Genomic DNA, 72,089 nt, shown 5'->3' on the forward strand with positions numbered 1-72,089 from the left:
CTGTAGACGAAGACTGGGAGGCAGCCCTCATCCAGGACTTTCAAGAAGTCTTCACTGAGCAATTAGGCAAGTACAAGGGGTCCCCCATCTCGTTTAATCTCTGCCCTGATATCGCACCCATTCGCCTAAAGCCACGCCGAGTTCCCTTTGCTCTCAAACCAAAAATTGACGAGCAATTGGACAAATTAATAGCACAAGGCATGTTAGAACCCATCAACCACGCCCGATGGGAGACCCCAATTGTAACCCCCATAAAACCTGACGGATCCTTGAGAATCTGTGGGGATTACAAGGCCACCCTAAACCACGCATTACAGCAGAGCGCCTATCCAGTGCCCGTGGTCCAACACCTTCTTCACTCGCTTGGGGGCGGAAAGGTATTCGCGAAGCTTGACCTGGCCCAAGCGTATCAACAGCTGCCAGTAGACGCAGAAACCGCAGAAGCCCAAACTATAGTCACGCACAGGGGTGCGTTCAAATGTAATAGACTCCAGTTCGGAGTAAGCGTAGCACCTGGCATTTTTCAAAGCTTGATGGAAAGGTTGCTGCAGGGCATAAAAGGGGTTGTGCCCTATTTCGATGATGTATTGATAGCCACCCCTACAAGAAGTCCGTTAGAAAAATGCCTGAGAACTGTCCTACAAAGGTTCAAAGACACAGGCCTCAAGGTTAAGAAGGAAAAGTGCCAGTTATGCACTGAGAGGGTTGAATTCCTTGGTTACCTTCTTGCCAAACAGGGAATTCACCCTACAGAAAAGAAATTGGCTGCCTTTAAAAATGCCCCAAGACCAAAGAACAAGCCTTCCTGGGACTCATTAACTTTTATAACATCTTCCTGCCCCAGAAGACGACTGTTGCTGAGCCCCTGCATAGGCTCCTCGACAAGAAGGCTTTGGGGACGTCGAGAGGAGCAGGCTTTCCAACAAGTAAAAGACCTTTTAACGTCAGATGCAGTGTTAATCCAATATAACGAGACACTACCATTGACTGTGACTTGTGACGCCTCACCTTTTGGGGTAGGAGCCATCCTGAGCCACGTCCTACCAAACGGTACAGAGGCGCCTATTGCATTCTTTTCAAGAACTTTGTCTAAAACTGAGAGAAACTATAGTCATTTAGATAAAGAAGCCCTCGCTATTGTATCTGCGATTAAAAGGTTCCACGAATACATGTATGGAAGATCCTTTTCCATAATCACAGATCACAAGCCATTGCTTGGCATTTTGGCAGGGGACAAACCAACTCCCCACATTCTATCGCCAATGATGACACGATGGTCGGAGTTCTTAGCCGCCTACGACTACCAGTTGAGACATCGACCAGGGAAAACCATTCCCCATGCTGACGCTTTAAGCCGTTCTCCATTACCTGAGTTCCTAGACGATCCAGCTCCTACACTATCCACGCTACAAATCGAGATGCTTCCCTCACCTCCACTAACTGCACAAGATATCGCCTTGGAAACAAAAAAGGACTCTTGTTTGGCACGGGTCCTCAGCTGGGTGGAGAGGGGATGGCCAGAAATCGAACCCAACAACACTTTTAAACCCTTCAAGAACAGACAAACAGAACTTTTCTCCCAAAAAGGGTGTGTATTGTGGGGAGACCGAGTAGTCATTCCAGAAAAACTACAAAAGAAAGTCCTAAAATTGCTACATGATGGACATCCGGGCATCGTACGAATGAAAGCACTGGCAAGGAGCTATGCCTGGTGGCCAGGTATGGACAGACAAATTGAAGCCTGGGTTGCCACCTGTAGCAAATGCCAAGAAACACGTTCGGCCCCACCAAAAGCACCACCAACGGAATGGGAAACGCCCAGGGGTCCATGGTCCCGCATCCACATCGATTTTGCGGGACCTACAAAAGGACATACTTTCCAGATAACAGTAGACGCCTACTCGAACTGGCTCGAGGTTAACAAGATGAAGACCACCACCACAGAAGCGGTCATCAAAAAATTGAACAGACTGTTTGCAACGCATGGGTTACCAGATGTCTTGGTTTCCGACAATGGCCCGCAATTTACCGCCTTGGCGTTTGAACAATACCTAGCAGACCGGGGAATACGCCACGCCTTGACATCACCTGCTCACCCAGCGGCCAATGGCAGGGCTGAACGAATGGTTCAGTTCACCAAAAAAACTTTACACAAAATGGAACAAGGAAACATCCACGACAAAGTCACCAGGATGCTCCTCCTCCAGCATATTACACCAAACAGCACCACAAACAAAAGCCCAGCTGAACTCCTGATGGGCAGAAAACTCAGATCGCATCTAGACTGCCTACACCTTGCCTACACTCCGGAAAAGCCCCTGGGTTCCAGCAGCAAACAACGCACATTTAAGGTAGGAGACCCCGTATTTGCAAAGAACTTTACAGGTGACCCACTGTGGATCCCTGCCAAAATAACACAAATTACGGGGCCCCGCTCCTACCGGTTAAAAACCACAGATGGGAGACTGTGGAAACGCCACATCGACCAGCTGCGCTCAAGGTTGACAACAACCCCCTACACAAACCCTGAACTCGAAACCAGAGGGGGAAGGGAAACCGAGGGTTTTGAAAATGAACTAACACCTGGTTCAGTAAACACAACCCCACAACCAGTACAGAAAAGCCCAGCATATTCACCAGCTGAAGAGGAACCTTGGCAGATGGTCACCTCTCCAGGTAACAGCAGCCGAACAGGGTCAGCGAGTCCAGAGAACCCAGACAACAGGAATGAAGGAAGCGTTGAAGGTATCCCCGAATCACCTCCAAGGATACCCAGCGTAGAAGCCAGGTCACCTCTACAGCCAAACCCAGCAAGCAGTCCATCAGAACCAGAATCCGAGCAAAGACATTTTGAACAACGCAAATCAGGTAGACAGGTGCGAAGACCTGCCTACCTGCGCGAATACATCACCCCACTCCTGAGACGGAACCTAGAGGGGAGGGGTGTTCCGAACTAGCAGGCTCATAAGCCTGCAAACCTGACTGGCCCATCCACGGCAGGCTCGTAATCCTGCATACTTGATTGGTCCGTAAACAGCGGGTCGTGATTGGTCGTTCCGGGCTGATCCAATTGGCTAGCTAATGGGCTGCCGCGATTGGACGCTCCAAGCGCGGCAAGCTTAAACCATTGTCATTGGACGCTTTGACAGCAGCCAGCTCTATAAAAGGAGCTGCTGCTGCCAGGCTTATTTCGCTCTGTTCTGAAGTCACTAATAAAGAGTTGGAGTCACTATTCGATGCCTCGTCTCCGTTATTACGCCCATCCTCCAGAATACAACAGTTAGCTCTTAATTTCATTAGTCTATCTTCTGTAAAACAGGACGTTTCAGATAGTTCCACAAACTGGATTTGTGTTTTGAAATCATTCTGGATCTTTGAACTATTGGCCAACGTTTTTTTCCATTTTAACCATACCAGTTTGCCTTCAGGAAAATGAAACCAGGAGGGGTCAATCATGGACAGAACAGATATGGTATTCAGCAGGTTGTGACCAGTTTTGGAGAACTGGTAGAGGAAATTTTTAGTAGTTCAGAGAACGGCAAATACCACCTCTGATTGGAGATTTTACAGTATCCTTCCCCTGCCACACCAACCAAGCCACGCCCACAGAACCGGTAGTAAAAAAATTTGAATCCCACCACTGAAACAGAGGTGGTATTCAGCAGGTTCTGACCAGTTCTGGAGAACTGGTAGTGGAAATTTTGAGTAGTTCAGAGAACCAGCAAAAAACACCTCTGACTGGTCCTGTTCCCATCTATTTAGATAACTTAGCATACAGTTCAGCTGCCTGGAGCTTTTTTAAGACTGACTGCACCAAATTCACATGCTCATCCATGGTTTCCGTATAGATAAGAATATTGTCGAGATAAACCAACACCCCTTTGTATTTTTTTATTTTGTCAAAAGCTTACAATACAATATAAATAAGTATAAACATAAGTTTAAATATAAGAAATAGGAACTAATAATTGGGTATAATTAGTTATAAATAAAAAATAATAAACTAATAATAAACTAATAATTTGTATAGGTGTTCATGCAGTGCCTCATTTATCAGTTGTATGAATACAGCAGGGGCTCCTTTCAGGCCACACAGGAGAACGTTAAATTGAAAACAATCCAAAGGGCAATTAAATGCAGTCTTCCATTCATCCCTTTCTTTAATTCAGACTTGATAGTAAACTTCTCTCAAATCAAGCTTAGTAAAAATCTTTCCCTTGGGAAGGTGAGCTAACATGTCCTTCATTAAGGGGAGTGGGTAAATGTTTTCCATGCAAATGGAGTTCAGCTTTTTATAGTCTACGCATAAGTGAAAGGAGCCATCTTTTTTTTCTTGGAACAACACTGGGGCGCCACTCAGGTCCTAGCAGGTTGGATGAAACCCCGTTTTAGGTTTTTATCAATAAAAGCCTGCAATTCCTCCAACTCTCACAGTGTCATTGAATACAGTTTTGGCTTAGGGAACTTCACTCCAAGGAGGATCTCTATGCTGCAATCTGTGAGGTGATGAGGGGGGAGCGCATCTGATGCCTTCTCATTAAAAATCTCCCTGAGGTTCGAATATTCTCCTGGAATTTTCTCCTCTCCCATAATGCATTCACAAGCCACCTATGCCCACCCCTTGGGATCCTGGAACCTTACTAGGAATGGCTTCTCCCCTTCTTGAGGTTGGTTGGTGTGTATGTGCAGCAGCCCCTTCCTCCAGTCCACTGTAGGGATTCCATTTTCTAAGCCAGGGTAGTCCAAGTAATAAGGGGAGCTCTATCCCAGGGGCTACAATAAAACACAAAATCTCAGGGGTGGGATTCAGTTTTTTTAACAACCGGTTCTGTGGGCATGGCTTAGTTGGTGGGTGTGGCTTGGTGGTCATGTGACTGGGTGGGTGTGGCCAACTCGACATCACTCATATCAAGGGGCGCTTCTCCTTGCCTGGCCTCTCATGACAGTGGGGATGCTGCAACAGTCATAAGTGTGAAAAATAGTCATAAGTCACTTTTTTCAGTGCCATTGTAAGTTTGAATGGTCACTAAATGAACTGGTCACTAAATGAACTGAAGGATTACCCGTACAAAAATACAGAAAGCTTCTTTGCTTGCAAAAATCTGCTCTAAATACCAATCATTAGATTAAAAATACCTGCAAATCAGGCAAGATGCCAGAGCACCTTGAGGAATGAAAATAGTTAAAATGCAGTGATATCTATCAAGCAGCCAACTCTGGCTCATAAAGTGAAACCCTTTAGCAGAGAGGTTATTTAAGCTCTTCAGAAAAAGCACACCCAGAAAAGCAATCCTTAGATCCATTTGCACCACTTAAAGCTGGTCTCACTCACCTCACAAGATATCCTAAGGAAATCATCCAGATTTAAGGAAAAGTCACATGCCCCCAGAAAGACAATAAAAAAATCAGTGCCAAGCTTGCATCCTGCCTCTTGGAAGTATATCCTAAAAGGACAGTGCCAGATAGTACTAAAGCAGTGAGGAAGATCCCCTCCCCAGATAGAAAAAGAAACCATGAAAAAGGAAAAAATTCAAACACAATACAAATAATTAAATCACAAAAGTAGCTGTTGCTTGTTGAAGCTGAATAGGGAAAATTATCCCATCAATAAACACAGAATTAAACTTCACCAAGCACAGAATTAATCTTCACCAAAAACTAGCTTTAGAGCAAAACTCAGAAAGATAATGTAAACTCATGTTTGAATGTCAATTTTTCTAGCTAGCCAAGAAGCCTTGCTGAATGTCACTCATCTTGGTTCCCTGTCACTAAAAGCTCTGCTTCATTATTCAATTATTTCTTCAAAGTGCTGATTGTCCAGGGAAGTATTTCCTCCCAACAGCAGTGTAAAAATCTTAAAACAACCATTCCCCTTTAAGAAAGCCAAGCCCCAAAGCTCTGGAGACAATAAGTCTAGGCTGTCTGTCAAGAATGTAATAAGGGTAGAAAAAATCAAAAGGAGATTGCTTCTAACTACCGGTTCTCCGATCTGCTTAGAAAGTTAACAAGGGGTTCTATAGCAGTGATCCCCAACCTTTTTACGCCGCGCCCGGTATCCCCAACCTTTTTTATGGCACGGCTCGGTACCGACATCGGCTGGGCGCCCGCCATCTTTTGATGAAAAAGTGCTTCCGGTGAGCTTTCTACCCGAAAAGCTCACCGGAAGCACTTTTTCATCAAAACAAGATGGCGGCGCCCAGCAAGCCAGCGGCCCGGTAGGACTTGTTCCACGACCGGTACCGGTCCGCGGACCGGTGGTTGGGGACCCCTGTTCTATAGAACCGGATAGAACCGGTAGAATCCCACCCCTGCAAAGTCTCTAGATGACTCCCCATCGACATTTCCATTGGCTCCATTACAAAATGAGCAGGACCACCCCCAACCACTGATCCATCTAGTTGGCAAAATGCTATGGGAATTTTCAAAGTTCTTAGCCTCAACCCCAGTTTATCCATGACTTCTGGGCTGATTACACATCTAGTACACCCAGAGTCCAGCAGAGACAACATTCTCCCCTGGGAGCCGGATGTAGGCACCCTTAGTTCCACTGGGATGGTCATGGGGAGTTACCAGAGGATTGTTGTTGAGGTATTCCCCGTTAGGAGAATGAATGCACTCAGGGAAACATAGTGAGAGTGATGTTGAATAACACACGACCAGCACACACGTACACTGAATAGTAAAATGTAGGTTTTACTTCCAGTAAACGGGTAAACAAAGTCCAACAAACAGTCCAAATCATACATGGTTAAAGAAGTTAGTGTCAGTCCAAGGATAATCCAAAAACGAAGTCAAGTATCATAAACAAAGTTCAGTAAATGGAGTTTGCTAACAGTTGCAAGACTCACAGCAATCCAAGTAGAACGACAATCAGGCAATACGGCAAAACAGGAAATGCAAGAAGAAAGAAACCAGGTTTCTGGCTCCATCTTATGGCCATTGGAGGAACCTCAGCCAATCACACAGCATTCTCTTAAAGATACAGTATTAAATTACTATCCTGGTTTATATATTTCCAACCCAACTGTGAGGTGACTATCATTTCTAACAATCGTCATCGGAATCGGACTCACTGTTGCCTGAAGAGGTTGGAGTTCCCAACTCCTTTTTTCCTGGAGGAGCGAACTCAACAACTTCCACAGTCTTTAGGGCCGTTTCACGCAGCTTGGCATAAAATAACAACTTTCTTCCCTCCAGCTGGCATTCCCTTTGCCTCCAGTGTAGCGCAGCAATCTGCAGCCCGGTGACCCACCTTCTCACATCGGAAGCATGTGTGATTTTGGGTTGGGTTTCACAGCCGATCCACCTTTTTGAACTTTGGGTGCCTCTCGGGGGTTGGTAGGTGAGGGCTTGCTCTAGCCAGGGCCACCCCTGCATCTGTTTCTGGTCAGATCAATTTCCACATCAGCAACCAATATGTACTAGAGTTGAAGATCTTTAGGATGTCTTCTGGAGATACAGCTTTGGTAAACATCTTTATTTAGCCCATCTTTGAAAGCCTCCATCAGGGCCTCTTGGGACCAACCTTGCATGTGGCATGCCAACTCTCTAAACTCTTGGGTGTATTCAGCTATGGACCTTTGCCCAATTTATCGTTTTCATCCTGATCCTTGCCTTACGTTCAGCAAGAGGATCCTCAAAATATCTGTGTAATGCTGCTATAAACAAGTCATAATTCCTTAATTGAGGAGGATCATCATTGTGAAGAGTGACCATCCATTGGACTGCAGTCCCTTCTAAGGCTTTGGTGACATCTCACTTTGGCTGCTTCTGAGGTGAAATCATCCCCATATTCCTCCATATGGTTCCAGACTTGGGCTAGGAAGAATCCCAATTCCTTGGGATCCCCTCCATATTTTACTTCCAGTGGAGGAACTTTTGGAATTCGGTACCTCCATGGTGCTATGCCCCCCTGGGGGAGGGCTTGGGCTACTGCAGCCATTGGCATTCCCGCCACTTGAGCTGGCTCTGGCTAAGCTATGGGAAGCACTGATGGAGCTTCAAAGGCTTCTGCCCCCCCCCTCTCTTCCCCAGCTCTTCACACACAGGCAATGCATACCTTTCTTTAGCTTTTCAACCCTCCAAGGCTTCATTCAACAGATGCAAAGCTTGGGTCAGCAGGAGATCTTCCCTGTTTTCCTCCTGCTGGGCAGCTTCTCCACGCTGGCATCTGGCAGTCATCACCCCGGAGGAGATCTCCTCTGGCATTTTTCGTCCTACTCCCAAAGACCATTTGGATCAGACCACCTCTTTTTCTTCAATCTGCAACCCTGCCAGCAACTCGGCCTCCTCTTGAGTGTCGAGAAGCAGTGAGGCGGTAGGTCCACGCAGCACCCAGATCTTCTTGATCGCTGGCTGAGTTAGACATTGTTTTTCAAACCCTCTTGGAAGATATAGAGCTTAATCTCTGGGTGGGCTGGTAAAAATATATCTTGTATATTGTTAGATGTGCCTCCATTCAAAATCCAAGAAAGAAAACCTTAGACTCCATTTTTATAGAGAAAAGTATTTTTACTGGATATGAAGTGATAGCAATAAAGGAAATACAAGATCTGAGGAAAAAGGTGCGGAAATTACATATAGAAAGTTATCCCTGGTCCCCATCCTCAATAGTTCAAACTGGACATCCTATCTGAGGTGTGTATATCATGTGGGTTACATCTTCAGGTGGCGTCCAACATATCTAGTATGCCGATATGGTTGACCTTGGCCTAGAAAAGATAAGTGGCTGAATTTGCGCAGTAAGCAGGAAAGCATCCCAACTTTTACAATTCACAGAACTTCAAACTCCAGCACCCTTTCCCCATGAAGCCCAATTATTCCTCCCCCCGTTTCCATGGCAACCAGCAAGAGTCAAGCAGAAGAAGAAATCTTGGAGGCTGACAGATTTTACAGTATCCTTCCCCTGCCACACCCACCAAGCCAAGCTCACCAAGCCACGCCATGCCCACCAAGCCACACCCATAGAAAATGACCTGATAGGAGAAATAGGTATGGGAAAGTAACATTTTTGCCTAAACAACTGGAAGAATTGCCTCCTGTTGGGGACTCTTTAGCTTTTCTACAGCAAATGCCACTATATTTAGATACTTAAAGATGTAAACAAGCAAATGAGTCTTTCAGTTTGACAAAGAAATGTGGTTAGATGTTATTTGTTGCTGCTTCCTTTGGGAAAGCTGTTTTGACTTCAATAACATTACCATTAAACATGAATTCCAAGGAGAAGTCAAAGATTTGCCCCTGACACACACACACAAAAACCCCAAACCAAAACAAAAAAACACAGATAGAAATAAACTTCATAAGTTCAACATTTGAGGATTCTTCTTTTTGTTTTGCTTTTTGAGAAAGGCCCATCCCATTTTGCCATGGGAGCAAATGGGTTGCTATGGAGACCGACCGTTGCAGTGGAAAAATATAGAAAGTTAAATCTCTCCAGAGCAAAGAAATGAGTACATGATCTACGTCAGCCATACATCCTGTACAGAAATTGAATATAAATGTCGTCTTTTAGATAACTATGGTCTCAATGTTAAAAGAAAATAGTATAATTTATGGGAATAAACTTAAGATAGAGAATTTTTATCTTTAAATTCAACTGATGATAATACAGTTCTGATTTCTGGAACTAAACTAATTTCCAGAATTAATTTATTTCCTGTAGATGTGAACATTTAGAAAAAAATTATTGCACTATGCAATCAATTATACCAAGCTATAGAAGTTAATTTGCCAGTAATAATTTGAAGAGGGAAGAAAAAAACTTACAAGCAACATAAATGAAATGCATGAAAAAAATAAAAGTATGATGATATATGAATAATCCTGAAGAATTTCTCCTCAAATGAAAGAGCTTTCTAATGCAAGGAATAAAGTGCAAGTTTGGCAGATTAGTTTTATTGGGAAAAGGATTTTGCAGCATAGACAATCTTTCAAATCTGGCATTCTCCACAAATGTTTACACTACAATTCCCAGAATTTCTAACCAGCAGACTCATGTCTGTTTTAATTGGAATTGTAGCCGAATATATTACAGGTTTGCATTGAGGCATTAAGGGGGTGGCAGGCACTATCATATATTCAAAGGCCGCATAACTTTTTTCCAACTTTCAATTTTTTTCTTTGATAAAGTGATAAAAATATCTAGAATTTTAAAATAATAAATATGATATAAAATAAAATACCTGTAAATACCAATAAACTCTGGAAAAACACCTTGAATAGTGAATCTTAATGCACATTTTGTAATAGGTTAATTATAGTATATACTACAAACAGAAAAACATTTAAGGTTCAACAGCCAGTTTTGCATAAATGAAATAAGTTATGAAAAATAAAAGTATAGTATATAATGTTGAATCATTTCTAGAAACGCAATTGTATATTTATATACAATCAGCCAAAAGAAGTTTTATGTAGTAATTGTGAAAGTTCATACACTGCTGAAATCTATTAAAGGATATTATAATGATTGATTTTTACCATACTAATGATTTCAGGGGTGGGTTTCTACTGGTTCTGTCCACCTCTGTAGAACCGGTAGCTCTGAAGAGCAGCAGCCATAGAACCGGTTCTATGTCTGCTGATGTTTTTGCCCACCCGCCCACTTACCTGATCTTTATTTCCTGATTTTTCAACTTCAACTGCCGAACAAGGCACAGCTGCAGTTAAAAAGGTAGGAAAAGAGGCTGTTTCAAAGGCTGCTTCTCTGCACGCAGCGTGCTAATGATGATTTACAGGTACACGCTCGCAGCTTGCAGGGAAGCACATCATAAATCACTGAATCTCATAAATCCTGAACCGGTAGTTAACCCTGTCATATCCCACCCCTGAATGATTTTCAATATTTTGTAAACAAAGGTTAGCTAGGGTTAGATTGAAAAAAAAAAAAAAGGTTTTTGCTTGTATTCTAATTAATGATTACATGATCAAAAGTTCATAGTTAGTGTTCAAAATTTAACCATATTATTTCTCACAATTTTCCTTTTGTTCTCCATCAAAAGAATTTAGATCCTTAAGGCTTCTGATTATGAATGCATTGTATAAGCATTTTTATTAATATTCATTGATAAACTTTCCTCCATGGATTTTCTTTTCTTCAAAAATTATCTAAATTAGGACTCCCTAATGACTTCATCATTTTCTGTCTGGATAGATGATGTTCTCAAGAGAGCCATAATCTCTTATAATATCACTAAAAGGATTCCAGGTATGCATACTCTATATCAGAGGTGTCAAATCCACAGCCCATGGGCTGGATGCGTCATGGGCTGGCCACACCCGTGCCCAGTTTAGCAAAGGGTAAAAAGTCATGATGCATCACATGATGATGATGTGATGACATGAGTTTGATACCCCTGCTCTATATAGTGCTGTTAGTGGAAATGTACATAAAGGGAATTTATAGGCACTTTTATAAATAGCCTGTTGATCATAACAGCACTAGGACAATGGATAAATATTATTTTATGAAATATTTACTTGATGAATTAAAGTATTACTTTTCCTATTCCCACGTCTAGAATTGGAGTTTGGTTGGTGGCTTTTTTTTTTTTTTTTTTTGGTATAATGCCATCGAGATATTTTTAAATAGAATAATTATAGTTCCAAATAACCTTTCAAAGATAAACAAAGTTAAAGAAGAAACAAAAATATAAATGCCGTATATTTATAGATACACATATATGGATAAAAGTTGTATAATAAACATTTAAATGAATGGAAGTCATAATACATTATAATTTACATTACTAATGTATATTAATAATTTATTGGTTTATAAATTGCTGGTAATATCAGTTCTGCAGTGCACTAGATACCTGGGGCTGTATGTTTGGCTTCCCAGTGCTGAATATTAAATCTTTCATCTCTAAGCTGAGAACTGAAAATCTATTTTTTTTGTCCAGGTGTTCAATTGTTCGCTTTCTTGAATGATTGGCTTCATTTTGAAAATTCATTTTTATCATACTGTCAAAGAAGCTAATTATTGGAAACAACAATGGAATAAAAATAGATTTCTACTCATTAATGAATTACTACAACTGGCCTCTAGTTTAGTAGACATTTCTTTCTTGTGTTAGTCCTCAACATATACCACAATTGAGTCCAAAATTTCTGTTACTAGGTGAGACAGTTAAGCAAGCTTTGCCCCATTTAAATTTTAACATTGAAGTTTACAGAAAATCCATATTTTCTGTTACCAATGTTAAGGCTTCTGTCTTGAAGTTTACAGAAAACACACAGAGAGGTAATTATTAACATTTTGATTCTCACCACTCACTGGAGCACAGAAATGGGAGTGATCAGAACCTTTTACCACCAGGCTAAAAGTTTACCTACTAATAAAGAGGAAAAAGAATAACAACTAAAACACATCAAGGAATCCTCAGAATTTATGGTTATCCTCACTGAGTCTTATTAAATCCAAAAGAGACCTATAAATAGCTCCTCCATTACAGACAAAGAAGAGAACAACAAGCATAGCAATGTTGTCATTCCATAAGTTACAGGAATATCTGAAAAACTCAGAAGGATTTTCAACCAACATAACATACACATATATTTTAAAACTTTGGGTGCCCAGCCCCTAAGCTGTGGCCCATTCACAGAAACAGGACATGGAAGCAATGGGCAAGCGCATGTGCAGTTTCATTTGTGCAAACAGCAGGTGTGTGTGGCTGCTGCTTGCGCATATGGAGCTGCAAGTGTGTGTGGTTGACCAGAACCACTTGCCCAGAACCATTCCCTCTCCCAAATACTTTCATTTATCTTCAATATTATGTTTATATATTTCTAAATAGTACACTGCAATGTTTTTAGTTTGGAAGCATTCAGATTAATATTTATCTTTAAAAACTAATCACATCACGAGGACTTCCGGTTTGCTAGCCTTCGGCGGCGGCAGGGATTTGCCACTGTGCGATCCCTGCTGCGTTCACCGCCAAGGTTCCCCCGATCCATTTGGATCTGGGGATACAGCTGCCCTGTAGAGGCAGCGGAAGATAGGGGGATCCGGCAAGGGGTTTGGGGTGCCGCAAACCCCTCCCCAGCCGGCTAAACTCCCTTTTCCTGAGGCGGAGGAACGGCGGTCAGCAATGGCCGCCACGAAGAAAGCTGCAGCCAGGTAAGCAAGTGCAGGAGGGAGAAAGCTGAAAGAAAAGTGAAAGTTGCTTCTAACTGGGACAAGACGGGAGAAAGTGACTTGGAACCTTGAAAGCTGTTAAGTATCTATTGTTCCTTGCGAGAGTTACAAGCTGCGAATACCTTAAAGGGAAAAGTTTTTTTTTCTTTGTTCGACTCTCCTTCCTAAAGTGACAGCGGGAAAAAAAAAATCTTTTTGGCTGTGAGTGGGAAGGGAGAGTGAAAAAAAAAATCTGAGCAAAATTTGAAAATAAGGAGAAGATTGCCTAGAATTGCAAAGAGTTTAAAAATTTCCAAAAAATATATTTGAAAAGGATTTGTGATTACTTTAACCCCAGAAAGAGACAGTCAAGAAGAAGAAGGTATCTAAAAGAAACAGTCTGTTTGGATTGTTTGGTGATTTTGGAACCTTTGGAAATTACTTCTGATTAAATCATCTGGGTGGTTGTTTGGAAAAACTTTTTCTCTACACAATGGCATCATCTATGGATGAATTGGAACTTATATATCAAAAATTTGAAAGAGAAAAACAAGGAGGGGAAGATGGACTTGGCACTATTTTCCAATACTTAGAAATGGCGGTTTATATTTATGTGAAGCAGAATGAGGATAATGGGGACAAAGAAGAGGAAGAAGCCATCTTTGGTGAGAAAAGGACTTTGATTGGAGAAGGGAAAAAGCGGAGGTCTTTAAGATCTGGAAAAACAGCCCAAAAAGAGAAGAATAAGGTGAAAAAGGGACATTATGTTAAGAAACAACAGAAAGGGGGAAAGCAGAATAAAAGGGAGGTGGGGAGACAAGGGGTTAAAGAGGACAAGGAGAAGAAGAAGCAAGGGAGAAAGGAAGGGATGAGAAGCCTTAATGGTGGGGAGCAAGATATTAAGAAGCAAAAGTTTTTCAGAGATAATGGATAAGTCTTATTGTTAATGGGATTCTAGAAAGGTACATAAGATTGCATTTTTATATCTGTATTTAGAAGTAATTATAGAAAATTAGAAATAATATGTAGTTTAAAATGTGATAAAATATTTAACATAAACAAGTGAAATTTTTGTTAAGAAAAAGGGAGTACTGTAATGAAATATGATTCAAGATTGTGATGTGGGGGGTAATAATCGTGGAAAGCATAAGTGTTCCCACAAAGGCATGATATTCAATTGAAATGGATAAAATGTTTAAGATATAAATGATTGTTAATATTAATAATTAGAAGATGGTATATTAGCAAACCCTTTGTGAAATGAGATTTGAAGTAGAAGAAGGAGGAACATTTCAATGAAATATTGAGCTATAATATGTGATGTGGGGGAAATAATTTTGAAAAATAGGGCTCTCATAAAAGCATGTGATTTAATTGAAAAGTAATGAGTTAAACATGTAAGATATGAATGAATATCAATATTAATGAATAGATTTGTATTATTTTTGATAATATAGTATAATTTTAGAATGTACCAGACAGAATCCCAATGTATGTTATGTATTTTATATTAAGTACTATAAATATAGGGGAAAAAGACAAAGGCATCATACTCCATATAGTGTATAGGAGAAGTACTTCTTCTTTTTTTTTAAAGAAGAAAAATAAATGATTGGCTGGAATAGAACAGACAAAGAATAATAAATATTACTATATGAATTGAGAGGAGATAAAAAAAATTGAGAAAATTTAAAGGAGAGGAGAAGTTATATAGAAAATTGAAAATGTTAAGAAGATATGAAATGGTATGTAAAATGAATATGAAATTGAATTTGTGTCTGTACCAAGAGTTTTAACCCGGGATTAAGCAACTTTCAGAAAAGAGATTTTTTATATTTTTATGTTTTGTGTTTATGTGTATTTATGTATTGTTTGTCTTGAAAAATAAAACTTGTTAAAAAAAACAAAAAACTAATCACATCACTTAATACCATCTTTTTACTGTGTTTCTACAGTGTGTGTGTGTGTGTGTGTGTGTGTACATACATACAAATACACATTCACACACACACTATATATATTTGTTTTCTTAAGTTTTCGCGGGTCCTTACATGTATGGCATTCAGCTTTGTTCGGGTATTTTCCCACGTCATTGTAGTTGTGCTTTTAAAGTTGTAGCAACGTTTCGGCAGAATCTCATCTGCCATCATCAGAAGCCTATATATATATATATATCCAACGTCCTGACACTTGTCACACTGCTGCCTGACTTTTTCTGCGGCCAGTGAGTAGCAGCACTGGCATGGCATGTGGCATCCTGCCATGGGCAGTGGCACTGGCATGATGAGACATATGGCATCTTGTTGCGAGCAGTGGCATGGGCACAATGCACCACATGGTTTCTGGCCGCAAACAGCCATGGGCAGCCACAGAAGTCAGGCAGTGACACACCAGATTTTGGGACATGGGAGGCCAGGTTGTGGCAGTCCTAAGTAAGCAGATGCAGGGTGCGTGGGACAGCCCCATCCCTGCCACCCCTTGGAACTGGTATGTACTGTATTTATGACAGTTGCAGCATCCTGGGGTCATGTGACACTTGTTGTGACCTTTTGACAAGCAAAGTCAATGGGTAAACCAGATTCACTTAACAGCCTTGCTACTAAGGTACAAAACCAGCTGGGGCTATAGGCCAGTCATTTTCTCTCTACCCTAGGAAGGAGGTAATGGCAAACCACTTTTGAAAAGCCTTGGCAAGAATACTATAGGGACTTATCCAGGCAATCACCAAGAATCAGACATCATTGAATAGAAGGTGGGGGCGGAAAATCAGCAAATAAGTAAAATATCTGACATTGAAATGTTCCACTTAACATTTGTTTAATTTTTATCCATACAATTTTCCTCATGTTTACATTTTTAATTTTATTGTTAGTTAAAATTTATATCTAAAAGGCACTCCTTGTTTTTCATTGTAGAGCAAAATCAGTGACAATCAATCAGAATTTAAACAACAGTATACAAACAGATAAGGATGCATATCAGATGACTTATAATGAGGCATTTTTAAAGTAGGTGCTATTAGGTTCTCCACTTCGCCACTCTGTATGTTCATATGTGGTAAATATCAGTCAGAGTCTTTAAAAATATGCAGTTCACTAACTCTAGTGCCTTGTTATCAAGTTTGGTAAAGATTCCTAGGGCACTGATAAGTACATTATAGTGCTTATTCTGCATACCAGACAAAGGTCATGTTGAGAATGACAAATTCTTTGAAGAGAATATGGTTATGCAAGGCTTACTAGCTTTCAGTGCTGAAATTCTATTTTTACTGCCTTTCTGCTGTTTTATTACTAAATATTTTTATTATATTTATTGCATGCTGCCCTGATATTTACAGAAGAATTAGTGTTCTTTATATAAAATAAAATACAATAAAATGTCACTGCTGAAAATAAAATTCATTTTACTATCACCCATAAATAATATTTGGGATAGTATCATATTACAAAAATTAGAAAGAATTTAGTAACATCTTTTTCAGAATGACAAGCTTACACTTCTTAATAAAATATATTACTTTAGTCTGAAAAATTCAGACAGACAACTACTGATTTTTGTGTACTAGATAACATGGCTCTTTTCTCACAAAATCTTATTACAAAATGATTTTTAAATTGGGAAATCGACATACTCCTGTAGATTTTTACTTTGAAGTATGTCAATTGATTTCAATAACAATTTGATTCACGGACATGTCTCAAATATCAGTGTTATAAATATAATAATTATAAAAAGAGAGTTTCCTTGCAACAGCTCCTACTTGTGGCTTTATTTGAGAAATAATATTTCAAACATAATCCAGGAGAGTGGCAATTCAATATGGTTATCACAATAAGAAATATATATTGTATCAGCAGATGGCAGCACTTGACTGATCTCTTCCGAACTAAGAAGATAAGCAGGATCTTAATTATTAGCTCCAGAGTTGCCAAGCACTCTACATTATTTTGATTCACATATCCACAACAACCTAAAGTAGTCATTCTCTTGTTAGGCCTCATAAATGTATGTAAAGTGTGGAATAGTTGCTCAATGTACATACTTTTTCCTTCATATATAGTACACTTATCTATAATAAAAAATATGTAGCTCTAGTCCTTAGTACTCTGAGAATAGTTGTTTGCATATAGATGCTTCATCATCCAACTAGTAAAGTTGAATAATGAAATGTCTGCAAACAACAACGAAGCTCAGAGAGAGCGTTCCACATTTAAGAATGTTTACCATTTTGCTGAAGAGATCCTTTTGCTATCCATTTTTATCTTTACTACATTGAAAACTTAGTTACCTCACTGTTCCAGGTCATTTAATAACATTTGACACATCAGTTTCTATACTAATCCTTGGAGACTACACTTCCTGCATGCCATTCTTGAAAGAACTGTCCATTTATTGCTATGTTCTTCCTGCTCTTTTTACAGTTACTGATTCATAAGAACTTCTCACATCCCATGGTTGAAACGCTTGTTCAGAAGTCTCTGGTAAAGCACATTAATAAATTACAATGACTTCTGTACTCTTAAATTTAACTGTCTAGAAGCTTAAAAACCTCAGACAAATCCTGTCCTTCTATATCAATTTTTAAAAAAAGTTTAGTGTAATGTCTCATCAGGTTTACAGAACTGTTCTTATTAGGCACTGGCAGACTGGGTAACATCCAGAAGCTTGTTTTGTAATAACCCCAATGAGCTTAAATAATGCTAAAAGATTGTGAAAACAGAATTTGAAGGTCACAGAATTGGTTATTCATGCAGTGTTGATTCAGAGGAAGCTTATGATGAGACAGTTCTTATGCTGATTAATCACACTGTCTTTCACACTCTCTTTAAGTAACTCTTGTTCATAGTATGAACAACCAGATTCCACTCCTGATAGTAATAGGCGTCATTACTCCCCCTTTTAATTATTATTTTTTGCTCAGTGTTGTTATAAATAATTTAATGAATCTCTTGTTTAGGTAAACATATAGAAACATAACCCTTTGATTTAAAGAAACAATGTAAGGTAACTTTGCTGTGTCTAAATCTCAGAAAGACTTAAAATGTATAATATAGTTATAGTTAATGTATAACTAATGTCCTTAAATACAGCACTTTTTTCCTTTTTTACAATTTACCTTTGCCAAGAAAAGACAGCATACTTTGACACAGAAGTTAACAAAGTTTGGAATACATTTGAAGGATGTTATAGCAACGGAGGACCTAACTTGCCATATTCAGCCCCTAATACATCCATCCCAAAGGAATTCAAAAGAAAAAGCTGAAAAAAATTGCTGCATGTTGCCTTGGGTTTTTGCCAGTAAGAATTGGTGATACCAAGCAATATTGAACATGTAAAATGGAACTCTGTGTCTGTGTATATAGAGTATGTACATATAGTTATCTACAACCTTATATTCCTAGATGTCTTGAATGATAACTGGAAGATTAAAAAATATGATGGATATTATGTGTCTCTTGTGTCTGGATAAATCCGTTTTGTTTTGTTTGGAATTTAGACCTCACCTTTTTATTCATGCCTCACTGTTCTTTTGTAATTATCCTAACCTCAAACTATTTAACTATTAAAGCAACATAATAACCACAATTGGTTTCATGACTAACAAAAGAAGAAAAAAATAAAGAATTCAGTAGACAGTTACTCCTGTATTGTTACGGACTGCCTGAAAGGTAAGTTCTTCTACAAAATATTCTTATTAATCCATTCAAGCACACGATAGTTTCTTAGCCAATATCAGGAATGAGCATTCCAGATACTATTGTGAAGAACTGTGTCAGAAACCAGAATTCAAAAGTTATTTGGTGTAATCATCTTTCAGCATTATTAATATAATTACAATTATTGTCACAAGCAATAGATCAGCACTTGCAGAAAAATGCTAGGAAAAAAATCCATTACTTTAATGTAATTTAATGTAATTAGAATTCTAATCTAAAGTTCCATTAAGGGGTAGTGTAATACTTAAAGTCAGAAATCATTTAAAAACTAATAGAATAATTAACCCCATATTCAACTTCCAAGGCTACCAATTACCAATTCAGCACTTCAACAGAATGATTATTGGTTGTAACTGTTATGCTATCATATAATGAGCATGAGAGATGGGAAAGCAATGGGCACAGTGACATCAAGACATCAAAGTATAGGTAGATATGCATAAGCGCACCGACGTGCCTACCGTCCCTGTCCTATTGTTTCTTTTTATTTTTCTTATATGTATCCATTTCATGTATTCATAACCACGTTTATAATTTTACCTGTTGTAATCACTTGATAAAATAAATAAATAAATAATTGAATAAATAAATAAATAAATGTCATACTATACTGTACTGTATATCATTTCATGACTGCAGAAATTACATAATTATATCTTTTGTGTGCTGTCAAAAGAGCCATGATATCTTGAACTGAATGTCTCTAATCTAATTCAGGACAAATACCCTATGACAAAGCAGAACAGAAGCTGTGGAAAAGTCATTTTCAAAATATTTGTAATCATTGTCCATTAAATAAAGCTTCAGTAGGTAAATACCCTCTCTCTATACTTCCAAACAACGGAAGGAGGATTATGATTCTAATTGTATTTATGTATGTCTCAATTCCTATGATATCATACTCCTCTTCGTTACCCTACTAATAACCAGATCTTCCACATGTATAGAGAACATCAGGTCTCACAGAAGTTTGTCCACATTATCCCACAATAGGGATAGTGCCTAGGGCCTTCAAAATGCCTTGGATACATTTTTTTAAAAAGCACTAAAATCACTATATCAGTTTGATGTAGGAGCCACAATAGAAATCAGCAAAGATGGAATATGGCTTCCTTTGGCATGGAAGCTGGCTGGGTAACTGACCACTCTCTCTTTCTTTCTTTCCCAATTGTTGTGGGGGCAAATTCAAAGCAAAGCAAAACATCATATATGCTACCTCAAGTTATGAAAAGTAAAAGGCAGGATATAAAATATAAAATGCTATTCCTTATTATGTATCTGATTACAATGGTTTATTGAATAATACACCAGTCCAGCTGTACATCTGGATTGTTATACAACAGGGTCTACAAAGATAAATGTGCTTACAGCCTTCCAAGAACAGTGATGGCGCTTGCCTTAGAAATAACTAGACTAGAGCTACCTGGGAAAAATCCTTATGAATTTAAATTTAATAAAATAATAATAAAAGTATGCAAACACAGCAATATTCCTGGTGCCTGTATTACTGTCCCACCAGGCCTAATAAATCAATAAGACTGACAAGATATTTTCTCCCCTTCTAATATTATCTTCTACAGCTGCTGGTCTACCCCAATTTGCCTGCTTGCTCGCAGTTCAAAGTTTCTCAGGTAATTTGAAAAATAAGATTTTATCTTATATTTCTATATTTCATACATTTTTGAAACCTAGATTCTGTAATGGCAGATGTTAACTTCTACCTTCCCTGGCTTTTTTATATCCTACAAATTTTTAAGGCTAAGAAAAATGGGAGACAAGAATACAGAAAAAAAAAATGGGAGAGCAAGAATACATACGTAGTTAAATACTCATTGAGATAAAGCCTGTTTAAAGTAAACAAACTCCACACAAAACAAAATGTAAACTGAGCTATTCTCTCCTTGTCTCTCTTTCCGGCCCAAGGTGAAACTCTTAGTAATCAAACCAGTTCTCCTGGTTTCATTTGGAAGCTCAGGTGAAGAGAATGGGCTTATGGGTAGTGTAGTTTAAGCTCTCCTAAACGCCTGGCTCATTGGAAGCTCGAAAACAGTTGTAGGACTCAATTTTCCAGAAGGCGTTGCCACCACTAGACGAGGTGTTGCTTCTAATTCGGAAGGTAATCAATTCCACATTTAGGAAACCCGCGCGGGATATCAAGAATCCTGAATCACTCATAAATTTCTAAAGTGATGCTTCAGGATAATTAACCGCTGCAGATTTGGGGCAAGAGAAAGGTATGACTTTGTTTAAATTGCACGTTTCAAATGTTAAATGAGAAATAGCTAAGATGGGAGTAGACGGAGAAGAGTGTGGTGTAGCTCTTTCACGGGATGAATGCCCAAGACTGAGCTTGGCTTTTGGGAAACTTAGTTCACAACTACCGTCTTTCCTCGAGCATGTGTACAACCATATTATCCCACCCTGGTTTCTTCTGTAAAGACTTCTGTGTTAATCAAGCCTTGGTTTATACTCTAAGAGCTTGTGAAGTTAGCAGGAGATACTACGGTAGAGTTTGTGGGTGCTCACAAATTTGAAATTCTCATCCAGGCGGGCGTGAGAGTCCCTTTTCCTTTGTTTTGTAGAACTCATTTTTAAAACTATTATCCAGAATGGCATAATGCATTTAGTAGTTTATTTTCTCGTTCCAGTTTGATCTATATTTTTGTGGATCGTGTAGTGGATGCCGATCTATAGCATAAAGAACCTAATTTCTGCTTGCAAGGAAAAATAATAAAGTTTTAACTTGGATAGTAGAAACGAACTGATTTCTTCGTAGTCGTATACATCCTTCTGGGTGCTGCCTTGCCACAAAATTCACTGAGGAGCTGAACTAGTTAGCAACTCTCGCCCAAATTCTCTGGTAATGTGAGGATCACATGGACAGGGGCAGAGAGTGGGAGAGAACAATATCCGCCATTCAGAGTTTTTGGGAAACAAAAGTGAGTTAGAAATATAAAAAGGGCGTTTTCAGTTACTCCTGTTGCAGTTTTATTTTCTTGTACGTTTGTTTCTGTAAATCAGATTTTGAGTGGTTATTAACTGTGGTAGTATTTGCTTATCCATGGCTTATAGGTTATGACATTAAGTTTTTTCAAGCCAAATATCACATTATAATATCCTGATTATGAGTTTGCTAGGCAGCTCAGGGCAAAATGTTAAATGCGTAGTCAGGTGGTTCCCACTTGAAAGAAAAGTAATATTCAACTGTATCTTTCAGCTATGCAAATAGAGCTGTATGTCATAATAATTCATTACGGCCTATAGTATTCTGTGCAGGAAATAGGTAAAATAAATATTTTAACCTAAACAATACTTTGTAAGCTGGGGCTTTCAACAGAATTAAGTTGAATTGATTTGTTAGAAAGCATATTAATCAAGTAAATCTTTATTGCTAAATGTGTATGTGTATTTCTCAGTGCCTGAAGCTTTAGATAATGATCAGAGAAATAGCTGTCTAAAAGAAACAGCATTTTGGCTTCTTAAAGATGGATACATTTATTAATAAATAATAATGAAGTGAATGTACTTCATAAAAAAAACAAGGCATGTTTTCCTGGAAGATTCTACACTTTTCTATATAAAATAATATAACATTTGATAAACAAGGTAGTGTTTGCAAAAGTTCTAGAAATGTTCAAAGAACTCTCATAGTTTTAAATTGCATAACTGAATATTATAAACTACCCAGAATTTTTTGGAATGACTAGCCATATTAAATTGATCAATAGTAACAATGTTCTGTAATATTTTTCTTGCCAATGTATATTCAACTTGATGGGAAAAATAGAAATCTTCCCAAAGAAGAAGATAATCTTGATGAAATCTTTGTAGAGCATTCTTCTACTTGATGATGGGGCAGTAGCTGTAGGTTCTTGTCTTTCATGGTACAATAATTTCTTCCTTGGCTTCTCTGACTTCCCATAATTTAGTTACCTCTCAAGGAAGATTGATAGAAGATTGTATTAACTCCTGGGACTCCTGCCATTGGGAAATCGTTGGAGAATTCCTTCTCCTGAATTTTTCTGAAAAATTCAGAAAAATTGACCACCCAATTCTTTCCTCACAAATTTATATATTTTTAGAAAGCCATTTGTTCCCAGCCTCCTCAATATTTGTCTAAGAAATGTTTACTTTGAGTTGAATGTCCTAAAAATCTATTTATAAATACCCAGAGAAAACCCATTGTAAAAAAAGTTTCTATTTTAAATCAGTTACAATAAGACATCATTGCCCACTGCTTTGTAATGAGTTGAACTGTAACTCCTATAATTCACATGACATGCTGATTGACGTGTTACTATATATAGTCTAATAATCCGGAAGATATTATGTTGTGGAATACTAAGACTGGTGCACTTACAAAATTCATGTGTGCATTTAATTTTAACACAGGGCAATGAAAAATGTTTTAAATAATTAATAATATAAAATTTTGTTTTTGCTAGGTACAATATTGGGAAAATGTTGTAATATAACTTAAGGCATACAGAATTAAATTTTGTCTTGTAATCTGCTGTACATGACAGTATGCTCTACCAGCTATTTTTGGTCCAATATGTTTCAAATAAAATGAAAGTGGAGATAATTTGAACTGAATGTTGATAACTGCAAAATAAATCACACTTGTAAATCAACCCTTCCTAATTTTTTTTGTCCTTTTCAAATCATTGTAACTTCCTGAAAAACTACTTTTGTGAGCTGGAAGATCTGAATGATATCAATGAAGGAGGAAATAGGTATTCACAAGTACCATTATGACTAAAGAAAAGTGAGTTAGCTTCTTCAGATTTAGAAATATATGAGTTTGGGCATGCCCATATAATTTTCTTGGCTGCATCATGAAGTGATTTACCATTGATTTAAAGTTTTTAGAAGGACCTATCTAGGTTCTAATCAGATACAACACTACTTAGCTCTTTCATAAAATCACTTGGATTCTCCTGACTTCCAGTTTGCAAGGCTTCGGCGGCGGCAGGGATTCGCGATACTGCGCGATCCCTGCTGCGCTCGCTGCCAAGGTTCCCCGATCCGCTTGGATCTGGGGGATATAGCTGCCCCGTAGAGGCAGCTGAAGACAGGGGGATCCGGATAGGGGTTGGGGTGTCACAGACCCCTCCCCAGCCGGCAAAACCCCCTTTCCCAAGGCGGAGGAGCGGCGGTCAGTAATGGCCGCCACGAAGAAACCTGCAGCCGGACAAGATTGTGCAGGAGGAAGAAAGTCGGAAGAGCTGTGAAAGTGGTTTTTGACCGGGACAAAGCAAGAGAAAGTACCCTGGAATTTTGAAAGTTGCTAAAAATACATTGTTTCCAGAGAGAGTTACAAGCAGCGAATGGAACTCTAAAAGGGAAAGTTTTTTTTCTTTTTACTCTTCTTCCTAACGTGACAGCGGATGGAACCATAAGAGAAATCGGAAGACCTGCATTGGAGGTAATTAAATGCTGAAGGGATAAGGATTTCTGAACATTTTTAAAAAAAGAATCTTTTTGCTGTGAGTGGGAAGGAGAGGAAAAAAAATTGGAGCAGAACTTGAAAATAAGGAGAAGATTGCCTAGAACTCTAAAGAGTTATTAAACATTAATAAGACTTCTAAAAGATATATTTTAAATGGAACTTTGTGACTAAACTTTAACCCCAGAAAGAGAAAGTGAAGAAGGAGAAAGTATTTAAAAGAAACAGCTTGTTTGGATTGTTTGGTGATTTTGGAACTTCTGAGAATTATCTCTGATTAAAAGCACTTGGGTGGTTGTTTGGAAAAACTTTTTCTCTCTACAATGGCATCACTTGTGGATGGATTGAAACTTATACCAAAAATATGAAAAAGAAAAGCAAGAAGGGAAGGATTCTCTTGGCACTCTTTTTCAATTTTTAGAAATGGCGGTTTGTACTTATGTAAAGCTGAATGCGCAACAGGATGACTGGGACAAAGAAGAAGCCATTTTTGATGAACAAGTGACTTTGGTTGGGGAAGGAAAGGAGAAAGAGAAAAAGGAAAAGAAGACTTTAAGACTTGGAAAAATAACCAAAAAGAGAAGAATAAGGTGAAAAGGGGATACTATGCTAGAAAACAACAGAAAGGAGGAAAGCAGAATAAAAGGGAGGTGGAGAGACAAGGGGGTAAAGAAGACAAGGAGAAGAATAAGCAAGGGAGAAAGGAAGGGACGAGAAGCCTCAATGGTGGGGAGCAGGATGCAAAGAAACAAAAGTCTTTTAGAGATAATGGGTAAAATTTATTGAAAAAGGGATTCTGGAAAGGTACACAAGATTGTATTTTTACATTTGTACTTAGAAATAATCATAGAAAATTGGAAACAATATGCAATTTAAAATGTGATAAAATAGTATAATTTAGTGAAATTTTTGTCAAGAAAAGGGGAACACTTTAATGAAGCGATTTAAAATATGTGATGTGGGGGGGAGGGGAATAACTATGGAAAGCATAAGTGTTCCCATAAAGGCATGATATTTAACTGAAATGGGTGAAATGCTTAAGATATAAATGATTGTTAATATTAATGATTAGACTATGTTATCCTAGTGAATTTTTTGTGAAAGGAGAGATTTGGAGTAGGAGAAGGGGGAACATTTTAATGAAATAATGATTTAAAATATGTGATGTGGGGGGAAATAACTATGGAAAGTAGGTGCTCCCATAAAAGTATGTGATTTAATTGAAAGTAATGTGCTAAGTGTTTAAGATATAAATGAATATTAATATTAATGAATAGATTTGTATTGGTATTGATAATATTGTATAACTTTAGAATGTACCAAACAGAATCCCAATGTAAGCTATGTATTCTATATTAAGTATTATAAATGTAGGGGAAAGAGATAAAGGCGTCATACTCCAATTAGTGTACAGGAGAAGTTTTCTTCAAAGAAGAAAGATAAATGGATAGCTGGAAATAGAACAGACAAAGAATAATAAATATTATGATTCGAATTGAGATGAGATAAATAAAATTAAATTAAGAAAATTTAAAAGAGAGGAGAAGCTATATAGAAAATTGAAAATGCTAATAAGATATGGAATGGTATATAAAATGAATATGAATTTGAATTTATGTCTGTACGAAGAGTTTTAACCTGGGACTAAGCAACTTTCAGAAAAGAGGTTTTTTATGTTTCTATGTTTTGTGTTTTTGTGTGTTTATGATTGATTGAGCTAATAAAACCTTGGAGGAATGTTAGAAAAGGATAATGGAGAATAAAAGATAGAAGAGATTAAAGCAAGCCAGAAAGGGAAAATAAGTATAGTGAATAAAAACATATAAAACAGATAAATATAGAAAAGAAATATAATTGAATAAAAGTATAGGGAGAAATAATGAGGAATTTGAAAGGATATCTATGTGTCTATAAGGAGATGTCTTAATGATGTATAAAATGTTTTATTTGTTTAAAATTTACAAATAACTTTCAGAAAGGAGGTTTTATGTTCTTATGTTTTATGTTTTGTATGTCTTTAAAAATTAATAAAATTTGTTCAAAAAAAAATCACTTGGATTCTGATCTTATTTGTATAAAATATTCTCATACGACAATGTATGTAACAATTGTAGAATGCAATGGAAAATTCTAAAATTCTACAAATTCTTCCCTTACGTAGTTGACAAGGCCAGCATATTGGTGAAAGTCCTGGGCTTAAAATTTTGAACCATTTGTAGTCATTAATGTATTGTTGAATTATAACTCCTACCATTCCTTACCAGTGAATATGCTGTTGAAGTTTGGCAGCGTTTTAAGTGCCATAGGTAATCATCCTTGATATTGTTATAAGACAAGCAAAGTAGTGGATTCACGTGGTAGCCCTTTTGTTTAAATCTGTGTGACATCTGTATCCACTCAGATGTTAGCAGGTTTGCTATACAAGCTAAATATATAGGAACTTGGTTCCTTATGGAAAACCTGATACATTGGTGATGGCATATATTTGATAAAGATTTGAGACTATAATAAACATAATTTCTTTTGGTTAATTGTACAAAATTTGATAAACCCAGGTATTTTGCTCAAGTTAATTCAATATCCTCTAGCAGTTAGTTCAGAGCAATAATAAAAGAGTTCATTAGGGTTATGATTATTACTTGTTTAATGTATTCTATTTTATTTTGAATAGCATTAACAAAAATGCTGTTGAAAGAAGAGATGAAATTTATTTGGCAAGGGAAAAAACCCAGAATAAACGTAAAAGCAATGCAGGATATGAAGAGCAGGGGAGGCCTAGCATTTCCAAATTGGGAGTTATATCACATGGCCACTTCGTTAGTTTGGCTGAAGGATTGGGTGAACTTAACCAACAAAAGAATATTATTTTTAGAAGGCCATGATTTACAAAGGGGGTGGCACGCTTTCTTATGGGATGTAGGGAAAATCAATCAAAATACTTCCATAGACATTTAATCAGAGACGCACTATTAACAAATTGGAGGAAAATACGGAAAAACATTACACAAAAATACCAGTATGGATTTCAACAATGGAGGCAATGATTCACCCAAACAATTTGGAAATTACCAAAATGATTAAATACAAAGATTTACTGGACCCACAAGGAAATTTGAAACCGAGGCAGGAACTTCAGGAGCAAGGACAAAAAATTGATCAATGGGTTTATCTTCAGATTCAAAGCAGATACAAACAAGACAAAAAAGAATTCGGAATCAACAATAAATTGCAACAATTAGATAAAATTTTATTAGGATCAAATAAAAAAACATAACAAAATTTTATAATTACTTAGAAACAAAACTAGAAGAAGAAATTGTAAAAGGAAATATGATTGCTTGGGGTAAGAAACGTAGGGCGCAGCATCACATTAGCGGAATGGGAGAAAGTTTGGGGCAGAAACAATAAGATTACCAAATCGGCGCATATAAGGAAAATCTTTATAAAATGTTTTATAGATGACATCTCCCTCCTTCGAGGATAGCGAAGATGCACCCCAACATGAGTCCGCATTGCTGGAAGTGTAGGAAAAAAGAAGGAACCTTTTTCCATATGTGGTGGTCTTGTGCAGAAACCCAAAAGTATTGGAAGAAAATCAAAACTTGGTTGGAAGAAATCACCAAAAGAGCAGATCGAATACAAACCAGAGTCCTTCCTACTAGGGATTTTTGACAAGCAAATTTCCAAAAAAGCGAAATACATAACAATACACATTTTAACAGCGGCCAGATTAGCCTTCGCTCAACACTGGAAACAACATCAAACTCCATCAGAAGAAATGATTATTGAAAAAATCTCAAAATGGGCAGAAATGGATAAATTGACTTTGGCGCTAAAAAACAAAGACACTTCACTATACTACGATAGCTGGAATTGTTGGTATAATTGGATTGACCAAAGATAAATTATATATCATAAGGCATAAAAGAAAAGTATCAACCCATAATAACGAGGTAGCGATATAAGTAAAAAACAGGTGTGGTTATATGACACAAGTTAAGGTTATGAAAACAAAAGAAGATCTTGCAAACTGTTAAAATAAGAATACTTTTAACCTTGTAACCTCCTCCTTTCTTTCTTCCCCCTTTCTTTTTCTTTCCTTTCCCAAATTCTTTCCCTCTCTTCCTTTCCTCTTTTCCTTCTTTTCCTTTCTTTTGCTTATTTGTGTGTGTATTGTGACTGGTTTTAATTGTAAAAATTAATAAACTATATTTTAAAAAAAAGAAGACCTGGTTGCATGGGGTGGGCGAGGCACATGGGTAAAAATCAAGCTAGGTGGGAATGGGGGGGTTGGAGCTGCTTACCTTTGGATAATTGCAGCCAGGCCTCGCACACCTGTCTTGCATTGCCAGCCCACTCCTTCTGTGGTTGCTTGCCACCACAGTCACCCCTATCTTCCATTTTACTGTCAAAGGCCTTCAGGAAAGGCATCTGCAGCCAATAAAAGCTCAGGATTGACAGATGTTTTGCCTTCAGAGACACCATCAGAGCTCGTTTCTCAACTGCAGAGGCCTTTCCTGAAGGTTCTGATGGTGAAACAGAAGCTGGGGGCACTGTGCATGAGCAAGCAGCTGCTGAAGAAGTGGGCTGGCAGCGGCCGCAGTGGCTCCTGTTGGGTGGGGCTGTTGGTGCTGCCGCCGTAAATTGAGTCAGTGGAAGACATTTCCTGAAAATAAGACCTGGTTCCTTTTTTTGTGACAAAAAAAATATAAGACCAGGTATTATTTTCAGGGAAACATAGTGTTTTCTTTTGTTGTATTTTGTAGAACTTTGCAGCAGTATGATAAAGCCTGTGACAGGAACGAACTGAATTGTTTTTAAAATGTTTTAAACAGTCCCTGGTTGCCATGCTCTGAACTATTTAGATCTCTTTTCTTTTTCCTCACCTGATTTTAATAGAAAGTTTGTCATCCCAATCCTTTACATCAAAACTAAAAGCTTCCTATGACCATCAGGGCAGGGAAAATTTCTCTGTTAGCATTATGTCACTTGATTCATCATATTCTTAGCATTGCTTCAGGCCATGATGCTTGGATATAGCACCATTCTGCTCTTTAAAAAAATGTGCGAAATATAATTAGAGTTCAGATTTTTTTAACAAAAAATGTTAATGCACTAAGCATTTTAAATAGACGTTTTATATTTAATAACACCAGGTGCCCTGAAAATACCGTGTTTCTCCAATAATATGACCTCCCCCAATAGGAAGACCCAGCATGTTTTCTAGGCATAAAATGAAATTAAGCCCCTCCCCCCAAATTTAGGCCTATTTTAAAACATGCAAAATGGGGGGAAGGACTTGCCGTTAGGAGCGCCCCACGGGCAGCAATTCCTCACCACCAGCTGCTCCTAATGGGTGATCATGGCAGAGCGCAGAGAGCTCCCTACTCCTGCCAAGCACCTTTGCAGCAGACCCAAGACCTTCAGCACCCGCCACTGTTGATTTCCCTTCAGTCCATGCCGCTGCCGCGTTTGGAGCTGCCACTTCCACGTTTGGAGCACCATTGCTGTTTGGAACACCGCTGCCGTTTGGAGCTGCCGCTTCTGCATTTGGAGCTGCTGCTGCATTTGGAGCTGCCGCTTCCACGTTTGGAGCGCTGCCGCTGTTTGGAGCACTGCTGCTGTTTGGAGCTGCCGCTTCCGCATTTGGAGCTGCCGCTTCCGTGTTTGGAACCCCACCGCTGTTTGGAGCACTGCCACTGTTTGGAGTTGCCATGTCTGCATTTGGAGCTGCTGCCGCGTTTGGAGCTGCTGCTTCCGCGTTTGGAGCACTGCCGCTGTTTGGAGCACCACTGCCATTTGGAGTGCCGCCGCCACTCCAAACATGGCGGCAGCTCCAAACACGGAAGTGGCAGCTCCAAACATGACGGGCGGTGCTCAAATGGCGGCAGCACTCCAAATGGCAGCGGCACTCCAAACACGGAGCGGCAGCTCAAACGTGGTGGTGGAATGGGCAGAAGAGAAAGCAACAGCGGCGGTGCCAAAGGTCTTGGGTCTGCAGCAAAGGTGTTTGGTGGGAGTAGGGAGCTCTCTGCGCTTCACGATGATCACCCGTTTGGAGTGGCTGGTGGCGAGGCTGCCTGCGGGGTGCTCTAGATGCAAGGGGGGGAATTAAGTCACCCCAGAAAAGATGGCCTAGCTGTTTTTTCGGGGCTCAAAAAAATATAAGACAGTCTTATTTTATAAGAAACACGGTAGATACTTGTAAATTTCCTAATGAAAACTATTTAAATGTTAGATTGGCCAATATCCCGTCATTGCTCTTAGGAGCTAAAAAAAAACCCAGTATTTGAAATAGTTGTAAAAACTATGTGACAGTCATAATTTAAATACAATAGGCATTTATGAAGCCTGTTTCTCAATTCCTATATAAATTAGCTAAATAATTTGGCTTTGGTAGTTGAACATTTTTGGCTATCTCTTATATTTTTGGCTATATCTTACTGATTTTTGGTTGCTAATCCCAAAAGAAGCCTGTAATTTAACCTACCACGTACCATTTTATAGAAATTTTATGTTGTTAATAATATTATATATTGCTGCACACATGAAAAAACATGAAATTGTTGATACATGTCCAATACACAAAGTACAACTGAAAGATCCAAAAGTAGTGGTTTTATGCTTGGAATACAGTTTGGCTATACCAACTATTGTTTTACATAAGTGAATGGGACAGCCAAGTGAGACCATCACATTACATTAAACAAAAAAATAACCACTCTGAAAAAAATTGATTCCAGGATAGAAAAACGTGAGCCACTTTAACAGATTAACAGAATTGGAAGTGACTTCATAGTTCATCTAGTCCAAAATCCTTGCTCAAGCAGGAAAATCTATACCATATCTGACAAATGGCAGTCCAATTTCTTCTTGAAAGCCTCCAGTGATGAAAACTTGAAGGCAAGATGTTCCATTGGTTGATTGCTCCAATGTCACAAAATTTCTCCTTGTTTCTAGGTTGAATTTCTCCTTGATCAGTTTCTATCTTGGAACATAGCTTGACCTCTTCTCTGCGGTAGCCCCTCAAATATTGGAACACTGCTATCATGTCTGTCTTGGTCTTTCTCTTCACTAGACTAGCCATGCCCAGTACCTATAACGGTTCTTCATGTGTTTTAGTCATTTGTTGACCTAATTGGTATTTTTAACTTTGCTTCACATAAAATTTGTAATAATGGCATATTTTTTGTGAAAGCAATGAATAAGGAAGGTAAAATTTTAGTTACTGGAGACAAATGTTTCCAAGAATAACTGATACTTAAGATCAAGGAAGCATCTTTGTTGATCCACAGATCAGATGGGTCATCAATGACAAGCAGTTTGAAGATGTGTTAGTGGGGCCAGTGAAAATTGCTTGGAAAGCAATGGGTTTCATTGAGTTTTCTTGGCATCCATCTACAGAGCACCAACTCCATTCAGCTGGTTGACAAGCTTACAGCATACAAGACCAGTGCAAGATGTAACTGAAGATTCATATTCTGCATTCACACTTGGAATTCTTTCCCAAAGGGTTAGGGGCAATCAGTTTCCCCAGAACATTGCCATAATGGAAAAACAGTATCAGGGCCACTGGAAATCATCAATGCCGACTGACTGTTGTTTGGATACTGCAGCTAGAAACATCTGACACTGACTACAAATGAAAATAGGCAGTAAATCACTTTTGGTTCTGTTGGACTCACTCAGCATGTTAGAAACATAATATGAATAAATACATTGTAGTTATTAAAAGTGAATGTCTTTTTTTTAAAAAAAATTCCTGTGACATGGTCATTCTGAAATTAGATTCCTTTATACTAAATGCAAATATATCATAATCAATGCTTTTTCAGGAAGCAAAACTTTTGAAAAAATTTGTCTCCAGAGATATTCCAAGAGAATAAACAGCCTGATTAGCACAATCAATATGCGTATTTTTCAGTGTATAAGGCATATTTTCCCCCTAAAAGTGAGTGAAAATGTCTGTGCGTCATACAGTGAATGTTGCGGAAGCCCCGTCGCCGCCACTTCACTCTTTGGCTTCTGCCTCCCAGCAATTTGCCTCCTTGCAGCAAACAGCCTGGTCAGCTTTAGCACAGCCTGATTAGCACAAGCAGCTGATTGTTAGTAGGAATCGGCCTCCTGACAGTCAGCTGTTTCAGGCTGCAGGGATTGCCATCACCTATTGCCATCTTCGTGTGCCCCATTTTCGGTTTCTGCATCCTGTTTTCAGCTTCCACGCCCTGTTTTCAGCCTCTGCATGCCCTGTTTTCAGCCTGTTCTGGGCAGCGGGAATCAGAATGGGTGGAAAATGGGGTGCGCAGAGGCCAAAAAATGGATGTGGAGGTGAAAATGGAACACGTGGCAGTGGCAATAGGCGATGGCTGTTTTCTGCAGGGAGGCAAATTGCGGGGAGGCAGAGGCAGATTTTTTTTCTTTGGTTTCCTTCCCAAAAGCTAAGTGTGTCTTATACTTCGGAGCGTCTTAGACTCCAAAAAAATACAGTAATTCTCCATTCGATCCAATAGAGGAGAACTAATATTAAGTGAATTAAAGAATGATAAATAAGAGAATTTGAGATTCACACCAGTTTGTGGCATTGATATATACACAGCAATTTCATGTATAGGCTTACTTCAAAAGACTTTATTTTTCTGTGTAATCCAAACTTGGCAACTTTAAGACTTGTGGACTTCAACTCTCAGAATTCTCCAACCAGCATAGTCCACAAGTCTTAAAGTTGCCAAATTTGGAGACCCCTGGTGTAATACGTTATATCGATTGAAATGGGTATTTTATCAAGCATCTTATGCCTCATTTTGGACTTAAAATCCTTTTTTTTTTTTTGAAAGAAAGTCTTTTGTCTGATGTGAAAATGGTGTGTGTCTGATGTGACTCTACTGGTAGTCAACAATAGAAAGGGATTTTGGTTTATTTTTTTAGCTAAGTGATTAATAGCTCTCAGTGTTTAGAATAGATATCTCCAACCTGGGGTTACGTGTGTCTCTGGACAGCTAGTCTTGTAGCACACAAGATTGTAAACTTTAATATTGTTATGTGATTTATATATATTAACTATATTATATGTATATTTTATAAGTGGCCCAAGACAATTCCTCTTCATTCTGTGAGGCCCAAGCAAACCAAAAGTTTGGACATCCATGACTTAGAATATCTACAAACCTTTTTATGAGTGTTCTTTTTTAAAGTCTGCATTTATTCATTTAATCTCATACTGAAATTATTTATATTCAGATAAATATATTATCAAACTGCCAATAAATATTTTAAAGGGATTTGCTGACTAAATTTGTGTCACTGGCATTGTATACAAACATGTTTTCTGTCTTGTTATATCCCTACTCTAGAAATGCTGTTTTTTTTCTTACAGAGTCTCATAAACTTTTTAAGATGTGTGCAAAATTTGCATCATTTAACAGCTGTGTGCTGTCTTTGCTCTTTCTTTGCCCTCTCTGTTTTAAATCATGTCAATTGAGCTAAGTATTGCTCAACTGTGCTTTTGTTTTCTCTATATAGAGAACCCACTATCCTTCATTACTGGAATGTATAATAAGTAGCTTTTTGTAGAAATTACTGTACTATTCTAAATGTGATTTAAAAATAAATAACAGAAACTTTTTTTTAGTTAGTATATTTTCAGTTTAGCAAGACCACGCTGAAATGCTATTCTTCTCTTTCAGTTTTGCTATCCACCTATGGTTCATCATATTGAAAACTATTTTTAAAAATTATTAATTATTTAATTTGTTTAAAATTATTTAAATTATTTGAAATATTTAATTTTAATATTTTAGTTTTTAATATTTTAGTTTTAATTATTAGTTTTCATTTCTCCTGATCTCCAATCTGAAGCAGGTACAAAGGTGCAGAGAATGAAATCAAATAGCAAGTGAAAGTCTTCTTTGAGAAGAGCTGGTCTTTCAATGACAGGAATGAGGGGGTTAAAACTGAGAAAGGTTACATCAGCAGATGGGAAAAGTTGTTACAGGAAGTCCTTGATTTACGACTACAACTGAGCCCCCAATTTCTGTTTCTAAGCAGTTACTGAGTTTTGCCCCATTTTATGACCTTTCTTGCCACATGTGTTAAGTGAATCACTGCAGTTGTTAAGTTAATAACACGATTATTAAGTGAATCTGACTTCCCCATTGTGGAACACAGCAACCATTATAAGTATGAATCAGTTGTCAAGCAACTGAATTTTGATCACGTGACTATCGGGATGCTTCAATGCCCGTAAGCGTGAAAATCATAATTCACTTTTTTCAGTGCAGTTGTAACTTCAGAGGGTCACTGAGGACCACCTATACAGACTTTTTTTTTTTAAATGATTCTTAGCTTTTTATGAAACCAAACTGGGGAAAAGACATTGAAAAGTGTCAAAGAATTCCCCCCACCTTAATAACATCATTAATAAAGGAGGGTTATCTATTGTCAAGATTATGTCTTTTAATCCTTAATTCTTGACCTTAATACCAGCTAAAATCCATATGAATCTTGCTTCCTAAATCATGCTCTTCAGTTAAAGGAGTTGACAAATAGAGCAGGGGTTTTCCATTGCCACCTTCTGGGAAGTCACCATCATCAGGCCTGTTTAGTTTCAGATAATGTCGGGCAGATGCTGCCACCTGCTGGGATGAAGTGAAAGCACAAGGTATCAGTTGAAGTATTGGCACTTCTATCAATGGAAGGCAGAATTTTTTTTAAGGATTAACAGTGCTTGAGCAATAAAATATAGATATAAAATCAACCAAGTATCCCTGGTTCTAAAAAAAATTGTTGGAAGATTTAATTGTTAATAGCATTTTTTATAAAATAAGCTCATACTGTAGTCAGAAAATAATATTTTGTTCATGACCACTAACTTAATTAAAAGTAGTTTTATATTGATGAGGCAATTGTTGAAAATCAGAAACAAAAATAATTTGCATAGTTAATAGCACGTCATCAATTTTTAAACCTTCCTATTTTTTTAAATATTTGTGTCAATATTAATGTAATACATTAATATTATTCAGTGTATAAAGATTTCAAATGTCACCAACTTTTTTTTTCCACTAGGGGACACATTTGGAATTTTGAGAATATATTATGGACCGTCACAAAATAATTGGTGTGGTAGAATGGCCAATCTCCAAATGCCCAGAGCAGAGAGCAACACTCTCGTTATCAGACATTTTATTTTCTGTGAATCTTTTTAGGTTCATTATGGGGCTTACAGGCACTAGGCAGCCAGAGAGTTTGCCAAGGAATTTGTAGATACACAAATGGCATCTGGATATCAGAGCACTTGGTTTTAGAGATAGGAGAAATCTCTCTATTAACTTCCATACTTAAGGGCAGCTTTGAATCCAAGACTTTAATTTTTGTCAATTATGCTAACATAACTATGGAATTTCAACTAATAGCTACACATCTATTCTTAGCTTTGAGCAATTCTGTGCATTACCCATCAAAACAAATCCTATTAAATTCATTTGTATAATATAATATACATGATTTTTTTCTAGTAACTATATAATAATTACAAATAATAAGCTAATTAATAGTATCCAGTTATTTTGAATTTCATTTTTTATTATCTCTTAATCAATATAACAAAGTATATTTAAAAACTGTATTACCTATACCTATCTGAAGGAACAAGTTCTCTCTTGCTGTTTTATTTACTGTAAAAATAAAAGTTTTTTTATTGTTATCTTATTTTTTTTGTCTATCTTATATACAACATTGTATAGCTTTGCTTTGTCACATAAACAAAGTTTTGGACATTTATGCCAGAAGAACATCCAGCTTATTAGAACAGACCATGTGCAATATTTTAATATTACATGTGGACAAATATTTAAAAAAAAACAATTTAATTTTAATTGGATTCTTTGTTCTATGCACACAAAAGATTGCCTTAATAAAGAGGGTGGTTTGTTTGAAAACCTATGTGGGCACATATATGCCTGAAAAATTCTTTAGATACTGATTCCCATGCCACATTTTAAATGATGTTTGCAGCTTTAAGTAGTTCTCCATTTGTTTACAAATTTATCTTAAATCATCTAGGAAGAAAAATGTCTGTTTCCTGTCATTTAAAGGAATTTTCATGGAGTAAATCAGAAGGATCTTTGGTTGACTTGGCGGATGGAAGCCTTACAAGAAATGATTTGTATGGTATGTAATTGACAGCTGTACTGTTTGTGGTATATAATTGACAGCTGTACTATTTGTGCAGAAAATGTAATTTGCTGTTGAATTTTAAAAAGAAAATAAGTATTCTGCTATCAAAGAAAAATGGAAAAGAATGGAATTCCTTATATGTGATTTTGTTCTAGCTATTGCTTTTTTAAAAAATGTTAAATGTGGTTCTAGGGAAAAGTATTTATCACAATATCACATTCCGAGGGACAATGGTTTGATTTTCTGAAGATACATTATATAAGTAGTAATGGTGGTAAAGTTGATGTTTTAGCTAGATTTTTCAGTATTGGTGAGAATTTTGGATAACTTCTCCTTTGGCATGAATCTTTTGACCACAGTGAAGAGAGACAAATATAATTCATGTTTTTTTTTCTTTTAAAATACAAAGAAATAAAAATTGTCAAGAGTATTTAGAAAATAAATGTATAGAGAAGGATCAGAATGAATAATTCCACTATGAAGAACAATTGTAATAGTTTGGAGTTTTTAGTATTAAAAATGATAAAAATAAAAATTTTATTATTTAGTATTTTAAAAAAATAATGTTAAAAAGCCTCCTATATATTCATTTCGCTTTCTGGTGATTTCATGGATACATCAATGTAGCTTTCTTGGCAGAAGTACACAAGGTGATTGCAACTACCTTTTGGATTTTTTTAATTTCCTAATCTTTCTGGTAGTCTCTTATTCATATTATTACCAGTAGTACATGTAGTCCTCAATTTATGATTATAATGGAGTATAGCAGTTGAAGCACTCTTGTAACCAGACATAATTTTATGACTATTTCTAGCAGCAGTTGTTCAGGAAACACCATAGTCATTAAGTGAATGTCATGGCCATTAAGGAAACCAATGCATTCCTATGGACTTTTTTTTTTTTTTTTGCCAGAAACTAGCAAAAAATGTCATCAATTATATTCATGTGACAGCAGAATGCTGCAACCAGCCATAAAGGTGAACCAAGCATCCAAAATGTGGTCATGTGACTCTGGTAATGTGTGCAGATGTCAAAACTTCAGAACACGGTCATAAGTGTCGCTGGAGATTCTCAATCATCCAGTTCATGGTTGTCCCAATGGTACTTTTTCCAATGTTCCTTCCTTCCTACCTTCTTTCCGGTCTGGTATGTGGTCTGGTATGTCCATCCAAGAAGCCTCTTCTTCAGTTCTAACTCTAAGTTAGAAATGAAAAATCTTGGATGAGAAGCAAAATATTTTTTGAACAAAAAAAAGGAAGTCCAGTTATCTTTCGGGATAAGCACTTTTGGGACAACAGGGCCATAAGTAGCTTTGAGGGGCAAATCTGTTACAACACTGAGTTGTTACTAAGTGAAGAGTCGTAAGTTGAGGACTACCTGTTGTCTCTTATTCAAGCTATTTACCAGAGCTAGTATTCTGAACTTTTAAATACAGATAAATTCAGACATCTCCTATTGAGACAATCAAGATAAAGATAAGACATAAGAATTTATTTATCATTACACTCGCAAGCGGGTGCAACGAAATGAGGTGCTCTTCCACAAGCAAACTGGACAAACACCACTAAAAAAGAAAGAAAAAGAAAAAAATTAAACTAAACACAACCAACCATACAATAATCTCTATACAATTTAAAAATGTAAATACCCCACTACTCTCAGCCATTAAACTCCACAAAAATCTTATGACCCCGCATTCAAACTCAAAACTGCACTTGGATAAAAACTGTTCTTAAATCTGGTCGTCCTTGTTCTTAATACTCTAAATCTCCTTCTCGATGGTAATAGTTCAAAGAGCTGATGTCCCGGATGAGAGGAGTCATTCAAAATGTTAAGTATCTTCCTCCTACATCTATTCCTATACAGTTCTTCCAAGAGGGGAATGAGCAGCCAATGATGTTTTGGGCCGTCTTGATCACCCTCTGAATTGCCTTTTCTCTGCCACTGTGCAGCTCAAGAACCATACACAGAGACAGTAGGATAATATACTCTCAATTGAACTCCGATAGAAGGTAGTCAATAGACTCTCAGCCAGTTGTTGTTTCCTAAGAATCCTTAGTAAATTCAACCGTTGTTGTGCCTTCTTAATTAAAGCAGCGGTGTTTGCACTCCAGGTCAGGTCATTTGTAATGATGGTCCCGAGAAACTTACATTCAACCACCTGTTCCACACGAACTCCCTCTATATACAGTGGCTGAATGTCTGCTCTTTTTTTTTCTATAGTCCACTATAACCTCCTTAGTCTTCTTAATATTAAATAGAAGATTATTATTTTTGCACCAGCGGGATAGCTGTGATACCTCATCCCGATATGCAGACTCATCATCCCCAGAAATGAATCCTACAAGCGTAGTATCGTCTGCAAATTTCATTATCCTATTGTTGGGATGTTTATTTGTGCAATCAGATGAATAGATGGAGAACAGTAGTGGACTAAGGACACAACCTTGTGGAGTGCCAATGCTAAGTGTCTTGACAGTAGAAGTATAATCATTCAGTTTAACTCTTTGTGGACGATTTGTTAAAAAATCCAATATCCATAAACAAATAGAATCTGGAAAATCTAGATCTTTGAGCTTGGCTATTAATCTGTGCGGTATGATGGTATTGAAAGCAGAACTAAAGTCTGCGAACAACATTCTTACATAATTCCCCGGTGTTTCCAAATGGGATAAGGCCATGTGAAGCACAGTAATAATTGCATCCTCGATTGATCTATTTTCTTTGTAAGCAAACAAGCCCATCAAAGGAATCGGGAAGGCAGGAGATAATATAATTTCGAACTAGCTGCTCAAAGCACTTCATTAAGATGGAAGTTAGTGCCACCGGCCTATAGATATATATAATATTATAAATGGGGTGGTAAAAGTGGCAAGTTCACCCACTTTGGTTTTATAATTTGAAAATTTGGAATCATTCCATGAAGCTAGTCAATTCCATTATATAAAATAGAATATTAAGCAATATCAGTGGGTTATTCTCCATTCCAAAGTCAACAAAGCAAGTAACATGATTACAAACTCTAATTTCTGGAAAAATTCACTAATTCATAAGATTATATGTCTGGGGAGAGAACATCTTAATAGGGATCCCATCCCTGCAAGAGAAGAATAGTGAATTGAAAACATATATTTGTAAACCTTCTCTAGAAATTCCAAGGCAAAAGCTAAATTCAAGTTAGGCCCTGTCATTTATCTTATAGGACATAGAAATTTAAGACAGGTGCATGGCTATATAAAAAAAAGTGAAATTATGAGCTGGTATTATTAGTGCTATCTCACATGAGTAATATATATCCCAAGGGCTACAACAGTGCATTTTTATACTAATCTACAGCTTTGCTCAGTGGTACCTGGTCAGATAAACTGTTAGGCATCAGGATAAATAACATCCATCAGTATTTATAGACTGTCTCATTGACCATTGAAGAACCTTGAAGCCTACACCAATTTGAAGAAGATAACAATTTCATCTTAAAAATATTAACTATTTACTCTAATTTAGTCCAATTGTATTCTAGGGAAATTTACTCCAAGGAAAATGTAGAACTACATTCTATACTTTCTCAGTTGCTATTTTGCAGTCAGTCTGGGAGTAGTAAATTCTTTTAAAATAACTTCTGAACAATGGCCACACTACATTTAATATATTTAAATTTTAAATAGAACCTGAAGTAAATCATAATTTTCCAGATGGACACAAATTCTTAGTTAAAAATGAGTTAGATGGATAAATGTATACTTGTTTTCTTCCACTTTATTCTAGATATATTAAAATGAATTGAGATGAGAATTTACATTTCACTTTTTCTCTCTCTTTCCAAAAAACAGACAATCAGGAAAATGGATTGCATCTTAAATCACACTGGACTGGAGAATTTAAGCAAGATGCCCCTGGTGGATTTAAGACAAATCCGTTTTGGAAGGAACTGTCAGCATCTAATCCATTTTTAGATGACATAGCTGAATCATGCAACAAAGAAAAAAACAATAGACGGGTATCTATCTTGAAAGAAGATCGAGATTTATTTTTTAGAGATTCAAATGGTAGGGATTCTGCTGCTTCATCAGGAGATGAATTAAATATTGAATACCTTTTTTGTCGCAAACCTTCTAAAAGATCTGCAAAATCTAGGAGTGTTTCAGATCTTTTGGATATTATAGATGTAAGATGTGAATTTTCTAATACAGAACCATCCAGTTATATCTTACCTCCAGAAAATGAAGCATTTCAGAATCAACGTGAAGCCTATAAGACAGCTTGGTTGAACCAACGACAACTGGCCCGATCTTGCCTGGATTTGAATGTGATAAATCAGGGTCCTGGATGGGCACAGACCCAATCTATAGAAACCCACATAGTCTGCAAAGTGAATTGTGAGGGTGGTTCGGTGCAGCTTCCTGACTCAGATATTGCTATTCATTTCCCTGAAGGTCATGTGGCACTTGGAGAATTCCAAGAAGTTGGCCTGCAGGCAATCCTTGATTCTCCACCGACACTTAATTATGAGTTTTCAACTACCTTGACTCCTTTGATTAAACTTACTTTGAGCAACCTTAATACTACTGAAGCTATTTTACTAGAGATGAAAATTGCAGCTGAAATAAAAAAGGATCCTTTTAGTCAGGTAATGACTGAAATTGTTTGTCTGTGTAGTTGCAATAAGGAAGGGCCATTTGAAAAAATAAACAATTGTTACATTTATAAAGATACTATACAAGTGAAACTAACAGACCTTAGTCACTTGATGTATATTGTTGTTGTAGCTCAAACAAATACAGTTAATTCTCTTGTAAGTGTTTGGGAATATATCCACAGAAAACTTTCAGTTGGGATTTATGGGCCAAAACATATCCATCCGTCTTTCACTGTTGTGTTTGCTTTGTTTTATCACAACTATGTTCCTGAGAAGCTAACAGTATGTGACATTAAAAGGGGAGGAAAGAGCTTGCCCCCAGTTATTTTCCAGCTCTGGGGGAAACACACATTTTTACTGGAGAAACTGCAAGATCTCAGCATTTCTGTTGTCTCCTGTGACCCAGATTTTGAAGTGAAGGAAGAAGAACAAAGGAAAGAAATTAAAGAAGAAAAATTGAAAGGAGGTGGTGGAGTAATTCACCGACACTTTCCATTTTCTATAATCTGCAATAGGAAAATACATATTTTTGTCTTCCGTGTTCAAATCAAAGCCCCAGAAAATAACCTGGCATGCCAGTTTTACATTACAACACCTGAACCACCTCCTAAGTTATTAATGAGCATAACTAACAAGCCAAACCGAATTGAAAAACGCAAGGAAATAAAATCTGCACCATTATTATTATTACCCACCATAAAATATCCTACTTTTCAAGACAAGGTTTTAAATATTACCCGCTATGGTACAGCACTCAAAACAGTGTTACGTCAAAGTAAAATTGACTATTTATTAGAATATTTTAAAGGCGATACAATAGGAATACTTGGAGAAGATAAGGTCAAAGCCATTGGACAAACAAAAATTAAGGAATGGTATGTAGGTGTTCTTAGAAGAAAAGTTGGCCTTGTACACTGCAAAAATATCAAAGTGATAACTGAAAATCAAATTATCAATGTTGAAGATAGTGAAATCATGACCAGTAGTCTCCTTGAACAAATTGCATTGCCTTTTAAAAAATTGACTTACATCTATTCAACAATCTTATCCACAGTATCAGAGAACTTAAATGATTGGAAAGCTTTGGCTGATGCTCTTCAATTTTCAGATTTGTCCCAATATGATTTAAAGGCATTACAAGTTGAAAAGGAGTTTGAAAAAGTAGCGTATATTATGAAGAAGCTTAAAGAAATTTGCCATACTCAGAGAAGCACAAGACGATTCCTATATGAACTCTCTGTGGTAAGTACTGTTGGGATGGACTGTCAGATAAGGAGAAGCAAATAAGACATAAGTCTTTAACATAACTTGTTATGATATTGACCTTCCTATTTTAGCTCAGAACCTGTGAGTTCGATGGCAGTGATGGTTTTAAATTTGAAAGATTGTCTTGGATGAGCAGCAGCTGGAATGCAACTTAAAAGAAACTTCTGGCTTGGTACTTCATTTTCACCATCTGTGTTTATAGGTTTGTTTGGATTATAATGAAGTCGTTTTAAACAAAGCTGAATGTGAAAATACTAGTATTTTGAAACTCTTGTCCTTTTAATCCCCTTTCTTCCAATAGACACATTCACATCCAGCATTAAATCAAATTGGACTTCCTGCTAATCAGGTGATGATAATGGGTATATAGTATCAAATGGTGAATGTAGCGTCTTCTTGCAGTGGCTTAAAGCAGCTGCATTTCAAAACCGAAATAAAAGAAATAGCTACTATAAGGAATTACAGGCAGGTACTGAGTTTGCACTTCAGTATATCTTGAACTCATGGTCACTCATGTTTTGGTCACTTCCTAGTTGGACTATTACAACACACACTGCAATACACAGTAACAGCCTTAAAGATCACCCAGAAGTTACAACTGGTCCAGAATGAGGTAGCATGTTCCCATAGATCTGCCCAGCTCTGTGTCATGAGCTGCACTGCTTCCCAGTTTTTTTTCCAGGTGCAATTTAAGCAGCTGCTTATTACCTTTAAAACCTGCAAGAAAAATGGGGTTCTGTAATATCCCTAATATTTTGTAACTATAAGAAAGACAGAAGGAAAAAATCAGGAAGGCAGGAAGAAGAAATGAAGAGGGCCAAGTTTTACAAAAGAAATAAGAAATCTGTGCTTGTTAGCAAAGTTACACAAGCCATATAGCTTAAAAGTAACAAGCACCGCTTTTGTCATCGTCAAGGGATACCAAAGGAATTCTCATTAATTCTCTACAGATATAAGCAATCGCTTAACAGGAAACACATTTTATCTCATAACTTTCATTCTTTAAGAATGTGTCATCCTTTTAATTAGATGAACAATCAAACTAAATCATATTTATTTTAAAAATGGGAGTATTTTAAGATAGTACATTTCTAATAAATATAACGGAATGTTTTCATATTATAATTGGCAAGGTTCAATTGCTTCTACTTTTTCTCTCAACCCATAGGAATGAATAAGCAGAACACAGTTAATCATGGCATACAAGCCATGATCCATGGCATCTGTCTGTCAAATAAGATGTGACATGGATATAAACCATGGTATTCAACTCTTTGGAGGACAGGACAGGATATTTAGATGCAAACAATACACTAAACTATGAAAATACCTTCCCCAATCTGTTTAACCCAATTCCGAGGTCAATAAGAACCAAGCAAGATATCTGAGTCAATTGGGCCAAGATATTGGACTGTGAACGGGAAGATTCAGATTGGAGGCTGCCTCTGGCTACTTAACCTTACTTTATTACTTTGATCTTTGATCTTCTTTTCTGCTCAGTCTATCTTGTAGGGTTATATTGAAGGGAAAAAGGGGACTTAGGGTACACAGTTTTCCCTGCACATCTGTGGATAATATAAAACTAACACAGAAATGAATTTTAATTAATCATAATGCATAAGTTATGTCTATGTAACTAACAGTGCTATTTTCTGTGTTAATGGAGCAGTAATATTGGAAATCATTTGGCCTGGAGCTTTCCAATATGTCCAGAAAATGGAGAGGGAGAAAGAGAGAAACTCTTATATTTCTGTTGTCTGAAATCTCACAAAAATTGTTTTCAATCTCTAGACCTGTTTTCTATTTTAAAAATCCCAGATTCATAAATAGTATTAGAAAAATAACTATTCTATATGGTAAAAAAATACAATTCTTCCTTAGTTATGCTTCCGAACAGTTACATTATAATTGTACTATAATTATTTGTTATTAAAAACTGTTTGAAAACATAGGCATCACATTTATGCTTCCAGGCACTTTTAAGGCTAGACTGCCAAGGATTAGTAGCCCGTATTATCCAGGATACAGTTATTTTTACTGCAGCAGTAAAACTTGGGAAGAACTGGAGAGAGTTAGCAGAAAAATTAGCACGACTTACAAAACAACAAATTGATGCATATGAAACTCCCCATCATAGCAAAAGTGGAGAAGTTGCTCCAGAGGTAAGTCTCACAATATTTCTATTGTATTCATTTCCTATAAAAGTTACAATCCTTCTTTAAACTAAACATTCTCACTGTAAGAGAAACTTGAGTAAAGGAGTCAACTTTTCATGGTAAATTCACAGGTTTCCTTGATCCCTTTATTACAGTATCTACAATACAGTAAATTTTTGATCTCACTATTAACAGTATCTGTGGTTAAATAAAAACAAGTGTTGAAAAGAGATAAAAACTGTCCAGCACTTTTGATAGAGGTAAGAAAGTACATTGTGTATACAGTGAGCATACCCTTTCTTTCAGAATGCTTTTCTTCAACTGTAAACAGCTATCAAATACTCCTGAATTTTTACTTTAGAAATTACTAGGCAATACTAGGCTGTTGGGTCATCCTTTCCATTTATATTTATATGTATCCCATATATTTTCTTTTCTAAAGAGATAAATACAAAGACCATAAGAGGGCAAAAAAGCAGCGGGTGCCCTTGTGACTTCAGATTTCCTGCTCACTTCCCCATTGACCTTATTTGTGGGAAGCTGGCAGGGAGCACCAGAAATCATGATCATGTGACTGCAGTTACTTGTGGTGAACTGCAGCGGCCACAATTTTGTGAGTGTTGTGGAAGACCCTTGAAATTTCAGTTACACAGGACTTAATGTGTCCTGGATTTTGTAAACATTCTTTAACTTGAATTTGAGGTACCTTGATTCAAAAAATGTTGCACTTTGATGTACTGCCTGGCCTAATTGAAGGTTACAAACAGACAAGAGAGTTTTAATACTTTTTAGATAACATTATTTGGAATGCTACTGCTCATCACCCTGATTGAAGGGATTGACATAACCCATACAAATCCTAGGTGACTGACAAAATGGATGGTTTAAGTAACATTGGTTAAATTTCAACAATACGGTTATTTTTAATTTTGATAACCCAGTTATTTTTCTTTTTTCTCCATGTAAAATACCTCTTGTCTTCTCATTTAATTCTTAGAATATAGTGTATCATTTCTTCTCTTTACAGTTTTCTATATCTGTAGAAATTCCTAAAATTCTTCAGCTTTAGTATAAATTTAAGATAATTCTTTGCATTCAAATTTTTACTGTGGTAAATCTTTTTGTAAAATCATAGAGTTGAGGTGGCATGTAAATATTGAATCCAATCCTTTGCTCTGTCATGGAAATTAAAGCATCAGTGACAGCTATAATTTAAATTATAATAATGCATGAATAAAAAAAATTGTTTTCAGTTCCTAGTTTGCTTGGATCCAGATTAAGGCTGGAGACTCATATTAAATATGTATTGGATTGAATCTCAAGGTGTCAGTTTCTGCAGATATAATATGTGCATAATTCTGTTATTTGAATCAATGTGTAAAAAGCATTATGGCTTAATTTTAAGAATGCATGAAGTTATGTATACATTCCACCCACTCTCCACTCATAATAATTTCATACCTTTGATAATTGTAGTTACCAATAAATAATTATTCTGTAAAATATACTAGATATTAGTATAATATTATGTATAAAGAATTTTTATTTTGTATCTGGTATACTTTTAATGAAGTTTATCTAAAGTAATAACAATTTTAAAAGGCAGTATAAAACATTGAAAAGCCATGAAATCATAAAAATATAAAGGATCAGCAAAAATACTAGATAGCTTAATCATGGTTAAGTGCCAGGAATTGTGCATGATGCACAATGTACAATGAGAAGCACACACTGCATCCTGCCACATTGTATTCTGATTTAGCCTGTTTTTGTTTTGAAATTGCAATGAATGCAGAATACACTTGCTGGATTTCGTCACTAGAATTAGGGATGCTGATGGGATTATTTATGTAATGTGCTGTCTCTTCTAGCTCCCAGTTTGGGTTTGCTGTGTTATTTGCACTGGTTATCCCTATATTTCTGGGTCCAAATAAAAATACCACTTTGATGCTTAAAGCCCTTTTTAGGGTGGGACCATGGTATTTGAAGGCCTGCCTATGTCTGAGTATATTCTCTTAAATATTTAGCTTATTGTGTGTACATATTTTAAGCTGTGTTGTTGCCTATATTTTCCAATAGGGTTATTAAGGTAGTTAAACCACTACAATTGGACTGCTTTTTTAAAAAAATGTTTTTCTATTTGTCTGTGCTATTTTTAGCCAATCTAATATGTAAAAACAAAAATCAATAGTTAATTTCCTTTCTCAAATGTGTATAGATGCTGAAATACTCCTATAACTATATATTTTCAGTTTGGAATGGGTTCATGTGTTTACATTGGGAATAAAGAAAATACAGTTTTGCATTGCCTGTGTCTCCCCTTTTCCTTATTTGGCTTTCCTTATTCCTACCTGAACTACTTGGGGGAAAAAAATCTTAGTTTTCATTTGTACTGGATCAGGGGTCCTCATCTCCTGATCCATGACCAGCACCAGTCTGTGGCTTGCCAGAAACCAGGGTGTGCAAACAAGTGAAGCCCCATCTGCAGGGTGCAGGCAACATGCGAAACCAGGCCCCTCCATTCTGCGGAAAAACCTCTCTCCAAGTTATTGGTCCCTGGTTGGGGCCCGATTTACTAAATGTTAATAAATGGGAAGAAAATGAGTGGCTAAACTAGAGATTCCTAAAAGGCAGATGAATGGATGACAGATAAAAATCTAGTATATTTTGTTCCATTTACCCATGGATTTTAGGTCTTTTGTTCAAAAAAATAGTCACAGTTTCCTTTGATAGTTCTTTTTGCTTCTCATAATAGGTTTGCATAAACAAGAATAATATCCTATTCAATGTTAAATTGATATTAGTCTAGCAGATGATGTTCACACTTTTTAAAGAAAGATTTTAATTACAGGTATAAAAACATTCAATATATACTACAAAAAAGCTTTCTAAGATAATTTGCAAATATTTTTAAAGTCTCATATAAATTTTAAACAAATTAAAATAAAATAAGTATTTCTTAGAAATGACAAAATTTGAGATATACAGTTAATTTTAAAGCTGTTTGACTAAGTTAATAGCACATTAAACGGTTTGGGAGGATATAAGTTTAGGTATCAAGATGAAATTGTTGTTATGTATCCCTCTCTAGGGAGCTGAAAACAGATCCTGATCTCATTTTGGAGAAATTCACTAATTGAATTGTGTAGGAAAATTTTAACATACATTGATCAGTGATCATATTTGGAACTAAGATGCTTTAATATCCATGATTCATGGAGTTGTAAAAATCTTGGTTATATAGCTGAGTGGAATTTAGTATAAAAGCAAGATAGTTGATTGTGTTTTTTGATATTCTGCACAGAAGACCAGGTGTATATATGAAAAAAGACAGTGGGCAGACACAATTCAGTATCTGACTGCAAGTGTTTGTATGCAGTTTTATCCATTTGTTATTGAACTGTTTTGCATCTAAACATGATTTTGTTAAATTTCAGATGATGTGGAAACCAGCTTATGATTTTCTCTATACCTGGAGTGCTCATTATGGAGACAGCTACAGAGATATGTTGCAAGACCTGCATTTAGCTTTGGATAAAATGAAAAACCCTATGACCAAACAATGGAGAGAAATAACTGGAGCTCTGATCCTGGTCAATTGCATGGAGGTTCTCCGGGCCAGTGCTTTCTCCATGTTGGATGAAGAATAAAATTCATTTTCAAATTTAGAAATATATTCTACAACCAGTCTTCTTGGAATATTAAACAGGAACATTTTCACCAAGGAACATTTAGAATCTTTGTGAAAATTAATTCCTATAATGTATTCCTTTAACTTGAAAAAAATTGAGTCATTAATTTTCAAGCACCAGCAATTTTACCTCATTTTTATTTAAAGCGATTTAGTAAACATTTGCTGCATGATTTGAGCAGAATTCTGAAAGAGTGCAGAATACTGTATTCAGGGGAGGAAACACAACACTGATGCTATGAAGCAAGTTATGTTGCTAGGGAAAAAATACTTTTTCTTAGAAATTGAGTCATAGAGCTGTATTCTCAATTCTATCAATAATACATACATTCATGTATATATGTTGCTCTATAATAGACGATGTGTTTATAGTTCTATATAAATATATTTAAGATTGCAGCTCCCAGGATTCCCAGTCCCCATAATCAACCGCATTGAAAAGTGTTTCTCAACCATGGGAAATTTAAGTTGTGTGGATTTGAACTTTCAGCCATGCTAGCTGGGGAATTCTGAGAGTTCAAGTCCGCACGTCTTAAAAGTTGTCAAGTTTAAGAAACTCAGATATAGAACCAGGAGACAAATTTGGGAAAGGTGCTTTATGATAATCAAACACACTATTTCATTGTATGTATTAATTGAATATATTCCCTTGGATACAGTATTAACTTGGCTATTGATTTCCAGTAGAAGTTAGGCACTGAGCCATGTATCTCTATAAACTGACTCATGATTTTCTTAATGGGAGCTAAGCATGAGATACTGTAAAGACCATGTAAATTCAAGAAAGCCTTCACTAATTCAACTATTTGTAATCTGCCTGCAGAAATACCAACTCCCTGTAATTATGTACAGGTTTATCTTGATTTAGAGCATTTAATGACACTTGTTTTCCTATCAACCTGCATGTGGGCTTTTTTGGGAATTTTCATTCCTAGAAAATTAGAAATGTATCATCATATCTTTGTGGTTATCCCATCTGTTATTTAGGTATAACATCAGTGTTGTGTAAGATTGGTCATATTTCTAGGTAGGTTTTTTTTCTTGTTCGTGGGCAGGATGATTCTTCTAATGAAAGCTGCTTTTTGGCAGAAAAATCATGACATAAATGCTTGTTTTTTTAAATTTGAAACATAGGAATTCCAAAATTCATATTATATACCACTGTTTTTTCATAGTTTTCATTAATTAATGCAAATATATTGTGACAAAAAAGTTTGAATTAATTCCTCTATTTCCAAACTAGCTATTGTTGCATAAAGGCATTTATATGTTATAATTTACTCTGTAAATTAGTATTTTTCAGTATCTTTTATTTATGCTTGAATCTTAAATTCAAGTGAAATCAAAAAGATGAATGCCCATTAACTTATCAATGGTTGTTACATTAATTACTATTTTTTCTTTCATGTTTAAAAATTACACAGTAACATAATAGTTAGAGACTGAATTTACCTGCCATTTCAATTAATATTGTTATGTTTGTCAAACTGTGGCTACTACTGACAACATTAAAGCCAAATGTATCTTAAGAAAAAGACTTCTTTTGGAATTCATAGAGGCCTTCATTATTTACCTCTATTAGCTTTTTTTTAAAGTGGGACATATACTAAAATAAATGGAAAACTAATCTGAAATTTCAATGTATGAATGACAATCTTACCTCACTTAACATTTTATTAAAAATAATTAATACTGCCAGGAATGTACTAATTATGCTCTAGTAGTTCTTGTCATTTTTAATATTACAAGGTGGGCTTGAATTCAGCTTGGTGAATTATTAGACATATCCATGAGTGGATTCAACACTGTGAAATGATTTTCTACTACATTCTTTCAGGACCTCCCAGTAGAGCATGTTAGCATTTCTGGTAATCTGCTATTTCCTAACTTGATAAGATCAACCAGATTCTGTCATCTGCTGTAGTTTATATTATCACAAGATTGAACCCTCTGTTTATCTTTCTGTTGATTCAGTTGACATAACATAATTAATCATAGGTAAGTTAAAAAATCTCTTTGTTGTATTTATATAATTAAACTTGGTTACAGCTTGGGTACGGGTTGGTGACTTTAAATCAGTTGGTTACTCCTAGCGATTCCTTGGACTAATCCCTACAGTTTTCTAGATAAAATGTTAGAAGTGGTGTGGTTTGCCATTGCTTATTTTGTTTTTAACCTTAGTTATTTTATATAGCACAAACTAAGCTGTTTTATTAAAAATGCAGTGTATTATGAGTACACAGAAAAAGTTGATTTGGAATTAAGGTAAGCACGTTGTATGTACCGTATTGTTGAGAAATAGAAGGGAAAATTTGAAAAATGGTGAAATAAAATGAAACAATAGGATTTTTTTCCCTTGCTATTTGCATTTCAAGTTTTCCAGCCATATTTGCTTACTATAGCCTCATGTTACAAAGCATTTGAGATATAACATGGTTTGATTCTGTCAGAAATATCAAGCTATAATTCTAAATAAAATGTTTTTTTTTAATGAAGTTTATTTTTTATCTTTGGATTTGTGCAAGCATATGGGTAATCTAAGCATTAGGTATTGTTATGTTAATACATGCACAAAGAATAGCAATGTGAAGTTAATATATGTACAAAGGGAATAATCATAATTTGTTTAGCATTTTACATTTTTCAAATAATTTCACTGTAGTGTACATATTACATATAAAAAATTGGGTGATGGTTAAATATCTTGTTGGGAAAGGCCTAATTTGGTGATGAAATATTGGAAATAATAACCAAAGAATTATCCTTATCTAGACTTATTAAAGAGATTCTTCCATTTGTTAATGTATCGCAATTGCTAATACAAGCAGTACATGATTGTGTTAATTGCTTCTATGAGGAATTCCAACTATAATATTTCAAATTCTGGATGAGATGAAAATTGCACTGATGTGTACCTTAAGCTGGGGAAAGAAAAATAAACAATCCTTTCTGAAGGAATATCTGATTAAAGAAAGATACAATGTTTGAAACGTATGCTAATATTGTTCTTAAATTGTTTTTTAAAAGTTTGTGCATTTTGATTGCATTGATTTGGTCCATACTGATTTTTTAGTATATTGATACTATAAATAGCACCCTTTCTTGTGTATTTTTCTTCAGTTTCTCTTATGTTGAAATATAACTGTAGGCTGCATACCAATGCCTGTATTGAATGCAAGGGCCTTTCTTCAGTGTAAATATGCATCAGGTTGGATTGATAATGATATGCTGCTTTTGAAGATATATTAATGTAGAACAGGTTTTCTATTTTTCTGAAACTTGTGCATAGCATAGCAAGCAAATTGTTCATACTGGGCAGGGTGAACAAGTAAATATCTAGAAGTTCCAGTTCAAGAGATTACACCATTCTAAGCAGAAATATTATATTAAAAAGCTATTGGGCTCAAATTGCAAACTTCAGGAGATAAAATGACACAAGAACTGGGAAAATATTTTGTTTACCTCATCTTGTATAATATAAAATGGAAACCAAACCCCCTCCCCCTGTCTTTAATGATTCACATTTGTCTATTTAGATTTAATTAACAGCAATCCGATAATGAGTGATAGAATTGGGGATTAACATCTGAAATACTGAAGTTACTGGTCACCGTGAGTTGAGGTGTTATCAGCTCTACAGCTCTACATATGGCTATCTGAATGATGCTGTCTCTGCCCCCTCATGATCCCTGGAGGCTGTAGGTATCTGAATAAGGGACCAGACTTAGATGAATCCTGGCAATACTGGGTGCATCAAGCATCAGGATTTGAGTTGTCATCCCTAGTTGGACAGGTCTGTACTATCCCCAATTGGACAGGGTTGCACGATCCCATGAAGACCCAGTTCGCAACCTAGTGGTTCTCCTGGACTCACATCTGTTGCTCAAAGTGCAGATGGCAGGCATGACTAGGAGAGCTTATACACAACTCTGGTTTGTGCACAAGTCCTGACCATTCCTGGATCATGACTTCCTGCACTGATTTACTTAAGTCCTGTTTATCTCACCTGGATTGTTGCAATGCGCTCCACATGGGGCTACCCTTGAAGTTCAGTCAGAAGTTTCAGCTTGTGTAAAGTGCAGAAGTGAAAGTAGTCTTTGACACCCTCTAGGATGGCCCATATTACACCTCTGTTTAACGAACTTTACTGGCTATGGGTCTTCTGAGTGTAGTTCAAGGTGTTGATTATGACCTTTAAATCCCTTAATGACATAGGCTACCTGATGAAACTCCTCATACTGTCAGGACAAGCCCATCCTCGTGCCAACAGAAAGGCCCTACTTTGGATGCCATTAGTCAAAGAACTCAAGGAGAGCTTTCTCTGTTGCTGTGTCTGCCCTTTGGAACATCTTACCTTCTAAAGTAAGGTCTGCCCCTACCCTCCTACACTTCTGCAAGAGCTGAAGATCTGACCACCAGTTGCCTGGCAACCAAACGGAATTCCACACCGGTGATGGCTGCAGGATTGATGGAAAACTCCACCTTCCGTCCTTGTTCTTTGCTCTTCACCCATCCATCTTTTTGGTTATCATATTGATGTATTCCCATTCCTTTTTCATTGTTTATTTTATTATATTTTACTTCTGTTTATACTCCTTTCATTTTCTTTTTATTATTGTAAGCTGCCTAGAGTAACCCCATGGCAAAATAGGCACCAAATGAATTAAACAAATAAAATAAACTTAGATAAAGTCTAACCTGTGTAATCTGGTCATTAACAGCATTGGGAAATCTTAATTCCACCACTACAAATGCACAGTAAAAATCAAGGATTTTACTGTTCATTTTTGGATCACTTATGAATCTATATGAGCCAAAGAATAGAATAGAATTCTTTATTGGCCAAGTGTGATTGGAAGGAATTTGTCTTGGTGCATATGCTCTCAATGTACATAAAAATAAAAGAGTCAAGAGTCAAGAATCATAAGGTACAACACTTAATAATAGTCATAGGGTACAATAAGCAATCAAATCATATTAGGAAATAGTCTATAAATCGTAAGGATACAAGCGACCAAGTTACAGTCATACAGTCACAAATGGGAAGGGATGGGTGATAAGTGATGAGAAGATTATTAGTAATAGTAATGCTGACTTTGTAAATAGTTGGACAGTGTTGAGATAATTATTTGTTTAGCAGACTGATGGCATGAAAAAACTTGTGTCTAGTTCTGATGTGCAATTCTATAGTGTCATTTTGAGGGTTGGAATTTACATACAATTTAGTTAATATAATTTACCCATAAGTACATACTTTTGCACCATGAATATCAATTGGAAATAAGTCATTGAACTCTGTGTTAGGCTCAATCCTACATAACAAGTCAATGAGAACACAATGTCTATAGACTTTATTTATATCCTGCTTTTACTCAAAGCGGTGTACCCAGATCCCTCCTTATTTTGTTCCAGCTGTAGCAATTCTTTGAAATAGGGCTGAAAGTGACTGGAATTGGGCAAAACAGTCATTCAATGTGCTAAGTGGTCAAATAGACATTTGTGCCAGTTTCTCCCTGATTTAAGACAATTACAATGCAGTAGCTCTGTATTCACTGAATTGCCCTGGAATGAGTGGATAGCTACATTGCTACCATTAACTCCTATTGAAGGCTAAAGTTATCCAGAAGAATGATGAAGTGCTTTTAGTATGACATAAACCAGGGGTGTCAAACTCAAATTCATCGGGGGCCGCATCAGCAGTTTGGTCCCCATCAAAGGGCCGGTTGTATCTGTAGGTCTATGTGTCCACTCTTTATTATCATAAATTAATGTCACTGCATTCAATTATTACTGTTTTTTGCCATGTGCCCCCTTTTAAAGTGCCCAGCCATGTGCCCCCTTTTAAAGTGCCCAGCCATCTGCCCCCTTTTATAGTGCCCAGCCATCTGCCCCCTTTTATAGTGCCCAGCCATCTGCCCCCTCCATTTACTTTACTTACCTTTACTTCTTTCTTTCTTTTACTTCTTTCTTCTTGCTCCTCTCCGCGGCGTCCGCGCTGCTCCTCTGATCCCTGGAGATGTCGGGCGGACGTCACGTGATGACGTCACGTCCGACACCCAGGGAGCAGTGCGGGGCAGGAAGAAGTCGGGCCAGGTCCCGGAAGGTAAGTAATTTTTTTTTTTTAACTTGAGCCATTTTTAAATGAATTTACTCCGTGCAGGCACGGAGTAAATTCATTGAAAAAAAAAAGGGGAGGCTGCAAGGCTGGCGGCGGCACCGCGGGCCATCAGATGAGGTCTGGCGGGGCGGATTTGGCCCGCGGGCCTTGTGTTTGACACCCCTGACATAAACTGTTACTGTGGAACAGGAATATCAGCTTAAGAAGGAAATATATGAGGGCAGAAGGAGAAGAGAGATTGTAGACATATTTCATGTTAACATGAAGTTTTCATTTTAATCAATACAGTTTTGCTGAGCCATCATGAAATGACTACTATTAAACACCCAAAGTTACTATGTGGGCTTTAAGGTAGATTATCAGTTTATTTGGGGGAGAAAAGATGGAACTTCTTGCAGGAGCACTACCTTTATCCTCAAAATAAGCAAATACATCATGAATTTTACTGTCATGGATTATTTAGCTAATAAGTCTTCAGAGAGAATAGAGATGCGGGAGACAAGTGATGGAAGATGACAGACATGCTATATTTGCATCACAGAATGTCAGAAACGTAGCTTCCTTTCCAACTAGCTTGAAGGAACGTAGTTGGAAAGGAAGCTACCGTATATTTCTGATATTCTAACAGCTATAAAATGCTTTTGATTATGTAATTTCAGCTATTATGTCCTATTGTCTTCTAATTATAAATCAAAATTATTATTTTTAGCAAAGGTGTAACTACAGCAAATCAATATAATTATTTTTGAGGGGAGGATGTGTAATAGAAGAGCAACAAAGATGATTAGGGGACTGGAGGCTAAAACATAAGACAGGAACTGGGCATGGGTTACAGCAGGGGTCCCCAATCGCCGGTCCGCGGACCGGTACCGGGTCGCGGAACAACCCTTACCGGGCCGCTGGTTGCTGGGCGCCGCCATCTTTTTGGTAAAAAGCGCTTCCGGTAGAAAGCTCACCGGAAGCGCTGTTTCGTCATAAAAAGATGGCGGCGCATAAGCTGCTTCGGTGAGCTTTTCCGGCAGAAAGCCATTTCTACCCGAAAAAGCTCACCAGAAGTGCTGGCGCCGCCATCTTTTTATGACGAAACAGCGCTTCCGGTGACGTCACTGGAAGCGCCTTTTCGTCATAAAAAGATGGCGGCGCCCAGTTGACGCCGGTACCGGGCCGCGGCGCCCAGCTGATGTCGGAACCGGGCCGCGGCGTCGAAAAGGTTGGGGATCCCTGGGTTACAGGAACAGCATGGCTAGTCTAGTGAAGAGAAGGACCAGTGGAGACCTGATAGCAGTGTTTCAATATTTGAGGGTCTGTCAGAGAGGAGCAGATCAACCTGTTTTCCAAAGTACCTGAAGGCCAGACAAGGAATAATGGATAGAAACTGGTAAAGAAGAAATTTAACCTAGAAATAAGAAATTTTCTGACAGTGAGAACAATCAACCAATGAAACAGCTTGCCTCCAGAAGTTGTGGGAGCTTCATCACTGGAGGCTTTCAAGAAAAGACTGGATTGCCACCTGTCAGAAATGGTATAGGCAGGGTAGGGGGTTGGGTAGAGGGTTGGACTAGATGACCTATATGGTCCCTTCCAACTCTGTTAATCTGTTAATCTGCAGGAGTAGATGCATTGAGCAGTCTAACATCTAAAAGATCTGGTGATGGTGATTAAAAAAATTTATAGCTCACCATTTAGATTTATGTTTCATACATTCTTATAAATCAAATTTTTGTCATTCACAATCTCTGGTTTAATGTGGTTGACAGAACATGTCAGAATTATGACAGAATGGCTACATATATCTTTCCCAAGGAAAATGGATTTCACTGCTAACTTTCCAGCTAATACAAAATGGATGTTGTTGTACTTTTTTGTCCAAGCTTCCAGATTTATACTATATTCAAAAAGAATTCTGCATGTTACACCTAATAACTTTGTTGCTCTTCTATTACACATCCTCCCCTCAAAAATAATTATATTGATTTGCTGTAGTTACACCTTTGCTAAATTCTGCATGTTACACCTAATAACAAAATTAATGGTTTCAAATTAAACTAGAATTAAATTTGGGACAGATATTGGCCAGAAACCAATTTTCAAAAATATTTCTTATTATCTATCAGAAAATATGCTACCTGAGAATTTTAGAAAAATAGTAAGAAAACCTGAACTACTCTAAATGGAGTTACATGAATGATATCAATGACATAAAAATCTTTGTGTCATGCTTAAAAATTGATATGTACCTCATAAAAAGAAGTAGATACTTTTGATTTCAAAACCTTACACTTGCACTTTTATTTATATATAAAAGGAATTATTCAGATGGTTAAGAGGATGAAACCTTTGAATGTCATAACCCAGATTTAATTACAGAATTCAAAAGGTATTCATTTTATCATTAGAGTATGGCTTGTTGATTTTATTAACTTAATTTTGGCATAGTTAGATGGTTCACTTCTAATAAGTCAATAGTTAAATACAAGGTCTTCATTTGGGATGAAGGAAGATTGCGGATTTGAAGCACACACTTTTCCACCAATCATATATGTATGCACACACATTTCAAAAGTCTGCTTGTGCAGATGCATGAAACTCATTACACTTTATGTTAAGGTATCCATATTTTATAATGAGAGGAGCTTCAGTATTAGTTAACGCCTCATCGTCACTAGAGAGGAATGCAGAGCTGGTTTTTTATGTTATTTCCTTGAGTAAGCAATATAAAGAAGGTGGCAGCTCGCCACCCATTCAAGATTTGTTACTTGAACAATCCAGGAATAAATGAGGTGTATATGAGCAGTGGCTTCCCATTTCTAAATGCGGGTAGGGTGGAGTGGGAGGATGTTACACGATTCAATTCTTTCTGCTAATATTATTGGGCAGAAGCCAAAAAAATTCAGGGAATAATGGTTGTTTCATGATATTGGTAGGAAATGTGGTTTTCTGTAGTATGCAATATGTAGGTACAACAAGAATTGGAGACTTGAAAATATTTCTGTGCTGCCTTTATTTTTGTATTCTTTATCTTTTCTTAACATATCTATTTACCAATGTATGTACGTTTGTTGTTCCAGTTTGATTCTATTCTCATCTTAGTACTCTCCAAACATTACTAAGCTTAGAACATCTGTTATAAATTTACTGGGAAATTTTGGGAGTTGAAACCCAACTTTATGTTAAAGTTGCTAAATTTGAGACACACTAAGTGATTAATACACCTGTTAACAGTGCTAGAAACCAAAGCCTAGGAAATAAAACAAGGAAATTTCAAGATGCAGCCCATAATAGTGCTCAGTAGTATAATACCTCATCCTGAGGATGCCATGAATTTGTCCAACTTGTTATCCAAATATGGATCCTTTTAGCCAAAATATAACAATATAGAAGATAAAAGTATCAATAGGTTTAATAGACTCAGCTTTGAAAAGGTGTAGCCAAATTTAGAGCAAGAAAAATATTAGTGAACTATAGATTTGAAATAATAGCTAAATACAGTTTATTCAACAACCCTCAAGTCAAAGGTGGAGAAGCATCACATGTAGCCCTTGATTATAAAGTTAAGGCTAATGGGAGCTTGGAGAAAGACTGATCCAGTGATGGGGATTCAAATAATTTAACAACTGGTTCTCTGCCCTAATGATTTCTTCCAACAATTAGTTCACCAAACTCCTCAGAAAGTTAACAACTGATTCTCCCGAACCTGGTGAGAACTTGCTGAATCCCACCCCTGGACTGATCCTTCTAGAGCCGTGATGGCGAATATATGCCACACATTCCGGAAGTGGCATGCAAAGCCATTTTTCCAGCACGCCAACTGTTGCCCGTTGCTCTTCTGGGTTCCAGTGTGCATGTGCTCACCAGTCAGCTGCTCTTTGCATGTGCTGGAGCACCAGAAACCGGAAAAGCAGCTCCCCCAGCATGCATGGTCTTCGCATATGCATACATTAGAAACCAGAAGATCAATTAACTGGTGCACATGCTTACGCTGGGAAACTAAGCTTCCAGTTTCCAGTGCTCCCATGCATGTGCGCATTGGGGAGCTGCTCTTCTGGTTTCTTGTGTGCATACGCATGCACACACTCATGTTTTGGCACTTGGTGCCGAAACAGTTAGCCACCACTGCTCTAGAGAAAGCTTTTACTCCTGTGATCTATTGAAATTGTCAACAGAAATGAAATTTCTGAACTGATAGAGACACGCACATTATATTAAATGGATGTTTTAATACAACTAAAACCCCATTTCCATCCATTTAGTACAAATGTGTAAGATGTTTATTTACCTCATTATTTTTAGATTTTCAGTACAACTTGTGTGAGAATATAGTAATTTCTAAACAAAGGAAGAAAAGATTACAAATGTAGCACAGCTCACTGAAATGACTGAATGTCGATAAAAGTAGTTATATAAATAAAGCACTTTCAAAATGATTGCATAGTTCAATTATTCAAATAATCAGTTCAGAATGACTAATGACATTTCCCAAAAATGTCAGAAGTTTCCTAACAGGTCCATCATAATCCATTAAATTTCATAAAGTTAAATTGTCCTTCATAGCACAGGACAAATATAAAATTGGATTATATGAATTATTTTTGAAATAATAGATTTCAAAGGTTAGTTAATTCATTTTTAAAAAATGTATGGTGAAATTTAATTAAGTGATGTAATCCCCTTTGGTTAATCAAATGATGTGATTATCTTTGGTTAAATCTAGTCAATGGAGATTGCCAATTCTATTTTTCAGTTTTTCAGTTTCTGGCACTTCTATAAAAGAAGCTAGTTGAAAGGCTGCCATAGGGATCATCGTTCACTAGAAAACAGTACTTAGCACCTATATGATTGAAACTTCCCCAACATCTTGCTTATAGCTATATGTAAATACTACTATAGTTGGGCATCATTTTTATTTTCTACAACAGCTTATTGGGATCATTTGACTCAATTTCTCTTGTTTTCAACCAACCTTTGTATCAATGTAAAATATGTGGTGGGGCAAAGAATTTGATATCTACTACACACTGGTACTCGCAGATCCCATGATAGAAAAGCTAGGCCTGAAAAGTGTGTATGGCTAGTATGAAAAGCCATAATAATCCCTGGTCAATTTGCCTTGGCTATTTGTTTATTTACTTCTTAAATTTGCTTCAGTAGCTAGAGCAACTTTAGGCAGCTTACATAATGCATTCCTGGAAAATTGTGTGGGCTCTTGAAATATCACAAAGCCCAAATGTATAACCTGGCAATTCATTCAAAATGGGAGTCTATTGTTTTTTTCATAAATACTACATGCTAACTCATGGTAGTTAATTGCACTGTGATTAACATAACATACCGCTTGCACAGTAAATTGAACCATAAATTAAATGGATTCTCAAAATACTTTCTGCTAAAATGTGGTTGGTCATGTTATGATTCAGTATGTGTGATATGATCTTGGCTGAACAGTCATCATTTGCTATACTAGTATTAGCAGTTAGTATTTTTATGCCTTTTAAAATAAATTTTCACCCAGAATTTAACTGACTGACAAAGTTAAATTTAATCTGTTAAATTCAACTGACTACATTCCTAATATTGTATTTGCCTAATTTTGATACAAACTATGAGCAGCTAATTATCTGGAACTGAAAAGAAAATAAGATCTTAAATTTCTTGGCTTATTCTTTAAAGCTAAAGTGAAATAAAAGAGGAGAGGAGAGGAATGTCCAAAGGAACAAAGTTCATCCAAAGACCATGAAAGTTAAAATAGCTTCGAGTAGAAGAATATCTCCACAAGGGTTTTCTCCTCACCTTAACTTCTGGAAAAATTATAAAGGGGGTCACTGAATGAAAAGTAATGCTTCAATGTTATGTTACCAACAGATGGCAGTGCTAATGTATAAGCTCTGATGTTTAATATCTGTTCTTTTGTTCTGACATGCCATGTACTGTGGTACTATTATTTTAAAATGGAAGTTTGCTATAAGTACTTATCAGTGAGCTTTAAGTTATATGCTGTGATTGATTTTGCTGATTTGAGTATTGTATATAACTGCGCCAAAAATGTAAACTTGGCAAATTGGTTTGATTCGTTTCATCAACAATGAAGTAGACAATATGTGAAAGAATAAAGTATATAATCTTTGAGAAGTTACAATAAACAGGGATAGACAGCATCACCATGAGATGGCTTTATAACTGGCTGACAAGCCATACTCAGCGAGTCATCCTTAATGGTACGATATTGACATGGAGGGAAGTAAGCAGTGGGATGCCACAGGGTTCTGTCTTAGGTCCAATACTTTTCAATATCTTCATAAATGATTCAGATGAGGGAATAGAAAGGGAACTCATCAAATTTGCAGGTGATAGTAAGCTGGCCAGAACAAGTAACCCCCCTGAAGTCAAGCTCAGGATCCAAAAAGATCTTGACAGATTTGAACAATAGACCCTATCCAACAACATGGAATTTAATGTAGAGAAAAACAAGGTTCTGCACTTAGACAGGAAAAACCAAAGGTACAAGTACAGATTTGTACAGATTAGGTGTAACCTAGCTCAAAAACAGTAACTGTGAGATTGATCTTGGAGTCCTAGTAGACGAGCATTTAAATATGAGCCAGCAGTGTGCAGCAGCAGCCAAAAAAGCTATACAATCTTTGGTTGTATAAATAGAAGCATAAAATCAAATTCATGTGAAGTATTAGCATTGCTTTATAAAGCCTTAGTAAGGCCACATCTGGAACACTACATCCAGTTTTGGTCACCACATTATAAAAAAGATGTTGAAAAAGTACAAAGAACAGCAACCAAGATATTCATCTTAGGCCTGAAGATTAAAACATATGAAGAATGGTTGCAGGATTTGGGTTTGGCTAGTCTAGAGAAAATAAGGAGTAGGATAACACGGTAGCAGTATTCTAGTATTTGAAAGGTCTTTCAAAGAGGAAGGGGTCAACTTATTTACAAAGTACTCTTAGGCAGGACGAGAAACAATGGATGGAAACTAATCAAGGACAGAAGCAACTAAGAAGCAACTGGAACCAAGGAGAAATTTCCTAACAGGACAATTAACAGCTTGCCCTCAGAAGTTGTAAGTGCTTCATCACTGGAGGTTTTTAAGAAGAAACTGGACAGTTACTTGTCTGTCTAGGATCTCCTGCTTAAGCAGGAGGTTGAACTAGAAGACCTCCAAGGTCCCTTCCAGCTTTATTCTGATTAAATTTTACATGAAAATGTTGGTGGATAATTAAGAACAATCAGCGCATCACTCAAAGGGAAATTGTTCTAAAGCTTGGCGTTTCACAGAAATATGTAGATCATCTTAGTGATGTTCTTCAATGGTGAAAATTTTGTGCAACATGGGTTTCTTGCAGGCTGTTAGCAGAAATGAAGTTAGAACAGTTGAAATTTGCCCACAAATTTATTATGATATAAAGATAAAGATTAGGAATTTCTTCATAACGTTGTGATTGATGACAAAACTTTGGTTATCATTATGATCCAGAAATGAATCTTCACTTCATAGAATGTCAATACAAACATTTTAATTGCAGAAAAAAATTCAAAATCCAGACTTCAACAACAACCAAAAAAACCTCTATGTTATAGGTCGGGGTGATACAGGTGGCATTATTCATGTGAATTTCCTTGACTCCTGGTACTGATATCAACTCAGATAACTATATTGAAAACTTTAAAACTATGATTAAAGAGATTTTGGAAGCACAAGAAGGGAATTTTAATGTAACACAACAATGCTAGGCCTTATATCTCACAACTTATAAGCAGGAGTGGGATTCAAAATTTTTAACAACTGATTCTGTGGGCATGGCTTAGGTGGTGGGTGTGGCTTGGTGGTCATGTGACTGGGTGGACATGGCTTGGTGGTCATGTTATTGGCCAACTCCATATCACATCGAGGCATGCGTCTCCTTGCCTTGCCTCTCATGACTATGGGGATGCTGCAACAGTCGTAAGTGTGAAAAATGGTCATAAGTCACTTTTTTCAGTGCCATTGTAACTTTGAATGGTCACTCCACTCAAGCAAAGTACCAGCAAAGGAGGGAAAAATAATCCAGAGAAGTTCCTGACTAGACAGGAAGTGTAGTCTTGCCAAGAATGTAATAAGGGTTAATGGAGAGGCAGTTTCTGTAAGCAACACCAGAATGTTTCCTTTCTGCCTTCCTTACAGGATTAGGTCAGTAATTTCTTCTAACAACCGGTTCTCTGTACTGCTTAGAATGTTAACAACTGATTCTAGCGAAAAGGTGCTAACTGGTAGAATCCCACCCCTGCTTATAAGCCACCCTAAAGGCAATTGTCAGTTGGATTTCATTGTTTATCCATTTGCCATTAATTGTTGGCACTAAGCTATTTCCATCTTTCCCCAAAAATTGAAGAAATACTTTTGTAGGCATCTCTTTGACTTGGATCAAGAGGTGGAAATAGCCATCAGTATCTGGTTGAGCATTTAAAATGAAGAGTTATTTCCTGATGGTTTTCAGAAGCTTGTTTATCATTGCAAAAAAGGGCATAGTGAATGGTAGTGATTATGTGGAGAAATAATACATAGATGAAGGGTCTTACTTGAGTAATTGTTTTCCTGTTTAGTTTTTAAAAACATCCCTATTTAAACTAAAGCTATGGTGGTGAAGGCATTAACTTTGTTTCAGTCTTTATAACCCAGTTGGTTATACAGCTTATAATCTCTAAACAATGTCTGGAATTAAATGCAACTAAGATATTTTAGGGTACACATATAGGATTAAATTAATGTAATAGAATTACTCTAGCTAACAATTTATTTTTAAATTGAGACGTGTATTGAATGGAATTTCACTTTTTCCCCCTGGAGTCTATATTTTGAGCACATAGCAAATAGTCTAATTTGAAGAATGTGCACACTTCAAAAGGAATGAATGTATATCTTTGAGATTCCCCCCTAATAACTTTCACTTATACATTTGGAACTTTTGATTTGATTGAATAGAAAACACAACTCACATTGTATAAGTTAAACCCTGCACATATCCACTTGCATTCATCTGTCCCAAACACATTTGAGACAATGAGTCACAATAATGATTGGAACCATTTCACAACTAATGGACTAAGTCTCTCTTGCTGTTTTTTGTTGAAGCTAATGTTCTCAGTTTTATTACCAGCTATTAAGTTGTAATGATAATGGGTTTGGTTAGATCTCTATATTCTGATTTTAATTTTTTTAAAGTTATTAAGATAGGAGCTTTTTCCCCTGAAAGTGGATCTATAAAGAAGAATATGTGGGGAGCAGAAAAGCAAGTGGCAGCTATCTTTGTGTGACATATGCACAATATATCCACTCTTTCATGTACTTTCAAAGATCTTTTGAACTATTAATATAATTAATGATATCATATAAATAGCATATTTATTAATTAAATGATTTATAAGGCTCAACTCAAACAATGTGACATTTTATTTAATTAGTTTTAATCAACAAGTCAATCTGAATATTAAACAATATTAAAATTACAATAATAAATACAAAAATTAAAATACAGCTGCTGCAAAAAATTATCCCAATCTTTAACACATTGGATGGTTTTTTCACACTCTTGGACCTTAAGCCTTGGCAAAGAAGCAAGACAAAGGAAAGCAGGGTCAGGACCAACTTGATCACTGGAGGGACAATTTGTTTCTTATTTTTTATGAGTATAATTTATTTACATTTATTGGCATGGGTGAAGTGAGCAGGGCCTTCTGTTGAGCAGGGCCAGCTGTCTATTTACTAGAAGTCAGACAGCATATGCATTTGATAAATTATTGTTATCTCAACACCTGTGGTGTTTTCTCTTTTAAAGACAAGCAGAGCTGGGACATTTTGTATCTCTGGTGGTGGATGAGGGTGAAATCATTGTAGAGAACAGGGGAAGCCACTGAAAAGACAAGCTTCCCACATTGCATTAGATGGCCGTGTATGGAGAAAACCTACAGCACGCTTTCCTGATGGGAGTATGTGAATCAGGCAGATCTTCTTGAAATTGCACACCAAGTCTAAAGAGGACAGTGCCACTCTGCCCAGGACCAGGTGGTAACAATTTAGCTCTCAGATCTGAGGGACCTAGAATCTGTAGTTATTCAGTTTTGGCAAAATAGCAATGCAACTTGTTCTTCACAATCAAGACCTTCATAGTGTCCAGATACTGGGACAGAAATTCAATAGTTTCATTTGGATGGCCAAGGACAAAGATATATCATTTGGTAACATGAAAATATTGAAAATATTTGTCCTCATAACAACAAGTTATTTCATGCAGTGGCCTTACATAATAATAAAAAAGGAGAGATCAGGTAAAGGGACCCTACAAAAAGGAGATTGATTGAAAGTTGGAATTAAAAAAAATAGAAAATCTGAGTGATTTTACCCACCAAATAGTAAGACTAGCCTTACAGAACCGCTGTAAATGCTTCATTAGTCGCTCCTTATGTAGAAGAACTGGATTGCTCTAAATGGGATGCTGGCTAGCGCAGGGAGGACATAATAAGTATGGAGAAGTAGGCTTTCTCTAAGAAAAGCTATGCCCTTGTCCAATTGGGTTTATTCCTAATTTTCCATCAATGATGCACTAGACATCTCTTCTGTCACTTTTTCTTTTGAATATTCTTTAAAACCAAGGGCATCTATAACATATTCTTCCTTCCATATACAATTCAAGAGTCTTAATATTGTTCCAGATTCCATCCAAATGGTATGAAAGTTTCCTCACTGGTCTATTCCAACTACAGATGGATCTCGCCACAGAAGATAAATATTTCTAAATTTCTTTAGTCCTTGAAAGAAAAGTTCAGAATGTTTGAATTATGAACTATATCCATAATCCAGGAGCCAACTGTGTAGGCAAGGACTAATTTGTAATGGAAATTTATATTACTTCAATCATATTTAAATTATTTGTACAATCTGAAAACTGGTTACATTTTTGTACAGTAGCATTGCAGCCTTTTTCAACCCAGGTGTGAATGACTTCCTTCCCCAGCTGTAGTGACTTTTTAAAAATTTGAAGAGAATTTTTCATGAGTAGGACTAGTCCAAAGGAGATTTGGTCAGTAAAGATACTACATGACCAGTCTGTTTTGATTACATGACCCCATTACTAAGGGAAAGCTAACATCTTCAGTTGTTTTTGCTCTGAAAGCAGGATTTCTGTTCTCTTGGTACTTATGATCCATGGGTTGAATTCTCAAACATTCATAGACTTTTTAGAATGGGAGTTGTGCTCCTATGTCTTCTAAAATATCCCCTTGTACAAAAGGAAGAAAGCAAATTAAAAAAAATTACATTGAAAGATTTTTTTTGTGGGGGAGAGAAGCCTTGAAAAAGCTGTACTTCAGAATCATAATTCACCCTTTCTTGGCAAAGTAGACCACAGTGATAGCATCTCTTAAAACAAATTGTGAACCTGCCAGAGGAATAGATAGTTACTGAGAATCAATCTCCAGATTTCAATGCATTTTAGTATTAACAGGCCTAGCTGTGGGTTTTTCTGGCTGAGCAGTTAACACGGTTGCTTAAACTCTTTTAGTTTATGTAGCAGAGACAGTTTTTTTTCTTCTCTTTAAATTTCTTCCTAGTCACAGCTGTAAGAACGCAAATGTCACACTGGCAGAACAAAGATCTTTTGAGAAGGCACACTACATTCAAAAGGTTGGCTGTATAGGAGTGGGAAAGAACAACATTTTTCCTTTAACTACAATTACATTAAACATGGATAATGTTACGAACTAACTAAATAAACTCATTATTAAAAACTCTTCGAGTTTCGCTCCAACTGTAGGCTTGTAAACCTGCAGTTCGGATTGGTCCGCGAATAAGCAATCATGATTGGCTGCCTTCGGCTAACCTGATTGGCTGACAGCGGCCATCCCGGATTGGAAGACTAAGTGCGGTTAAACTCGCTCATTGGTTATTGCAGCAGCCAGCTCTATAAAAGAGCTGCTGCTGCCCAAGTTGGTTGCTCTGTTCTGAAGTCACTATTAAAGAGTTGTGTCACTACCCGATGCCGTGTCTCCGTTATTGCGCCCACTCCTCCAGATCTAACACTGGCGACGAGGATGGGATGCGGAGACAATAGAGCCAACTGAGCACTCGCTGTGCACCGAACAGAGCACGTGGGCTGAAAGAGCGTCAACAACGGCAAGATGGCCAGCGGCGCCATACCACCTGCTCCATTTGACCCGGCTAACGAAGACTGGGACTCGTATATGGACAGGTTCCAGATGTTTTTGGAGACCAACAACCTGAAGGACGCTTCGCCTGGCAAGAAACGAGTGGTTTTCCTGACCCATTGCGGGCCTGCCGTTTTCAAAATGGCCAAGGCAAAGCCTGCAGAGGTTAAGTCAAAACTTGCAAAGCCTGCAGAGGTTAAGTCAATGGATTGGGATAACCTCGCTCCTATTCTTCGGGCTCATTATGCACCCGCGGTGCCAATCCTCATCAGAAGACACGAATTTTACCAGAGGGACCAACGGAAGGGCGAGAGCGTTGGAGACTTCATCACTGACCTCCGGAACCTAGGTGGACTCTGTGGTTTCTCAAACCTCGAAGAAGCTATGCGAGACCGCATAGCTCTGGGATTAGATGACCACACGGCACAGAGCAAGATCATGGCCAAAGGGGACATCGATCTTGCAGATGTCATCGCTGACGCTACTGCAGCAGAGGCAACCAGGAAGTCGGCCGCTCGAATGTGCCGCACCAACGCACCGCTTCGTCAACTCGCTAATGATACTTCGCCTTTCCCAGAAAAGCACTCAACAACGGCGCACCATGAAGACCTCGAATCCCCATCGGATAGGGGATGAGGAAGAAGAGGTAAACCGACTCCGGTCAGAGCGCGACCAGCGAGACCAGCGAAGCCAAAAACCTTCGCGCCAATGCGCCGTTGTGGGGCAAATCACCCGCGAGCTGATTGCAAATTCCTCGACGCACTCTGCCGTTCCTGTGGAAAGAGGGGCCATATCGCAAGGGTCTGCAGGAGCGAGGGTCAAGTCCAATCCGTAGAGAGAACAACTCCCGCCAAACTACGGGCAGCCCACCCGTGAACCGGGATCGCCTGAATCACCAATGGAACCACTATCACTACAGAAATCGAGCACCTGCTGCGTCAGCTAGACGAGAAGAGACGCATCAAACCATCACCATCGGTCACACCTCATCCTTGGATGCAAGGAAGATCCGAGTGAGGGTCACCATAGAGAATCGTCCATGCGTAATGGAAGTAGACTCGGGTTCATCCCTATCAATGGTCTCGTGGAGGACTTTCAAACAGCTGATCCCTGACATCCATCGTCAAGACCTCAGCACCCAGAAAGTCATATTAAGGGACTATCAGGGAAACCGAATTCCCGTTGCCGGGTCCCGCCACGTCCAGGTCTCCTTTAAAGACCACACAGCAACTCTGCCTCTTACCATCGTAGATCAAGACCGGCCCAGCTTGTTGGGCTTACAATGGTTCGCTCCACTGGGGATTGAACTAGCCGGCATTCACCAGACCGGGAGCAGTGACTGGGAAGCCGCCCCCGTCCAGGAGTCCCAGGACGTATTCACAGAGAAGCTAGGCAAGTACAAGGGGTCCCCCATATCGTTTAGCCTCAGCCCCGATGTTGCGTCCATACGCCTTAAGCCTCGTCGAGTGCCCTTCGCATTCAAACCAAAGATTGATGAACAATTGGACAAATTGATAGCCCAAGGGGTGTTAGAACCAATCGATCACGGCCGTTGGGAAACCCCGATTGTAACACCCATAAAACCAGATGGATTGATAAGAATTTGTGGGGATTATCGAGCCACCCTAAACCACGCGCTTCAGCAAAGCGCTTATCCTGTACCGGTGGTTCAACATCTTCTTCACTCCCTGGGTGGCGGAAAGATCTTTGCAAAATTGGACCTTGCCCAGGCATACCAGCAACTACCCGTAGATGCAGAGACTGCTGAGGCCCAGACTATCGTCACGCACAGAGGTGCGTTTAAATGTAATAGGCTCCAGTTCGGCGTAAGTGTAGCACCAGGCACTTTTCAAAGCCTGATGGAGCGATTGCTGCAAGGCATAAAAGGCGTCGTGCCTTATTTCGATGATGTCTTGATAGCTGCCCCCACTAGAGACGTGCTGGAGACCCGACTCAGAGCGGTTCTCCAAAAATTCAAAGACGCCGGGTTAAAGGTAAAGAGAGACAAGTGTCAACTTTGTACTGAGAGGGTTGAATTCCTGGGGTACCTCCTGGATAAAAAGGGAATTCATCCTACCGAAAAGAAAGTAACAGCCATAAAAAATGCCCCCAGACCTAGGAATAAAATGGACCTCCAAGCCTTCCTGGGACTCGTTAACTTTTATAATATCTTCTTGCCCCAGAAGGCGACTGTAGCTGAGCCCCTACATCGTCTGCTAGACAAGAAAGCTTCCTGGGTCTGGGGACAACAGGAAGAACGAGCGTTCCAGCAAGTAAAAGATCTCTTGACCTCCGACGCTGTATTAATGCAGTATAACGAGACTTTGCCTTTAACAGTCACGTGTGACGCCTCGCCATTCGGGGTGGGAGCCATTTTAAGCCATGTCCTACCAAACGGCAATGAGGCACCTATTGCTTTCTTTTCCCGAACATTATCAAAGACTGAAAGGAACTATAGCCAACTCGATAAAGAGGCTCTTGCTATTGTAGCCGCTATTAAACGTTTTCATGAATATGTTTATGGATGGCCGTTTACTATAATAACCGACCACAAGCCACTGCTTGGCATATTAGCGGGGGACAAGCCTACTCCCCACATCTTATCACCAAGGATGACCCGTTGGTCAGAGTTTCTAGCCGCATACGGTTATCAACTGCTACACCGCCCGGGGAAAGCCATTCCCCATGCTGACGCGTTGAGCCGTTCTCCGCTGCCGGAAGCCATAGACGATCCAGCTCCAACCCTTACGGCGCTCCAGATCGAAACTCTCCCGTCGCCACCCCTGACTGCACGGGACATCGCAGCGGAAACAAAGAAGGACCCCACATTGGCTCGGATCCTCAGCTGGGTGGAACGTGGCTGGCCTGACAACGAACCCGACAACATCTTCACACCATTTAAAAACCGACAAACGGAACTGTTCTCACAGAAGGGCTGCATTTTGTGGGGAGACAGAGTCATCATTCCTGAAAAATTACAACACAGCGTCTTAAAACTATTGCACGACGGTCATCCAGGCATCGTGAGGATGAAGGCGTTAGCGAGAAGTTACACGTGGTGGCCAGGTATCGATAAACAAATAGAAGCCTGGGTGGCCACATGCAACAAGTGCCAGGAAATCCACGCTGCCCCACCGAAGGCACCTCTAACTGAATGGGATCCACCTCGTGGCCCCTGGTCCCGCATCCACATTGATTTTGTGGGACCCACCAAGGGACACACTTTTCTAATAACGGTGGATGCCTATTCAAACTGGCTCGAAGTTCACAAGATGAAAAGCACCACAACAGAAGCCGTCGCTAAAAAGTTAAATAGACTATTCACTACACACGGACTGCCGGACGTTTTAGTCTCGGATAATGGCCCTCAGTTCACTGCCCTTGCATTTGAGCAATACCTAGCAGACCGGGGCATCCGCCATGCCTTAACTTTGCCGGCTCACCCTGCGGCCAATGGCAGGGCCGAGCGTATGGTACAATTCATTAAAAAAACACTGCACAAAATGGAACATGGCGATATTGTCGACAAGATAAACAGGATGCTTCTTCTTCAACACATCACGCCGCACAGCACCACGAACAGAACCCCGGCCGAACTCTTGATGGGCCGGAAACTTCGCTCACACCTCGATCGCCTACACCCAACCTACACGCCAGAAAAACCTTGCGGTTCCAGCAGCAAGTGTCGTGCGTTCAAGGTAGGCGATTTAGTTTTTGCAAAAAACTTCTTGGCTGACCCATTGTGGGTCCCCGCTACCATCACGCAGCTAACAGGCCCCAGATCGTACCGTTTACAGATGAATGACGGCAAACTGTGGAAGCGCCATATAGACCAACTTCGTTTCCGTTTGGCGCCTAACTCTCTCTCACCCCTGATTTTCAAACTGGGGGAAGGGAAGACGAGGGGGCCGAAATAGAAATAACAGAGGACCCAATCAGCAAAGCCCAGCAGACGGTACAACCAGCCAGGGGATACTCACCACCCGACGCAAGCCCGAGCCAAGGGATGGCCTCACCACATAGCAGCCCAGTCAGGGAAGCAAGCCCAGAGAACCCAGAAAACAACCAAGAAAACAGCCTTGATTCACCCAGCGAGACAGTGGAACCGTCATCACCACCCGGTTCTACAAACGATCCACCGGAACCTGAACGGAAACCGGTAGAACAGTGGAAATCAAATAGGCAGGTGAAACGGCCTGCCTATTTGCGAGAATACGTCATCCCACCCCTCAGACGGAACCTAGGGGGAGGGGTGTTACGAACTAACTAAATAAACTCATTATTAAAAACTCTTCGAGCTTCGCTCCAACTGTAGGCTCGTAAACCTGCAGTTTGGATTGGTCCGCGAGTAAGCGATCATGATTGGCTGCCTTCGGCTAACCTGATTGGCTGACAGCGGCCATCCCAGATTGGAAGACTAAGTGCGGTTAAACTCGTTCTCATTGGTTATTGCGGCAGCAGCCAGCTCTATAAAAGAGCTGCTGCTGCCCAAGTTGGTTGCTCTGTTCTGAAGTCACTATTAAAGAGTTGTGTCACTACCCGATGCCGTGTCTCCGTTATTGCGCCCACTCCTCCAGATCTAACAGATAATAAGACTATCATCCCACTGTATATTCTTTTTCCTTTTTCATACTAACCTCTACAATTTCGTGGAAATCGTTGACGGAATACTACTACTGCATGCACATTTTTTTGAAGAAACAGCAACATCTTGGCTTGCTCAAAGCCATGCAATATGCCAACTCCAGAGTTGGGCTAGCTTTAAAAAAATATTTTTGGGGTGCTTTGAGAATTGATGCTCCTTTGAACCTGCAAATCTCCTTAATCTATCACCTTCCTAAAATGCCTCACATAATAGAAGTGAAAAACTGTAGCCAGAGCGTAAGGTAGGAGAATATCCTTTTAAGGATAAAACAGCTGCTTCAGCTTCTAAGAGATGCAGTTCCATATCGCTTCAGCCATTGGAAACCAGCAGGAACACAATTACATAGGAGTGTGACTTTCACAGTTCCTGTTCATCTAAGTTTTACTACCCACACTTCCATACTTCCACATTTTTCAACTGTCTTCTAAAAAGTTATAGATAGCACTTTTAAAAAGCTAATACTGAAGCTTGAGACCCAGAGGAGGCTCTAATAAATAATTGATAATCCATGCTTTCTGCCAAAACATCTGCCAGTCCCACCATATTATTTGAAAACTATGATTATAAAATATATGACATCAAGCAAGGCTGATATGAATAGTAATTTAGATCAGCCAGGAAAACAGTAAGTTGCAAAAGGAGCCAAAAAGTTATAAATATAGAATTTGCTGCACCAAACCAAAATAATGCTGATGTTTCAAAAAGTTGCATATCTCAACTTTTTCCCATAAATTTGCCATGTCAATCCCACCCTACTTATTTTTATACATACTAAAATATGTTTGAGAAATCATTTTAATATTTACTCTGATTTAAGTGATAATTTATGTAAATTATTTTGAAAATAACTGACACATGAGAGAACATCAAGTTTACAATGTTTAATATTTTGGGGGTGTTATATGGTATTTATAGCACCCTGCTGTCTTCT

The 72,089-nt window shown here is 37.7% G+C and overlaps 1 protein-coding gene across 2 annotated transcripts; it reads left to right on the forward strand.

Moving 5' to 3' along the window:
- The first annotated feature begins 20,703 nt into the window (after nt 1–20,703).
- MACC1 (MET transcriptional regulator MACC1) lies at nt 20,704–50,696 on the forward strand. Of its 2 annotated transcripts, none has more exons than XM_026678012.2 (5): nt 20,704–21,071; nt 36,347–36,454; nt 40,291–42,338; nt 44,336–44,524; nt 47,956–50,696. In XM_026678012.2, the coding sequence occupies exons 2-5, from the start codon at nt 36,355–36,357 to the stop codon at nt 48,166–48,168; spliced, it is 2,550 nt and encodes an 849-aa protein (XP_026533797.1). In that variant the 5' UTR covers nt 20,704–21,071; nt 36,347–36,354; the 3' UTR covers nt 48,169–50,696. The 2 variants fall into 2 exon arrangements, with proteins under 2 accessions (XP_026533797.1, XP_087803336.1); XM_087947210.1 differs by having other exon boundaries at nt 20,803–20,953.
- Nucleotides 50,697–72,089: the final 21,393 nt, after the last annotated feature.

The sequence above is a fragment of the Notechis scutatus genome, chromosome Z (assembly GCF_049901735.1).
Source record: "Notechis scutatus isolate UNSWTSFEM ecotype Mainland chromosome Z, rNotScu1.2, whole genome shotgun sequence".
Classification (NCBI taxonomy): Eukaryota; Metazoa; Chordata; class Lepidosauria; order Squamata; family Elapidae; genus Notechis; species Notechis scutatus.

Bases quoted from the DNA above. Each gene is read 5' to 3' on its own strand.
- MACC1 (XM_026678012.2), top strand. From the start codon at position 36,355: ATGTCTGTTTCCTGTCATTTAAAGGAATTTTCATGGAGTAAATCAGAA. The intron at 42,339-44,335 runs GTAAGTACTGTT...TTATGCTTCCAG, and splicing joins TCCTATATGAACTCTCTGTG to GCACTTTTAAGGCTAGACTG. The intron at 44,525-47,955 runs GTAAGTCTCACA...GTTAAATTTCAG, and splicing joins GTGGAGAAGTTGCTCCAGAG to ATGATGTGGAAACCAGCTTA.